General features: G+C 50.2%; 3 protein-coding genes and 2 long non-coding RNA genes across 14 annotated transcripts in view; 3 read left to right on the top strand and 2 right to left on the bottom strand.

Annotated features, from left to right (window-relative positions):
• The window catches only part of znf704 (zinc finger protein 704), a 19915-nt gene extending 15324 nt beyond the window's left edge, over positions 1–4591 (top strand). The window contains exons 5-9 of the mRNA XM_003969379.3: positions 206–306; positions 707–986; positions 1057–1188; positions 1263–1354; positions 1428–4591. Of these exons, the coding sequence (XP_003969428.2) occupies positions 206–306; positions 707–986; positions 1057–1188; positions 1263–1354; positions 1428–1542 (720 nt within the window). The 3' untranslated portion in view covers positions 1543–4591. The remainder of the gene's footprint in view (positions 1–205; positions 307–706; positions 987–1056; positions 1189–1262; positions 1355–1427) is intronic.
• Positions 4592–8041: 3450 nt separating this feature from the next.
• Positions 8042–16451, bottom strand: tpd52 (tumor protein D52). Of its 3 annotated transcripts, none has more exons than XM_029845270.1 (7): positions 16296–16451; positions 12487–12608; positions 12187–12335; positions 12005–12106; positions 9477–9518; positions 9139–9187; positions 8042–9051 (listed from the first exon to the last, which is right to left on the bottom strand). In XM_029845270.1, exons 1-7 carry the CDS (start codon positions 16312–16314, stop codon positions 8944–8946), a joined length of 591 nt encoding a protein of 196 aa, XP_029701130.1. In that variant the 5' UTR covers positions 16315–16451; the 3' UTR covers positions 8042–8943. The 3 variants fall into 3 exon arrangements, with proteins under 3 accessions (XP_029701130.1, XP_029701128.1, XP_029701129.1); XM_029845268.1 differs by lacking the exon at positions 16296–16451 and adding an exon at positions 13343–16274; XM_029845269.1 differs by lacking the exons at positions 9477–9518; positions 16296–16451 and adding an exon at positions 13343–16267.
• Positions 16452–17925: 1474 nt separating this feature from the next.
• zbtb10 (zinc finger and BTB domain containing 10) lies at positions 17926–31834 on the top strand. Of its 4 annotated transcripts, XM_029845231.1 has the most exons (6): positions 22716–22748; positions 23727–23846; positions 23960–24992; positions 27317–27382; positions 28348–28523; positions 28771–31834. In XM_029845231.1, exons 3-6 carry the CDS (start codon positions 23963–23965, stop codon positions 29050–29052), a joined length of 1554 nt encoding a protein of 517 aa, XP_029701091.1. In that variant the 5' UTR covers positions 22716–22748; positions 23727–23846; positions 23960–23962; the 3' UTR covers positions 29053–31834. The 4 variants fall into 4 exon arrangements, with proteins under 4 accessions (XP_029701089.1, XP_029701088.1, XP_029701090.1 ...); XM_029845228.1 differs by lacking the exons at positions 22716–22748; positions 23727–23846 and adding an exon at positions 17927–18875; XM_029845230.1 differs by having other exon boundaries at positions 22698–23846.
• Positions 31835–47828: 15994 nt separating this feature from the next.
• On the top strand, positions 47829–58017 carry LOC115251767 (uncharacterized). 3 transcript variants are annotated; one of them, XR_003890280.1, is made up of 20 exons: positions 47829–48609; positions 50358–50464; positions 51207–51715; positions 51907–52005; positions 52565–52644; positions 54293–54354; positions 54448–54665; positions 54757–54820; positions 54913–55129; positions 55219–55282; positions 55374–55437; positions 55530–55593; positions 55685–55748; positions 55841–55893; positions 55985–56048; positions 56140–56359; positions 56449–56512; positions 56604–56667; positions 56759–57228; positions 57402–58017. It is a non-coding gene; the product is annotated as an uncharacterized lncRNA (long non-coding RNA). The 3 variants fall into 3 exon arrangements; XR_003890282.1 differs by lacking the exon at positions 56604–56667; XR_003890281.1 differs by lacking the exon at positions 56449–56512.
• Positions 58018–66962: 8945 nt separating this feature from the next.
• Positions 66963–68938, bottom strand: part of LOC115251770 (uncharacterized) — a 3387-nt gene continuing 1411 nt past the window's right edge. For all 3 annotated transcript variants that reach the window (XR_003890291.1, XR_003890290.1, XR_003890289.1), the window contains 3 exons: positions 68822–68938; positions 67247–67448; positions 66963–67153 (listed from right to left, as the gene is read on the bottom strand). The exon at positions 68822–68938 is cut by the window's right edge and continues 89 nt beyond it. This is a non-coding gene — a long non-coding RNA (uncharacterized lncRNA). The remainder of the gene's footprint in view (positions 67154–67246; positions 67449–68821) is intronic.

Here is a 68938-nt window from a genome sequence, read left to right on the forward strand (position 1 = left end):
ATGCTAACGCTAGCGCTAACGACAGCAGCGCGGGAATTCTGCCAGATTCCTTGAATCCGTTTGTACTTTATTCCCGAGCCGTCGGACTGTTTTGTCGCTCCTCTCCGTCCCGTTTAGGGTGACGTTCTTTCCCGGCGCCGCGGCGGCGCCCGTTAGCATCGACGCTCGCTAATCTGACCGTAGCTGTGCCTTTGTGTGTTTGCAGAACTCCATGAAGGTGATGTTCAAGTGCCTGTGGAAGAACTGTGGCAAGGTGCTGAGTACCGCCGCTGGCATCCAGAGACACATCCGGACCATCCACCTGGGGTAACACACACACACACACACGCACACGCACACACACACACACACACACACACACACACACACACACACACACACACTACCGTCCACTCAAAACCTGGTTGTCTTTTGAGTGCCGACCCGTCCTCCAGGCTTCATTGTCACGGCAGCCGATTACCGCCTGATAGATTATCGCCGTGGCAACGCGCCTCCCCCCCCCCCCCCCCCCCCGGGGGGTGACAGGTGACGGGCAAATGAGCACGTAGAGAGCGCCGTAATTGTGACATCCTGACACCCGATCAGAGCGGCGTCTGATTTACTGCAGATGATGTTTAGTTTGTTTAAGACGGTGGGGGGGGCGGTTTGGGGGTGCAGGGCGAGCCTGGAGAGCCCGGCGCTCATCCCTCTCTCCCTCCTCCCGTAGGCGGAACTGCGACTCGGACTGCAGCGACGGGGAGGAGGACTTCTACTACACCGAGATCAAGCTCAACACCGACTCTGTGGCGGACGGCCTGAGCAGCCTGTCCCCGGTGTCCCCCTCCGTCCTGTCCCCCCCGTCCCTCCCGTCTCTCGGCCACCTGCCGGACTGTCACAGACCTCAGCAGCCGGCCGACACCAAGGAGCCTCACGGCGGCGGCGCCACGCCGCTGAGCCGCTCTGCGCCCAGCGCGCTCTACCTCATCCACACGGACCACGCCTACCAGGTAGACGCCGCGCGCGGACGCCGCCGGACCGCCGCCGGTCGCTAACGCTAATTCTGTGTCCCGCCTCCAGGCCACGGCGCCGGTGTCCATCCCGTCCAGCGGCAGCAGCAGCGGCTCGGCGTGCGCCAGCTTCACCCCCGCCACCGGCGCCAGCTTCAGCATCTCCTGGCAGTCGCCGCCCGTCACTTTTACCGGGAACACGGTAAGAAGGGGGACGCCGGCCGGGGACGTTCTCCGGGCGTCCCGCCGCTTCTCAAACACGTCTCGCCTCTCCAGGTGTCGCCCAGTAAGAGCCAGGGCTTCGGCGAGCAGCGTTCCCAGACCATCGCGGCGCTCTCGTCGCCTCCCAGAGCAACGGCAGCGCTCAGGTAGGGGTTCCTCGCCGCTCCACGCCAAACTGGCGTCCTTTCTTTTAACCGTCCCTCCGCCTGTCCTCTGCAGCCGGAAGGTGCGCGGCGAGGGGAAGAAATGCCGCAAGGTGTACGGGATGGAGAACCGGGACATGTGGTGCACCGCCTGCCGCTGGAAAAAAGCCTGCCAGAGATTCACCGACTGAGCGCCGCCCGGCCGGCGCCGCCGCCGCCGCGGTGGTCCGGCAGGCCGCCGCCTTTTCTTTCCTTTTTTCTCGCCCACAGAATCGGGGGAGGGGCCTCAAGTTGCATGTTTTTTTTTTCGGTTTCTTGAGGTCAAAGTTCACGCTTGTCCGTCAAGTTCCCACCGTCGCTCACTCGGTTCCACAGAACCGACACCAAAGGACAGTGGAGTCACCTGTACCAGCGCCGTCCAGGATCCACCACTCCCATTACTCCCAGTATGGGACCCCCCCCCCCGCCAGTGCAGCTATTTGGTGTAAAGAGACAAATATTTCTAATCGTGTGTTTTTCTTTTTGTTGCGCTCAGTGTTGCATCTTTCTATGTTTGTGAGGCTCTTTTGAACTGGACCAGAAGAAACCGCCAGACTTTTGTCCTTTTTTAAATGTTTCAGGAAGGAGAAGAACCTTTTTTTTTTTTTTTTTAATGTCCTGACATCTTGACCCTTCCTGGTTCCGACCCGCTCCTCACCCCCGAGGGAATGTAGACCCAAAAGAACGGGGCAACAAAGAGACGCTAAAGGCTCCGTCAAGGCGAAGAGAACCTGATTTACAGCATTCCCGCCAAATCCACCCAAGGGGCGGGGCCGAGTGGGTGGGGCGGGGTCGGATGGGGGCGGGGTCGAACAGGGGGCGGAGCAAAGCGACTCTGTTTCTTTCATCAGGGATGCGTTTTTAAAGAAAGCAAAAACCAGCAGCTGAGAACTTTGGGTTGTACCATATGCAGTACTTTCACGGAAGCTAAAAGCTAATCCACCACGACAACTTTGCAACCAAAAAAACACAACTTTATCTTGTTTTGTTCTTTTATTTCTAGTGTTTGGAGCATGTTGAGGTGCCATATTTACTGTTGTTGCTGTGTTGCTATATATACATCTTTTTTCCCGTTTCTTTTCTCGTTTACCCATCCTACACGCGTTTCCCACCCACGACTGTGGCGAGGCAGCAACAAGATTCCAAACCACGGAGAAAAATGCACCTCGCCGCGCCGGCGCTTCGCCCTCCTCCCCGTCTTTATGCGCCGATCTCGAAGGGGACGAAAGCGGAGCGAGGAAACCCCGAAACGACGCACTTACAGAGCAAGAGGAGCTAGCTTCATTTCCTTTAAACCTGATCAGGAAGCTAACGCTAACATTCGCCTGGGCGGTCCAATATAAATGTGTCCACCAGGGGGCGTTTCTGTGACCGCAGCGCCCCCCCGGTGCTTTTTCCTTCTTCCTCCGCCCGTTTTCGTCTCCTCGTACCCACACGTCGCCTTAACTAGCGCTTCTTCCACGTCGTGACGTCAGTGTTCCGGTGCGAAATATTTAGAGGATCTGTAAAGGCGATCCGCCGTTGTATCATGTGACCGTATTATTGTATAGATAAATCGATATATACTGAGAGAACCTTCGCTTCAAAGCATCAAAGACATTGTTGGGGACTTTTGTTTTCATGTTCTGCTGGGGGGGTTTTATGGAGGGTTGTTATGTTTTTTTAATTACGGATGGCGCCCAGGAGTAAACCTCCCATTAAGCCGAGCTGATTACTCTCATTGAGACCCTTGTGCCCCCCCCCCAGCCCCCCCGAGCTCCATCACGCCGCCCGCCCCTGATTAGCAACTTTATCTGACTTCCTCTCCTCTCCCAACGCCACTCAAGCCCCCTTTCAATTAATTTGATTGACATGTCGGCGAGCTTTGCCCCCCCCCCCGATGAGAAGGAGCCCCTGGCAGAGGGGGTGGGGGACGGGGGGGGTTTACTCAGGTCCCTTCTGAGAGGTTTCCACACCTTTTATCCCACAGCCTGTGGCGTTTTCACCCCCAGGGGGCGCCACAACCCTCCTCGCCAACACTCCTCGGGCAACGGTGTGTTGGGGGGGTAACAAGGGGGGGTAACGAGGCGAGCTTCCGGGTGCGTATTCCTTTACTTCCCATCGTCCGCCATCACTTTGGTGCTTCGTGTTGGTGTTCACGCCGTCGCCTTCACGGCGTGCGGATCAAAGTCTGGCAGCCAATTGGGATTCTAGGGGGGGGGGGCAAACCCTCCAGCTCTGGTTCCAACCTCTAGGTGGCAGCAGCTCCAGGCAGCTAATTCACAACCAAGTTCTATTTTGATACGCAAGATTTGGCTAAAATAAGCTAACGTTCCTTGTTTAAGCCGTCCGACCTTTGAAGGAGATTTGCCGCCACGTTTCTCAACCCCATCCGAGGAACTCTGGGATTTGCCCCCCCACCCATCCCCCCACTTCACGTCCGCACTCGCTCGGTCCCGTTCGCTGCCAGCGGCGCCGCGCTGCTCCTCTGACCCGGTATTCGCTCCATTTTGTACGTTGTTAAGATGTAGAACATGAAAATAAAAAAACCTCCCTGCCTCAAGTCTGCCGAGTGTCCGGTCGCCTGTCCGGGGAATGTTCCAACGGGAATCTAGCGCCTCGCTGGAAAAGAAAGATCGGTCCCAAACGGACGGCGGCGGCGCGTCTGTGCCGGGCCTCCGGGCCGTGTCGAGAACCCCGGGAGGGATCAAAGCTGCTTTCCCATGGGCTTTGATCGGGAATGTCGCGCCTGTTTTTGCCTTTCGGCGGCAAAAACCTGGAAGATTCGTGAGATGGAGACGTTTTCCCGCCAAATTCACATCACATTCCTGCCAAATATCACATATGGCGTCGCCCCCCCCGATCCTTTGACTTATTTATGATGGAGGAACAGCCGGGGGGGGGGTACCAGCACGTGCTATCAAAGAGCCTCTATGGGGGCTCCTGTTGCTCTGCCGGAGTGATGCGAATACTTATGAGGCTCTTTCTCCTTCTTTCCTGCTTTTGTCCCCCCCCCCCCCCCCAAACGCTGCCAGTTAAAGACCGAGCAGCCGTGCCCCTGTTTGAAACTGGGGGGGGGGGGGGGGGTTCTGTTTTTTGTTGTTTTTTTTGGAGCGGCGGCGGTTTGATTGGCGCCCCTGGTTTTAAACGGCGTCTTGTTTGTGACTTATGAGGCTTTTTGTCGGAATCTGCTTCAGCGCCCCCCCCCCCCCCCCCCCCCCCCCCCATCTCCCCCCCCCCAGCTCCACCCAGATGAGATGTGCCTTGATGAGGGTTCCTTGAGTCGCCGCGACCCGCCGGGCCCGCGAGGATGGAACGTCTCCGCTCTGAGGACCCCCCCCCCGAGTCTGTTGGGGGGGCTTTTTTTGGTTCCAGAACTGCTGCGACGTTCAGGAGTGACTTCTCTGGTCCTCGCCGTGACCTTTGACCCCTCCTTCCTGCTACTATGGGGTGTTTTGACGTGTTCCCCTACGCTTCCCTCCCTTAAGGGCTCGTAGACCCAGTAAACAAGTGGAGGAATCGAGGCGGCATCAGCGAGGGGGGGCTGCTGGACGCCCTCCGGGGCCACTTTAGAGATCTTTAGCCTGGACCTTCTTGGGGGGGGGGGCAGCGGTGGAGCTGCTGCATAGTTTAACTGTACTTTATTACTGCATGTGCATGCAAATAGCAAATCTATGACGTCATGTTTGTGACTTTATATTAAATGTTTGGGAGTCGTGCTTTGGCGTTCGTTCCGGCGGCGTGCGTCAGATCATTTCACAGCCATTTTGTGTTTTCTGTGAGGGGGGGGGGGGGATCTGCGTCCGAGAGCTAGCGATGTTCTACCTCCACCTGGAGGAGCTGTGGTTTCTCCAGGTGAACCGTAACACCAGCTGCTCTCTTCACACACGTCTATTTTAGGGTTTTACACCTTTTAAAAGCTAACGAGCTAACGCGAGCTAACTTTTCTACAACCGCTTATATCAAAGAGCAGCAACGGCCATTGTCGAGGCAGTGTTAGCCAGCAGGCGGTTAGCTTTATTAAGCCTTAGCTTTAAAGCTAATGGGTTCCAGCTGAGCTTTTTCTCACCATCTGCGTATCCGAAACCTTGTTTTGACAAATTTAACACACAAACTTGTGGACCCATTTTGGCAGAGCCAAACTTGCGCTTATGCTAAGCTAACTAGCTGCAGAAACACAAGGGTGGCAGTGTTCTCATTTTTAAGACTCTGAAAACTGTTTTGTACATAAATTTGGTGCTAACATTTGGCAGAAACAGGCAGAGTTGTGCTAGAGGAGTGTTTTGATCGGGTGTTTTTTTTTTTACCCGGTTCAGGTTGTGGCTTCGGCCCTCCCCCCTTTTGGGCCCCAGGTTCTCGGTCCTGTCAGAATCGAACAGAAGTCAGCATAAACCCACAACGGCTTCTCCTCTGAGCATCTATTTGGAAAAAAAGTTCCCAGAGCTTTTGCTACATCTCCTTAGCAGATGCTAGCTATCCCCCCCCCCCCCCCCACCCCCCCGTTTACCTCAAACCCTGCAGGAAATCATTTTTGCCAAAGCTTTAGGAATTATTTATAAGACAGGAATGCTCAGCTGTCAGACATGGACAGCTCTAACCCAAGCTTTTGTTCCCCCCCCAAAGCTTCTTTTGGCGCCTCGCGTCGGACGTGGAGGGAAGAGGTCTGGCGGCGCCGCAGGAGCTCCTCCCCGAGGGCGTCGGGGGGGTGGCGGCGTGCACGAGCCCGCCTCCTCGCCTCACGCCTGTGTTTTAGGGCTGACGTGAGAGACGGGAAGTTTCTGAGGGAGGGCCGACTGTGGCGCGGGGGCTGCGTCGCCGTGGCGACCAGCATATGTCACTGTGCGAAGGGTCGAGATGCTGGTACCCACGTGTGTGTGTGTGTGTGTGTGTGTGTGTGTGAGAGAGGCGATGGGGTGTGTGTTTCAGATGACCACCTGAGGTTTGCCCCATCTGTTGAGGGCAGCATTTAAACCTCCTCCAAGCCGCCCGCGTGCTTCCGTGCACGAGAAGCCGCGCTAGCGTCTCGCCTGCGTCGGGGACCCCGATGACCACAATGCTGCGTTGCAGCTGCTTTGAGTTTGTGCACGTGCGCGCGCGCGTGTCCGAGGCGTTGAATTATTAATGAGGTGCACGTGCGCTCGCAGGCCTCATCTGTGACCTCGGTTGATTAGAATCGCCGCCGTCCTGTAGTGGGGGAGGGTCCTGAATGGAGCACGTGCGGATCTTTTTTTTTTTAAAGGCAAAGCTCGGGGGATCGCAGCCAAAGGTCAAGGGTCAACGCACGCCGTGACGGAAGAACCGGGGTCCGTCTTTAACGTAACTGGTCGACGATCTTTTATCCGCTGGTTAGTTCGATATTCCTCATCTGGCCACTGATTAGCAGCGTTTCCGCCACGATTCGAGGCCGTTGGTCCACCCAGACCTCAGCTATGCTAAGCTAGCTGCGGCTCAACGGGGCAACATAAATAGCTCCATGAATTCAACCATTCAGGTACCGGATCAGATCCCTCAAAAAGGTTCTTGAAAGTCAGGAATAAGCTAAGCTCTCTAAACGTTTCAGTGGGGATGAAATGGCTTAAATGTTGTATTTTGTTGTTCTCGTTTTTTGTCCTGCAGATTTTGTACAGTGTAATTTATATAACACGCTACACGCTAATGTCAGGAGCAGCCCAGTCGCTCCCTCCTGCGCCTGGGTTTAGGCTAAGCTAACTAGCTGTTGCTACTTAATGTATAGAAGTTGGGGCGCGCACACACAAATATCCTCAAGCTCTGTTTTAGTTGTCTTGTCTGACTTTAAAGCAACAACAAAGCCATGTTTGAAAATGAATGTTCCCTCTCTGCACATTTACGGCTTCATCGTCACGCAAAACCCACCAGAATCTTTATTGTCGACACAAAGCACTTGCAACGCGTGCGTTTCCTCGCAGGCGGTACAGTTTCAGAGCAATTTTCTTACATTCTTTTTCAGTCTATAATCAAAGGAAATCTATATGACTGATTTTTCTCAGAGAAGAATCTATAAACGCCGACTGTTAACTTGTTTTTCTTACTGGCTCTATGTGTTTTCTGGATGTAAATGGTGTTTCCTGAAAAATTGCATTTCTGGTGCTGTTGTTGTGCAGTTTCGACCTTCTGGGATGTCTGGAGGTTTCTGGTCAAGACTGAATAAAGATTTCCTTTCTTTTTTTGGGGTTAGCTGCTGTTTTTCTTCCCCTCGTTTGTTTCACACAGAAGATCTGACTCCTAGAAACCACATTATTGAAGTTCCACATAAGTGGGAACTTCTGCTTTCGTCTCCTAGCGAAACAGGAACTTTTCTCGCCCTCACGTGTGATGAATGATGTGATGGAACTTCTTCAGTGTTACCACCATTTCAGCCAGAAACATGTGACATCACACTGTTTAATAAGCAATAACACCACAAAAATGTAGTTTGTGTAAAGATTCTGGGCCAGGACCAGTTTTTCCTCAGTTTGAAGATCAATGTTGAGCTGCAGGTTTTCTTGTTCAGGCCGGTTGGCGGAAAAATCCAACCAGCCGCTCCTCTGTCCGTGGCTGCCCCCTTGTGTTCGCCTCCGGTACTGCAGCGGTTTGAGGCCAGGTCCGTGTTCTGATTAAGCAAATTTGCATTTCCACTTTTTTTCCCCCAAAATCACGAGTAAGAATCAGGAGTTTTTAAGAGGTTTTTATTAGAATATATATATATAATCCACAATCTAGTTAAAGAACAAAGAAATGCGTGTGTCTCAGATTAAAACAAGAATTCTTCCAAGCAGGAAGTGACGCGACACGAGGACACAGAAGGTTTTGAGTTCCTCATTATGGCCTCAGAAAAGTGTGTTGAGCCCTTTGGTACATGAACTATATTAAGCACAAGTGTAAAAAGCCTTAGAACGCTTCTTTAATTTGTTATTTGACTTGTAGTAATTCAACTGCGACGTTGACGCTGCGTAAAAAGTTTGATTTACAAAATTATTGGGACGATTTAGTAATAAACTACATGTGCGCAGTAAATATCTTTACAAGGTGTTGGCGAGCGGTCCGGTTCAGGATCAGAGGAGCGGGCAGATGAAGGAACATCTGCATCAGGAAGTGGGCGGGGCATAGGGAGCCGGTGGGCGGGGTAGGGAGCTGGTGGGCGGGGTTATTGACTTTCATGGGTGTCGAGGCTGGAAGTGGTGTTTGTTCTGCTGATCCGGACCGTTTTTTCTGTAAACACAGTAACCACGGATTTTATTGCGAAGGTTGGTGCACCAGTCCTGAGGCCGGGGGGGGGGGGCTGTAAGGTGGAGGCCGACGTCCACCAATCTGCCCCCCCCCCCCCACCGGCGATTCAGCATCAGACACATTACAAAGTGGGGGAGGTTTTTTTTCCTGCTTTATTAAAGTTGACGACACACATTTTTGGCATCTGAGCTGAAGGGGGGGGGGGGGGGGGCAGGAGGTCAACGCCAGAGACGGGAGTGTTCCGGGGGGGGGGGGGGTCACTCGCTTCCTATAAAAAGGGAACGACGGGCCAAACGTGAAGGCGTGAGTGTTGACGGCCCGGAGGTCACGGGAGGGTGGGACAGGTCTCAGTTCATCGGGGGGTCCTGGGGGGGCTCAGTGAGCAGCGCCTCGGTGGCAGGACTGAGGTTCTGCTCCTCCGGGTCGGTGGCAGACGGAGACGGACTCATCTTGGTCTGCAGGACAGAAACGCAGGAAGTCACACACCCGCGTCCCAGCTGACAGGAAGCACAGCAGGGGGCGGGAGACAGACGGACAGTTACCTTCAGAGTGCCCACTCTCTCCTCAAAGGACTTGAAGGTTGGTGCTTTCCTGTGGGGGGAGACACGGGAGATCAGGGAGACAGCGGAGATCAGGGAGGAGGAGATCAGGGAGACAGCGGAGATCAGGGAGGATCTCCTCCAAACGTTTGGGGACATGCAGGAGAACAGACCGACGAGCATTCACACCTTCGGAGGTCACGTCCCGACACTCCGCACACACAACGGGGGGATCTACTCATGTTCCAGGGACCAGGATGGATTCCACCCAAACGGGTCGGATTCATCCACCCAGACAAACGTCTTTTATCTACTGTCCAATCAGACGTGCGACCTCTCACCTGATGACGGGCAGACTGGCCGAGTGATGCAGGGAGCGAATGCTGTCCGGCAGCGTTAGAAGAGAGGAGACGTTAGTGGTTACCAGGAAGAGGAGGGGAAGAGGAAGAAGGGAGGAAGAGGAGGGGAAGAAGAGAGGAAGAGGAGGGGAAGAAGAGAAAGAGAGGGAGAGGAGAGGGAGAGGAAGAAGAGAGGAAGAGGAGGGGAAGAGGAAGAAGAGAAAGAGAGGAAGAGGAGAGGAGAGGAGAAAGAGGGAGAGGAAGAGGAGAGGAAGAGGAAGAAGAGAGGAGACGTTAGTGGTTACCAGGAAGAGGAGGGGAAGAGGAAGAAGGGAGGAAGAGGAGGGGAAGAAGAGAGGAAGAGGAGGGGAAGAAGAGAGGAGACATTAGTGGTTACCAGGAAGAAGAGGGGAAGAGGAAGAAGGGAGGAAGAGGAGAGGGAGAAGAGAAAGAGAGGAAGAGGAGAGGGAGAGAAAGAAGAGAGGAAGAGGAGAGAAAGAGAGGGAGAGGAGAGGAGAGGAGGAAGGGAGGAAGAGGAGAGGGAGAGGAGAGGGAGAAGAGAAAGAGAGGAAGAGGAGGGGAAGAAGAGAGGAAGAGTTAGAAGAGAGGAGACGTTAGTGGTTACCAGGAAGAAGAGAGGAAGAGGAAGAAGAGAGGAAGAGGAAGAAGGGAGGAAGAGGAGACGGAGAAGAGAAAGAGAGGGAGAGGAAGAGGAGAGGGAGAGGAAGAAGAGAGGAAGAGGAGGGGAAGAAGAGAGGAAGAGGAGAGGAAGAGAGGGAGAGGAGAGGAAGAGGAGAGGAGACGTTAGTGGTTACCAGGAAGAGGAGGGGAAGAGGAAGAAGGGAGGAAGAGGAGAGGGAGAGGAGAGGAAGAGAGGGAGAGGAGAGGAAGAGGAGGGGAAGAAGAGAGGAAGAGTTAGAAGAGAGGAAGAGGAGAGGAAGAGTTAGAAGAGAGGAAGAGGAGAGGAAGAGGAGAGGAAGGGTTAGAAGAGAGGAAGAGGAGAGGAAGAGTTAGAAGAGAGGAAGAAGAGAGGAAGAGTTAGAGGAGAGGAAGAGGAGAAAGAGAGGAAGAGGAGAGGAAGAGGAGAGGAAGAGGAGGGGAAGAGGAGAAAGGGGGGAAGAGGAGAGGAAGAAGAGAGGAAGAGGAGAGGAAGAAGAGAGGAAGAGGAGAGGAAGAAGAGAGGAAGAGGAGAGGAAGAGGAGGGAAGAGGAGAGGAAGAGGAGGGGAAGAGGAGAAAGAGGGGAAGAGGAGAGGAGAGAGAGGAAGAGGAGAGGAAGAAGAGGGGAAGAGGAGAGGAAGAAGAGAGGAAGAGGAGAGGAAGAGGAGAGGAAGAGGAGAGGAAGAGGAGGGGAAGAGGAGAAGAGGGGAAGAGGAGAGGAGAAGAGAGGAAGAAGAGAGGAAGAGGAGAGGAAGAGGAGAGGAAGAGGAGGGGAAGAGGAGAAAGGGGGGAAGAGGAGAGGAAGAAGAGAGGAAGAAGAGAGGAAGAGGAGAGGAAGAGAGTCTCATCATCCCTCCACATATTCCATGAGCCTGAACTCTTACTGCTGAATCCCATTAAGACTGATTGTGTCTTTACACAGTGTGTGTGTGTTAATCCCATGGCGAGTTGTTAACACACACACACACACACACACACACACACACACACACACACACACACACACCCTCTTTGACCCCAGTCTCCTTGCCACCCCCCCCCCCTAAACCCAGATCTGTGTTGAGGCTCATTGAGGGTCTCATAATCCAGTTTGCAGCTCAGTAATCCAGACAGAAGGATGACAGAAGAACACAGATTAGGGGGGGGGGGGGTGTAGGGGGGAGGGGGGGTGTAGGGGGGGGGGGGGTGTAGGGGTGTAGGGGGGTATTTTAAGCATCATACCAGGAAACACTAAACTGCTTTTTTTAACTTTTAAGAAGTCGGGCGATGAAACAAATTGGATTTATTCCCTCTGATAGCTGCAAGGACATCTTCAACATTAGCATTTAGCCTGAGAAAGCTCCAACTCGTGTGTGTGTAACACACTATAATCATGTGTGTGTAACACAATCATGTGTGTGTAACACACTATCATCATGTGTGTGTAACACACTATAATCATGTGTGTGTAACACAATTTAAAGATCTACACACTAACTGGATCAATGTTTTAGCTGCCGCCACCGTTAGCAACAAGAAAGATCATGAGTTTTCTACCCAGAAGACTGCAAATATTGATGTAAGACCGTGTGTGTGTGTGTGTGTGTGTGTGTGAGTGTGTGTGTGTGTGTGTGTGTGTGTGTGTTACAGGCGTGCCTGTTGACTTTCCTGCTGTGCAGCCAATGTTAAGATCAATATCAGTCCGTTGAAAACAAAAGCTGGCAGCAGGAGTCAAGTTAGCCTCCATGATTAGCACCTTCACTCTTCTCCTTATTCTCCAGATAAACTCGAGGTTTAAAGAGCTTCTGTTCTTCCTGCCCCCCCCCCCCCCCCCTCCTGCCCCCTCCTGCCCCCTCCTGCCCCCCCCTCCCCCGATGATGATGTGAGAGCTGACCTGACGTCCTCCAGCTTCCTGCTCAGCACCGAGCCCATGTTGGAGAACGCCGTCGTGGCCTTCAGGCTCGCCTGAGACAGCGTTTCAGATGTCCGTCTGTACCTGCCAGACAGGTGGAGCCCGAGGTTACAGAGGGGGCGTGGCTCAAAAGGAGGCCGGCGGCGGCGGCGGCGGGTGCTTACGCGGTGGAGGCGGTGACGTCCTGCCAGGTTCTGGTGAGGTTCTGTTTCAGCTCGTTCAGCGGTGTGATGCCCAGCTTCCTCTTGATGTCTGCCGCCTGTTTCTCTTTGGCTGCCAGGACCTGGGACAGAGTCTGGATCTCATCCTCCACCTGCACCCACACACACACGCGCACACACACACACACACACACGCGCACACACACACACACACACACGCGCACACACACACACGCTAACGTATGCGATCTTTAGCTTCTTCCTGGTTGTAAAAGCGTTTGACCTTTGACCTCTGCTCCTGACCTTGAGCAGCTCTTCCTGCAGCTCCTGCCGCTCCTCCTCCGTCATGGCGGGGGGGAAAGCGGACGGGCCGACCGTCGTCACGGCATCTTCACCCATCTCTGCGTCGGCGTGGGGTTGAGATCCTGTGGGGGGGGAGGTGCATTAATCCAGCTGTTTATTCAAACGAAGAGAGAGAACGGACACTCTTGGAGGTTGGGAGGTGCAACTAAAGGGAGAAACTGCAGTAATTCAGCGCCGTCCACCTGGGGGGGGGGGGGGGGGGGGGGCGGGGGCGTCTCCTCTGGCCGACATCACTCTGACCAGGAGTTCCCAACTGGAAGTCCAGCAGCAGGAAGAACGGTTCCTGCTCCACTTATCCCCGATCGGCCGTGGCCACGCGCAGTGATGTGAGATCTGGACGTCAGCTGAGGCCGCCGACACGCCCCGGGGGGGGGGGGGGGGGGGGCAATAACTGCATTCAAACAGTTATTGGCCCTTACTTTTATGTCCATGGGACAAAGTGTGAAGGAAGCTGCCGAGTCATCAACTCGTCGTACAAGGAGACGCGTTTAAGATTTTAAAGTGTGATTTATCAAAATCAACCAGCAGCCGAATCGGGAATCTCGGAATTCTTCCCATCCAATGAACCAAGCCCACGTTTTGCTGTTTCGGCCAACACACACTCACTCACACACACACTCACACTCACTCTCACACACTCTCACACACACACACACACACACTCACACACACTCACACACTCTCACACACTCTCACACACTCTCACACACTCTCACACACTCACACACACTCACACACACTCACACACACTCACACACTCCTCCACCCAGTCTCTCCCTTTCTTCCTTGTGATTACCTCTGGTCGCCACGGCGGGCGAGCTGGGCGGCGTGTCGCCGTACGCCGGGGACAGGTACAAATAGCTGGCGTTGACTCCCTGTTCAAAGTCGAAGGGAGAGTGGTATTCCTCCAGGGGCTCCATCCCGACAACCGGCGCCGACGCAGAGTGGCCGCCACCTCCCTACCGCCGCGACTCCCTAATGAAAAGCAGCCACGCGCTGATTGCCTGCATGTGACGGCGGCGCACGCCGGCGCCGCGCCTGCCCGGGTGCCTTGTGTCCGGAGGAGCACAACATCCACATGTGTGTGTGAATGTGGGGGGGGGGGGGGGGATCTGTGCTGCTTTCAGCCGCCAGGAGATTACGGCCGGGACGAAAGGACGGTCGTCGTTCCGAGGCCGCGTGAACCTCTGTTAATGAGTTACGTGTCACTCTGAGCAGCTGCGCGCCGCCGCCGCCGTTGCTCCGCGCCCTCCCCCGTAAATCCCAAAGGTCGATCCTCGGTCCGGTCGGTGCGGAGCGGCGCGGCGCCCTTGTCCCAGCGAACGCCGCCCCTCTCTCATCCAGCCTCGCGTCCCAGCAGGACGTTAAAGAGGTCCCGTTTGAGCCGGTCACGTGCGGCGTGCGTGCGGAGGACGGGAATCTGCAGCGTCCCAGATTAGAGAGGAGCGCTAATCCAGGTCGGGCGACCCAGCGCGGAGCGGCAGTAGTGCTTGGGCGCCGGAGCGGAGGACGCCGGGGGCCACGCCGCCTATTGTGGCTGCACTTGATGGAGGGTGTTCAGTCAGAACCCGACCCGTCCTCATTCTTGGCCTTTCCAGGAGCCGGGGGCATTAAGAAGGGTAAATATGGGATATCCGCACAAACGTGGCGTCGTGGGTCCAACGCACGTCGCCACTGAATGGAGGTGGGGGCCGCTGCCCGCGGGGAACCAGGGTCGGCCTGGATCTCAGGTGTTCTGATCATGTGCTCACAGATCGACTGAACTGGACCCAAATTAAAATGTCACCCCACCCCCAACATGAGGACCTTTGGCCGACAGTGCAAAAATATTAATAATCCACATTAGCCGCTCAGCCAGACTGCAGCATCAACAAAGAGCCATTTTCAAGGGGTAAATGAATTACAACATGAGATCAATTACCCTACTAATTGGCCCATACCCCATCACATGGCTAATCCAAAATCAGAGTCATGAGCTACCAATTGCTCTGTAGCTGGCGTGAGATTTTCCAGGAAGTTCCCCACTAAAGGCTGGGAAGCAGAGTGCGGGGAAAAGGGATCAACCTCCGGGAGAACGGCATTAGGAGGCTTTGAGGGGGCAAACGTAAAGCTAGCGTGGGTTAGCATGCCGCGCTGTGAGGCAGCAACGGAGCTCAGCCTGTTGCTCATCCTTGAAACAAGTTCAAGCTGGGGATAAACACATCGTAACCCGATCACGCCGGCCGTCGGGCCGCTTCCTGCGCCGGACGTCACCAGACAGAACTGCCCTCAAATCCAATAAGGGAAAAATGCTCCACTCATGATCAACGCAATTAGAGGGTTCGGCTGAAAAACAACACTGATTAGTCTCATTCTTCCCTTTCTGTCCTGAGGAGGGAAGCTGGGCCTTCCGCAGCAGGAACCCGGCAGAAAGCACCAAAACAGCCCCCGTTTCCTCAGCACGCTGCTAAAGGTCGTTCCAAGTTGGAGCCTCCTTTAACCCGTGGGAACCTGCCCGCTAGAACCTGCTGAACATCCTCTTCAACCGGTTACCTGGAATCTTTTGGATGCAATTGTATGAAGCACATGAAGCGTAAACATGCACCCGGTGAGTGTTAATAAAAGGGGGAACTTACCACTTCCCTTAATAAGGTGAAAAGGGTAGAATAATGGATCACAACGTGGTGCTTGTTTGTTGTTTTTTTGCTCAAGGTCACCTCAGAATCACAGAAGCAGAACAAACTGGGAACCTCTCAAAGGGGAAGCACCGTCTCTCAAAGAAACAGAACTAATCCAGATATTAGGACCTACTCCCTTATCAATTAGTCTGTCCTTTGGCTTGATGACGCCACGCGGAGCCTAACTGTCAGTATACGAAGTGGTTTACAAGTAAATAACGTCAATAGATAAAGCAGACGGGAGGAAATGACCATTCTAGAGGAGGGGAAACTATTTACTGAAGGAATGTAGGACAGGGCTGTGTCTTATTTACCTGGCCTTGCCTTGAGGTGGATAACTAAACATCCCGGCCTTTCCCCCAATAACTAGAACTCATAAGAAAGTAGGACAGGTGCAGAAGAGAAGACGGCTGCAGGGCAGAGGTGGAAATGCCTAAATATGAGAAGGAATGAAGCAGGAACGGCAGAAAGCATAAATAAACACAAAACCTGTGGATCAGGCGAAGATGGCTGCAGTAATAACAGATGGTGGCGTGTGCTTGTGGTCAGTTGTGATAGACAGAAGGCTGCTACTGGTAAAGGGAATATTTGGAAGCTACTACTGGTTATTCCCAAGGGAATGAAAAACTACACTGTGTGATTTAGAGCTATTGGGGAACCTGTCAGACTGGTGTGACACATTTGTTTTTCAGCTGTGGTTATATTAATGCACCTTCCTATGGAATCATCACCACCTTCTCATTAACAATTCCCATATTCGACACTGGGTTTTGGTAATTAAATATGGCTAAAGTCGCTCATATTGCCTCTTGGTTATTTCTAGTCACAAAAGGACATTTTTTTTTTTACTTCTGGGATGTTTTTGGTGCTTTATTGTGTACCTACCCCGTCTATCATGTACTCCTCCGGCTACTCGACGTGTTTAACCCTGAATAGTAGCATATGTTCGCACCGATCTGACAAAATGTCACTTTGCATCAACGCACAAAGTTAGCTAGTTTGCTAACTTTCTTGTCATCTAAAACCGGACGCCTAAAAAACCCCACCTTTTCGTTAAAGGCACAGCAGGTGGGACTCTTTAAACTCTTTTACCTTTGTCGGTGTCCTCCATGGTGCCGTGCAGCGCTGATTCTGGCAGTTTTTAGGTCCTCTGCGTGCAGCAGTTTGTTCCTTTGGCCACTGCAGATCTTCCTGCTCGCTCCCTTTCATGTTGCCAGGCAGCGCGACGTGGGGGGCGGGGCTGCGCGTGACGTCATCGCGCAGCAGTGTAAACAGAGGCGAGCACGTGGCTCCATTTTTTTTTTTCCACCAACAACAATCAACGGCGTCACAACTGAAAACACGAAATAACTATTAAATATACACGGTAAGTAAATATTGAATGAAAGTAACCGCAACAAAATACAAATATTGAAGTAAAAATGAATTTCCTACTAATTACGCAAAATGAGAGCAGGTTAAATTCAGTCGCTCTTGCCGCAAATGTCAGTTTCTAAAAGCCTCTTTTTGACAGGTGTCTTTTAATTGCAATTTAAAAACTGTCCAAGCGTTTAAACTAACAAATACAAACCATATTTCAATTCTTATACTCTATTAAATAATTTTAGTTGGAGTCAAAGTCAAAGAATTATCATCTAGCTGATGCTATAAAAGCGACAGAATGATAATACAAAGTCCTAACATAGCGCATTCATATTCACTGCAGGGTTGTTTAGGTGCCCCTGCCAAGTTCATTAGGAATGCTTCTGCGAACAGGGGCAAAAGATAGATGCGCTAATGCCGTATTGCCTTGGGAATAGCTGGCACTGGCAAACACGAGTCCGATCCTGCTGTAATTAAAACCAGGGGTAAATCCCGCTGTTGTTCACACACTGTGCGCAAAGCCCCAAATTAGACAGGGCTGAAACTAGACACTTGAAATATGCCAAGCATCGCGCACAGACAGATGGGTGCATGGATGGATGGAGGGATGGATGGATAGAGGGATGGATGGGCGGTCCTCGTCAAAGAGAGACCCCTGCTGGCCAAGAGGGGAACAGAAACAGAGTTGACACATGTTGATATGGAAGAATTTTTAAAAATATATATCTTTATATTTGTCAATAACAGCTTTGATAACGGTACATATTTTACGGTTTCCCCACACGTGTTGATAACGAAAGGCTCAGATTTTCCAAAAATAATAAAAATGATCAAATGTTGAATTGTCAATCCATAACTGTAGATTTAATTAAATCTAATTAAGATTTTTTTTAAAAACGCGCTTTAAAAATAGGAGTGGTAACACCAATGCAAATGTGTATTAGTGCATTTTTTTTCTTCTAATCTTTATATAAAAATGAAAAACCTACAGTGCGTCTATTGTGCGCGACGCATTTATCTAAAAAATCAATAAACAACAGCTACATTAGCATAACATCGCGTTAATTATCTGACCCAGGAATTGCACAGGGGGGGGGGGCAGAACTTGCAGGATTTACCCCCGCTGTTACGCGACAACGCAGCCGCCTTCGTGAGGCGCAAGCCCGGGGCGCGCACGGCACCGTGCACCGGCACAAACGATCCGTAAAGTCAAAAGATGAAAAAAGCGAAAGCGTGCGTGCGTGGAGGGGGGGCCGTGGGGGCAACCTTGCAACACAAAAGCACCCCCCCCCACCCCCCACCCCCCCGGCTGGTCAACAGCACCCCCATCTTCCTTTAAAAGTGCCCCCTCCCTCTCCAACCCCCCCTTTCTCCAGTCGAGGTGCATTGTGGGGAAGAAAGTCGTTGCCATTCGACCTCTGCGGGGCCTGCGCGGACGCAGCGAGAACCCTGAAATTCATTATGCCTTTAAAACCTTTATTTATTTCCGCATAACCTACATACTCTCACCGGGAGGGCCAGCGCGGAGAGCCGACGACGGGCCACCTCTTTCGGGACGCCGACGCCAACGCAGCCGGGGCTCGTTTTCTGCCGGAGGCGGATCGTCGCGAAAGTGAAGATTGTAACGTATATTAAGGAAAAATGTCCGGTGAGAGGAACCGCAGGACGCTGGCTTTCCGGGGAGGTGGATTAGCTGGGTTAACGGGTTCCAGCGCTGGCGGCGGGGGGAACTGTAACAGCTGTGAGGCCCTGGCCTGTCAAGACCGACAGTTTAATGGAAACAGGCCGGATCAAGAGGAGGACCGGGATCTTGGGGCGAACGGAACATCCCAGAAGAGAGTCGAGGGCGCTGGGTCTGTCAGCGATAGCACGGAACCCGAGGCGGAGGAAGAAGAGGACCCGGAAGGGGGCAGCGGGCCGGTCGGAGACGGCGAATATCGCCTGGTCTCGGGGGAAGCGGAGGACGGGTCTCGGGAGGGGGACGGTTCCACCACGGGGAACAAGCCCGGCGGCGTCGACGTCCGGGAGTCGGGAAGCGGCGCGGCGGAGACGGGATCCCGGAAATCTGGGGTGGAGATGAGACCGCAGATGTTGCTCCTCAAACACTCGCAATTCCACGCTTCGTGGTTGCAAGAATTCCCGTGGCTGAAATTCAGCCAGGAGACGGGACTCATGTCGTGTTCCTGGTGCCGCCACTTTGCCACTAAAAACAGCGACGAGCTTGTCAAAGGGAGCCGCAACTACAAGCGGGCCTTGCTGCTGAGACATCACCTGTCCGCCGAGCACGGGCGGAACGACCCCACCAAACAGGTAACGCTAACCCGAGCCCGATTTCGCTTTCTCTTGTGGCGTCGGGAACCTTCCGCTTTAGTCGGAACCACGGCGCGGCGGCAACTTTTGCCACTTTCTGGGTGCCGTGGGTGTATTTTAAACACAGAGAAGGCGAGAAGAGGCCAGTACCTAAGCCCCACAATCCCCTTTCCTTGCCGATTAGCTAGCATCGGGATGCTAACCCCAGCTAATAACTAGCTTAGCCCACTAGCCGCTCCTGGGTAGCTGTCTTGTCGGAGGTAAACGGCCAGTGGCTGGTGGAAAGCCCCTAAGGAGTCCCAGCCGTTCGGGCGTCTGGAGGGGAAAACACGCCGAATTACGCATTTAGAGTTTTATGAAACTCTCATCTAGTTGACGCCTGGATCCCAACTTCAGTAAAATTAATAAATAACCCGTCCCAACCTGCTCCTGTAGGACACCTGCTGGCTCACTTAACTTATGTCATCGCCCAGCAAAGCGTGCAAGTCGCCGAAAATGCGCTTTTTGGAGCACTTCCTTGTTTTTGCACACCCCTTCTGGGCACCAGCAGCTGCCTGGATGGCTAGCTTCGCTAGAGGTCACACAATGGCAAGGGCTCGACCCAGGCAGCCTTTGGGGAACCGCACCCCACCCAACGCTCCGCCTCCTGGCCTCCGGAGCAGTTCTGCCGGTTCGGAGTCCCGAGTGACCTCTGGTGCGTTTCTTCCCTCTCCACCTTCTCCTCCCTTTGGGGAGCTAAGTTAGAGGCATTGTGTTAGAATGCCCCCCCCCCAAAAAAAAATCCATAGATGGTATCACTTGCACACTGGACAAGAGAAGAGTAAATCATTCTGCTTGGCTCCTTTGGTTCCTCGCTCCCCGACGTAGCTGCGCGAATGAGTGAAATTCATGTCGGTAAATGAAATGACATGCTGTCACCAGACCATGTCGTACACATGTTTGCACATTAGCGCGCCTCAACGTGCGACATCCCATTAATATGTGACGGAAACCACGACTGGGGTGTAAATTAAGCCGCGCTTTAATCAACCCAACTGTAGGGAGTGATTTTTAAATTCCATCTAAAGCATCCAAACCAGTTTCGTATGTGTTCCAACTTAGCTGTGCACACACGAATTGAATAAAAATTACAGTTTAGTCAACATTCGGGGGGTGGGGGGGCATTGGAACACCCTTATAAAAATGTGTACTTTGCCTCACCCAACATTATGTCCTTACAATAGCTTCGGCTGTCAGGGGATTTAAGTGTGGGTGCAATTTGAGTCTAATTTATTAGCAGAGAGGATTGCACGCCTACATTTAGTTCCCTGCTTTCCACACGCAAACACTAATCACCGTGACTTAGTGATCCACTAACTTGTGTCCATCTCTAATTGTTAAGGAGCAGTAGGAGTGGATTAGGGGCACGGCTTTTCCCTAGCAACAAGGACCCCAGACGCCGCTATGGAGGTTGTTCCGTCGCGTTAGCCGGGCGTGGAAAGACGGCGCCTCGATGCCGCGCTGTGCGAAAAGAGAAAGACGTTGCGGTGATGTTTGGAACGCCGCTGTGTTCCAGGGGAACGGCGGACGTGACGAGGCGATGTCTCGTCCTCTCCGCCCTTTCCTGATGTTAGTCAGGCCTCTGCTGCATTCGTTATAGCAAACTCAATTAGCCGCGGCGCACCAGCGCAGCTGTGGTGAATGGCGAACTCCCCGGAGAAGGGGGTTGTTGTCCTCAATTCCCCAGATGCCGTCTTGTGCTCCGATTGTTCCCCGCACCCGCCGATAAAAGGCTGAGACCAGGCGACGTGGACCATGGGTTCTTATAATTTAATCAGCGAGGTCATATCTGGGACGTTTGGTTTGTGCCCTCGTCGAGTTTTCTGTCCTTCCTTCGCACGCTCGCGCTGGGTGTTGCCGTTTGATGTCGGGTTTTCGTCCAGCGTTCCCTTTAATGACACCCCCCCCCACCCCCACCCCCCCAGGCAGCTGCTGTACCTGCCCGGTTGTCCTGGTCTAAGTGGTGCACCAGATAAGTTAACAGGACGCTTAATTGATCACCGGAGGATGAATTTAGATACGGGGGCCCCCGACGAGTCCACATCAATGCTTTGTTTTAGTTCCAACAAATGCCACATTGTTGAATTGAGAAAGGGGCCCCACCCTTTGGTCTAGCGGTGTTTGCCAGATAGCTGGGATGTTTATTGGGGGCCACAGGTCACCGGATTGGGGTGGGGTGGAGCCAGAGGCAGAATTCCTGCTGAACCCATCAATGATTATCCTCCCCTCCTGCACCTCTTCTGTCAGAGCATTGTTGGGAGGCCGGGGCTGGAGACGCAGCGCGGCCCTCCCACACCTTGGGCCAAACACACACTGCAGTATTGTTCTTGCATCTGTGGACAGGCGGGGGGGGGGGGGCGCACAGTATATGGAGGGAACTGTTGACGGACCAACAGAATGCCTCCGGGTTGGGCAGGTCACGGGACCGTCTCCGAGGCGGTGGATCCTGAAGTGGGGGGGTTGTCCCTGTCACATTTAAATCAATACGGGCGCCTTTATATTTGCATGCGCTGGCAGCGAGTAAAGCAGGGAGGAGATTGTGTAACGGTGGATAAACGGTGGATAAGCGGTGAATAAAGGGTGGATAAGCGCCTCCCCAGTGAGTTCAACAGTCTGGACGCACGCCGCCGCCGCCACGTTCAGGGTTCCACCGTCTATTGGACGCGTGTGAGCGTAGCCAGAGAGCGATGGCTGCTCGCTGGAAAGGTGTTGGGGACTTTGTCCTTCTCATGTTCCGCCACGGCAGCCTGCTGACCTGCTCTCGCCCCCGCCCGCCCCCCCACAGCCCCACCCTCACATGCAAATATGTCACATCTGCCCCAGGAAGCTGTGGGCCCAAACATGTTTGCAGACCATATTCCTGCCCTTTTAAATTAGCCACCGTCAACATGTGGTGGATTCTTTTGTCATTACTTTCATGTTGTTTCGAACTTGCCGCCTGCTTTTCATTCTCCCACTGGCTCGAATAACATCGGCCACGCACTGATGGGGGGGGGGGGGGGGGGTTGTCTCATCTCCCTCTGGAGCATCTGCTGTGCAGAATTACTCTGCCGGTTCTCCACGCTCACACGTGGCACATCTGCAGACAGGATGACTGGGCCGAGGAGGCAGCAGCCCCAACAGCACCGGTCTCGGACTCCCCCTGTCCTGACGCTGCGGTTTCAGGCAGAACCTGTCCATTCCCATGACAACACACTCCACCACTGTGCTCCTCAAAGCCCCGTCCGAAGCTACGATGTGTGTCATGGAATAATAACGCCCCCCCCACCCCCTCTGCATCAGCCCACATGCGCCCGGGCTCCTTCCTCTGCCTGCGCCTGAGAGATGCAGCCTAATAAGAGGGTGAGTGCAGAGGCCTTTCACAAAGGCCCACAGTGAGTGGACAATCAGCCTCAGGGAGAACACAGGCCATTGTGAAGGCTAAAGTGGGGTGACCCAACTCCTTCTCCATCACGTTGCCTCGACTCCCACCGCGCCACATTTTTTTTCATCCAACTTCTGCGACGAGGCCGAAGGTCCTGTTCCATTTTCCTTTTGTGTGTGTGTGTTATCAAGCTTTGCATTTATGTAACAATCGCAGTTTAGCGCACTTATCGACGTTTCTGTCCTTCCACCCTCTCCTTATAGACTGTTTACCTCTCTCTCTCTCTCTGCCTCTCATCTGTCCCCCTCCAGCTGTGGCGGAGGACGATAAGCTCCCCTATACTATCCCGTGTGCCCAGGCTGGCCTGGACAAGAGCTGCACTGTAGAGGGAGTATGGATGGGGGTGGGGGGTGGGGACCTCAGAGAAATGGATTTAATCTGAATTACTCCAGCCGAAGCCCCAGCTGTGTGTACGTGTGCGCAGCCCGGCTTGTGTGTATGCGCGCTCGCATGCGTGCGCAGAAGAGGGCGAGCGGGGGCAAAAAAAAAAAAAAAGCAGGGCTCAAGCAATGTGAATTATTGTGGATTAGGACATCTGCTGTGCAGCTCTAAAATGAGCCGGAGATGTATGCTGCTGCATGTGCCTGCGTGTGTGCGGGAATAAACTGTATAAAAATATTTATAAAGGTGCAGTTTTCAGTGCATTTCCACGTGCATGCGTGCACACAGGCCGTGAGTGGGGGTTAGCATGCTTGTGTATATCCTCCCTCCTCTACTTTGTACCAGGCTGGCGCTTTGCCCTGTTTAAACGAGAGCGGGGGGGGGCTGTTGGAGGCTCGTTCTCCGCTTCTGTTGGCGCCTCAATCATCCTTCAGCCCTGTTTTTTTTATTTTTTTGTGCCGCGAGACGGAGAGAGAATATACGTTTCTGGATTTGCTGCACCCCTCGTTGCTCCGGTCCAACCCGGTTTTCTTCCACTGTTCAAAGCAATTATGTCAGAATATTGTTTTTCAATGCATGCAGTGAATAAGCAGGGCTGGTGTGGTTAGAGAGTGGCGGATGAAAGCGGGTCCTATTCACTCATTTAGCTGAAGATGGGGGCTTTCCTCTGACATGCTAGGGTTCCTGTCTCAGCTGCAGTCATTGCTCAGCACTGATCCGATCTAATATTTCCATTTGAAGCACAAACACTTGCAGTAAGCTGGGAATGTCCCCAAGGGTGTTTGCATTATTTATGCTAGTGTGCCAATTTGTAGCAAAGACTATAGCAACAAGTTAGAGCCACTTATGTAGTTGTACAGGGAAGAAAATGGCAGAATTTGCTTTCTTTCTCTGCCCGGATGCTCGTAGATATGACAAGCATTCAGCTTATCTGCCGTAACATCTCATTTTTCGTCTCGGGAGGTTTTAAGTTGGATTGGAAAAGACTGATTTTTCTGCCCGTGCAGCGACCCAGCCTGCGGAACGCCTTTCGTTACCTCTTATCACCTCCTCCGCACCAGAAGCCTGTTGAACCTGTTCCCCCTGAAGGCAGGCCTGTCGGCTCTGTCACCCTGGGAGCCCTGAGGGTGTGTACGTGGGCATTTCAACACCGCCTGGAGATGGAGCGAGGACAAGCCGCTGAACGTTTCATTGTTAACGCCTTTCTTTGGGTAATTGTTCCCTGTTTTTCTGTCTTAAGGAGATGGTGAGGCCCTCGGACAACGCCAGCCCTTCCACTAACTGCTCAGGAGAAGACTACCGCAACAAGCCCAACGAGAACTCCTACTGCTACCAGCTCCTGCAGGAGCTGGACAAGCAGCGCAAGAGTGGCATCCTCTGCGACGTCAACCTCGTGGTGTCGGGCCAGGTGTTTCGCGCACACAAGAACATCCTGGTCGCAGGCAGCCGCTACTTCAAGACCCTCTACTGTCTGACCAAGACCGAGGCCCAGGACCAGGCCACCGTCACGCACCTGGACATCGCCGCCGTGCAGGGCTTCTCGGTCATCCTCGACTTCCTCTACTCTGGGAACCTGCTGCTCACAAGCCAAAACGCCATCGAGGTGATGTCTGTCGCCAGTTACCTCCAGATGACAGAAGTCGTCCACTCGTGTCGGGCGTTCATCAAAGATGCCCTGAACATCAGCATCAAGCAGGAGGCTCCCGATTCTGTGGTGGTGGACTACAACAAGCGGCAGATGGTCGCCAAAGAAGGTCACAGAGGACCAGACAACAAGCCAAGCAACTTCTGGGCCACGAGCATCCTGTCGAAGCTGTCAATCAAGGCCAGCACCAACCAAGGAAAAGAAGCAGCGGATGAGGAGGACGAGGGCTGCAGGGTGAAGGAGGAGGCCAGCGATATAGAGGTGACGGTGGTCGGGGGCGAGGGCTGTGCCTTGGTGACCCCCGGATCCTCTGGCAGCTGGACCCACCAAAACGACAACTCGTCCGACTCGGCGGAGACCAACGAGACTCGAGCGAGGGGCCAAGTGCAGTTTTACGTCTGGAACGAGGCCTCCACGGGCAGCGCCGCGGCGGCGCCGGCGCCGACAATTAAGCGAGAAGCGCCGGACCCTGTCGCCGGAAGCGGGCGGAGGAAAAAACAAGCCACCACGCGGCGATTTGTGTACAACTTTCCACCAGAGCCTGAAGAGGGATTCGACGAGGGGATGTTCATCCAGCCCTCGGCCTCCTACCCCAGAGAGGACTTTTCCTCCCTCTCTGAAAACGCTGGTATGGCACACACACACACACACACTCCGACCCCCACACACACACACACTCCGACCCCCCACACACACACACTCCGACCCCCACACACACACACTCCGACCCCCACACACACACATGAGCAACACATTAATGCCAATACCACCTGAGCCATTTTTAGTTCCCTCCTGCTGCATCGTTGCCTCATTCACACCAGCCGTGCGCTACCACTGGTAATAATAGCTCTATAAACCACTGACTTTGTGCTTATGATGCCGCCTTAACGTGCACGCAGGTCACGGGAGCTTGTGAAAGTAACGCCCACCCGGGGAGTTTTTTCTTTTCCGGCTCACCTCGATACCCGTTACCCACGGGCCAGTTCAGTGTGTGTCTGTGTGTCGCGGCGGACGAAACGTTTGCTCTGGACTCCCGATCAGGTGCTCTCCATCCCGCGCACGGCGCAGCGCCCCCCCCCCCCCCCCCCCCCCCCAACCTCGGCGGCGGACGCCTGCCTTGAAGTGCGGTGCTTGATGCAACCACGATATCACACAAGTGGAGTGTTCTGCACGAGTGTGTGCAGACAGGGACACACAGTTTTCTCTATCCTGTGTGTGAGATGGAAGCCATCAGTAATAGAGGGAAGGAAGTAAACAAGGCACCCCCCCCCCCCCCACCCCCCCAGGCCACCCTAAATGCACTTGAATGCTTTTAGCAACACCGACTCCTCGTCAGGCTCTTTTTAATGTGTGTGTAAAGGCGTCCCAGGGTGGCACCAGAGCCTGGAGAGGCTCGTTTTTAGACCCAGTATGTTTGTGCCGTTTAGCTCCGCCTCAGCGGGCCTATTTTGAAATGACGCTCTTGTTACCGCCTGGTAGAATTCAGCTTTTCTTTCGTTTTAAACCCTGGGATCAAAGTTTAAATTCAAATGAGTGTTTCAAATGGATGCAGGGGTTTAACGTGTGAATATTTAAGGTTTTCACCACTCGTTCACGTTATTTAACATTTATCTCTGAGTTTTACACCTCTGCCAGAGGTCTCTGGTTCCTGAGGATCTTTGAATTGTGCCACATTTTCCACATCCTGTTTGAGCTCAGCCCCCGTTTGTCTGACCCCCAGATAAGCGAGATTTTCTTTTAAATAGGGACCCGTTTGTGCGGCGCGTTCCCCTCGTGCCCTCGTCTTTAGTTCCACTTTCCATTCCTGAAATACCAGTTTGTCCAAAACTGTTTCCAGTGGCTTCTTTGAAGAGGAACCCTCCGAAAGCGCTAGTTTCGGGGCGCCGTTCCTCTACCGCGGAGGAGATGGGGGCAGGAACATCTGGCAGTTTGGCAGCAGTTTCTGTTCTCTAGCATTTGGATGAGCTGCTCCATCCATCACGTCAGCAAACAGGACCTGCAGGTCGCTGTTTCATGCTAATTCCATCGTCATCCACCTGTGTCTCCTACTCACATTTGGTTAACTGCAGAACCTTCTTCTGTTAAGGCTACAGGAGGTAAATGAATATATTGTTTTCTTTTACAACATTAATAATTAATCGTCCAAGCAGGCAGCAGGTTAATGAATAATTCCCGGTAGCTATTGACAACCAGTGTAAGAGAATTTGTCCTGGAGCCATTTAATGCTGTGGGAAAGTGCTGAAATTTGCCTTGATTTGAGTATTTCAGCATTTGCCGCCATGGCTGCCTATAGAACCATACTGACACACACACATTTGCATACACACGCGTCCTCATCGCAGCACACACACACACCGATCTGCTCAGGCTGTGTGAGGGGCGGTGCAGCCAGGGGCTGTCCCTGTCCTGCATAATCCACTCTAATGCACTGGGGCTGTCCCGACTTCCAAATATTGACCCAGGGAGAATGTACTTATGTGCACACACACACACACACACACACACACTCTCGCAGGGGCGTGTCTCTAATGGGCTTTGAGCACTGATGCTGGAAGAACCGGACATGCATCCAGGCAGGTGCTCCCACACAAGAGTGTAAGCCGAGCCGGTGCGAGCGCTCGACTCCCCGACTCTAATTAACCTCCTGGTTGGACTCCTGGTTACACCGGTTTGTTGTTGTGGCCTGGGGACCAACCCTTTTCTTTTTATTTTTTTTACTGATAACAAGGGGATGTGTGTGTGTGTGTGTGTGTTTGTGTGTGTGTTGCCAACGCGAACTATTGTTTTGCGGATGTGGCTTCGTGGGTGAGCGTTGTGTGGTGTAAGCTGTGTACACAGCACCGCGAGGTGTGTGTGCACACCCCCCCAGGCTCTCAACCTCCTCTCATTTCTCTTTCTCCCTCTCGCTCCCCTTGCCCTCACCCCTCTCCCTCCCCCATCCCTCTTTCCCAGAACTGGCCAATCAGATCCAGTATAGCATCATCCAGGACATACAGCAAGGAGAGTCCTGGGAGAATGGTAAGAGCCACACGCTCCAGACTTCAGCTAAACTGGAACCAGATCACCGTTAAACCTCGTGGACCTGCAGTTAGTCGTGGAGAGGCCGGGATCGTAGCCGTTAGGGTTACAGTTGACCCTTTTCTACCGTAAGCTACCACATAAACGGGGCGTTTACCCTCAACAAAGGACGCCGCCGCCACGTGTAAAATGTGGCGTTAGTCGTTGTTAATCGCCATCCCACCTCTTATTTTACCGTCGTCCCGACGTAAAGGCTCATCTGTCGTAAAACACCCTTCTGCGCTCTGTAAAACACACACACACACACACACGCGCGCCGACAATACACAGGTGACCTGCTTCTCATCAACCCTCCCCCCCTGTCCTTCCTCCCCCAGCAACCTGCCTTGACGACGCCTGTGTTGTGTTGCTCCCTGGTTCAAACAAAAGGCCCAAGCAGCCGCCCCAGCTCTCTGGGCTCAGAGTCTCACAATCAATATATTGATATTCATTTGTGGGACCATCTGTCCTCCGGAGCTGGTTAACTGGGGGGGGGGGTTATTGAAGACCCTACAGGCACAAGGACACCCGAGCACGTCACCACCAGCTCTTTTCACTCTTATCTGTCTAACACATGTAGCTGACCCCCCCCCCCCCAGACCAGTAGGTTTTGGCCCTTCTTCCATTGTTGCTTGACTGGGTGTCAAGGGTGGGACGTATTTGGTCCCCTAAGTTCTGATATTGATAGAGAGGAAAGGTCCAGACGGTGAAGTCGGGGTCAGTTTAGGGGGAATAAATCCTGTTGGGGGGGGGTTTTGGGGGCAGACATTTGCTTGGGTTGTGTATTTGGATGTTCCGCCTGGAGGCTCTGCACTTACTCACCTCTTTAACGCAGAATTAACCGCGGCTGTTTGTCCTCGGAGCTCCGGCCGACCTTCACCGAAGGCTGACCCCCCCCCCCCTCTCTCTCTCTGTGTCTCCATCAGGCGAGTCCTCGCACCTAGCCATCAATAAGCTCAAGTGCCCCCATTGTAACTACATTGCCAAGCACCGGCGCACCCTGAAGAGGCACCTGATCATCCACTCGGGCGTGCGCTCCTTCAGCTGCGACATCTGTGGCAAGCTGTTCACCCGCCGCGAGCACGTCAAGAGACATTCCCTGGTGAGTGCGCCCTCTTCCCTCCCCAGGTTCAGGGCATCGCCGCCGTCGGATACAAGGCAGAAATGTTTCGGTGTCTATCCCTTTCCCAGAATGGGGAGTTTTGATGGAGGCTCTCACCGAGTGGTACAAAAAGGGGGGCGGGTTAGTTTAGATGCTTGGCCGGTGAAACATGTGACGCAACATTCGGTCATGTGGGATCCCGGGACGCGGCTTGTTTAATCCCAAAACCTTGCTCTCCCTCTAAAAGGTGCACAAGAAGGACAAGAAGTACAAGTGCATGGTGTGCAAGAAGATCTTCATGCTCGCCGCCAGCGTGGGCATCCGCCACGGCTCGCGGCGCTACGGCGTGTGCGCCGACTGCGCCGACTCGCACCAGGCCACCCAGGAGGGCCTGGAGGGCCTGGAGTTCCCCCGCGACGAAGACTTCGAGGGCGAGGACGGGGAGGACCTGGAGGGGGAGGACGCCAACGACAACGACCAATCAAACTGGGCACAGGGCAAAAACGGCGCCGCCCGGGAAGAAGACTGAGAATTTTCACAAGCTTGAGAAACAAATTTAAACAAAAAAAAAAAAAGAAAAAAAAGTTGATGTTTAATATATATGTATTCTGAAACTAGCTGGTAAACAATCAACTCCAAAGTGCTATCAAACCTTAAGGTTACTTAATTGTGTTTATAACAAAGAGATGAGTTTTAAAAAAAGAGGAGAAAAAAAAAGCTTTGATAGTGTGGGAACTCCATGATGTACAGATTTTATTATTATTATTATCTTTATCATTATTATTATTAACACGTGTCCAACGATGGGCCAAACTCCCACAAGAGAAAGATTAAGAATGACAAATGATAAGATAAATCAGGTTTTTTGATGTATTTTATTTCCTACTGGGGGGGTGGGGGGCACAGCGGTGTAGGGGGGGGTTAGGCCAATCATCTAAAAGTGAAATGTTAATTATTTAATTTATAAAGAGAGCTTATTATGGTCTTATCAAATGCTATAATTGTCGTTTCTGTTTTTGTCTGCAGGCAGAAATGCGGCGTTTTTCTGCACAATCTAAGATCCTGCTCGGTGCTTGTAGACGTGCGCGGGAAAAAGAGCGCGTTCGTCCACAGGAAGATTTGTTTTGTCTCCGTCTCGCTCCGTAGATCCTGTTTAGGTGCGCTCAATATTCTTTTCTTCTCTTTTTTTTTTTTTTCTTATCCCTGCGCAAATCTTGGAACCAAAATAATCTGTTTTGTGACTTTAATGTATCACAGCCATATTTATGATTAATTTAAGAGGGCTGCAATATTGTGCCAAACAGACAGCACACCAAGATTTAGCAGGAGACAAAAACTACTGAATATGCTTTAAAAAGAAAAAAAAAAAGTTTAATTTTTTTTTTTTTATGAGAAAAAAAAAATAGCAAAAGTACAAGGGGAAATATTATTGTTAGCTTTATACAAATCACAGCGTCACAGTAACACTTTACTATTAATATTATTATTATTAAACAAAAGCATTTTGACTTTCACTTAAAGCTTGAATTTTGCCAAATGACGGAAACGTTTAATGCTGTAATGCTTGTCGCAGAATACTGGACCTACAGGCTCTATATGATGTTTATAATCATAGAAGCTTCAACTGACTCAGTTATAGACATGTAATCAACTGTAGAACACTGTTGTGCTATGGCGACTATCAGGTATGCTTTTGCCATCTTTTTTAAAGCTTTTATTTAATTTGATACACTCACACATACCATTTTTGTAGAACTACCGGCAGTACATGTTTGACCCGAGGACCTACGTGGACACCATGACCTAGTTTGTTTATATTTGGTACTAATTCTATGGTAAATACAGTTTATATATATCTATATATATATATTGAATCACTTGAATCTGGGTTGTGAGGGGAGGTTGTGTGTAGAAAGTCATGATGCCGTCAGTCTGAAACTCCATTTTTTTTTGGTTTAAAAGTCTAGAAAATGTCAGTTTAATTTGTGACAAGTTGGTTTTGTTTTTTTTTGGTTTGTTTTATTCTTTTTTTTTTTTAGGTCTGCCAGGTAGAAAAACACTTTGTTCCACAAAAGGTGAAGCTCTATGGCGCCTCATAGACATGCACTTACTATTGCGTTCATGAAAATACGTTTTGCTTTTGTGTCTCTTCGCTTCTGTTGAAAGCGCGCGGTTAAAACTCGTCTCTCTTCCAAATGAGCATCTTTTTTTTTTTATTAGACTTGTTTTGTTATTTAATATTATATATATATTGACTCCAAAATGCAATCAAGACTGTTAATTTCTACTTGTCCAACCAAAATTGTTGTTTTTAATTGTTGAAGTTTAATGTATGAGAAAAGCCAGGTGAGAACTTGCTTTAGTGTAGAAGTTTGTCTGTAATAGTTGAGCTTTTCTTTTCTTTGTTTTTGAAACGTGTCGATGCTACAGAATCATTCACTTTACCCGGGATCCACCTTTGAATTTCTCCCCTCCTTCCTTTCCTTAAGCACATATTTCCTCACCAAACACGGATTGTTTGCGGGTCGAGACCTCGGAACAGCAGTACCTGTTCATATGCAGTGGAACGTGCCGTATGTGCTGACGTGCTCGTCGTACAGGTGTGCTCGTCGTACAGGTGTGCAGCTTCCCCGTCTCCCTGGGAGGAGGCGCCTGCACGCGTAGAGCGGTCGGCCTCTTTGTGTCACTTTTACCTTTAAATCACTGTGCAAGGGGTTATATAATGGTTATATATATATATATATATATATGTTGAGATCTATATAAGAAATATATATATATACGGAGAATCTATTATTTAATGAGAGGATTAGCAGTCAGCTCCCGACGCGGCGGTTTGTTTCCGTGACCTTTAACCTTCTGTCTGTTCTGTGCTCGTTCATCACGCCATCCTGTTCGTTCTTTTGATACTATTTACCATCCTACTGATTTTACTGTAATGAATGAAACTCAAATTTTATGCTGTATTTGTTATATGGACAACAAAGAAAGGAGAAAAAAAAACAAAAAAACACTACAGATGTAAAGCAGAGATTTTTTTTTTCCTGGTTTTTCTTTTCCCTCCCCAGCTGTATTTTTTTACGCCGTTGCAAAAAGGTTGTATTTTTCAACGTCTCTCGGACTTTTAACAGCGATGCAAAACTCGGGGCCGCGACCTCGGTGCCCTCTGAACACAAAACAGTCAGGTTAATCTTTTTACGTTTTTATCGGAAGGTTTTCAACGATGGAACTACATTCTCCTTTTGCTTTCTGAATTGTACTACTGTTCCTCTATACTACATTTTACGAATAAAACTTTGATATTGCTCTGATGCTTTGGTCCCTTTCTGGTCTCTCTCCACACCTGATGTCGGACGTGATTGTGTGAGACTGCTGGTGGTCTATTCCCCCCCCCCCACACACACACACACACACACACACACACACACACATGTGACAACGGCTCGTGAAGGTTCTCCAGAATGGCTGTTTTTCTTGGACGGGTCAACTTTGGAAAGGCAGTAATGTTCCCATCAGGAGGAACCTCTGGGGAAACCTGATCTACAGCTTTCAGGACCTCAGGCTGGGCCAAAGGTTCACCCCCCACCCCCCCACCCCTAAACAAGACTGGACAGGAATGGCTTTGGAACAATGGTGTGAAGGTCCTAGAGCGGTCCAGCTGGACCCCAGGATTTAAAGGCAGGCAAACAACTGTGCAGAGGTCTGAATGTGGGTCTCCTCCAGCAGAAAGGCCAGATAATCCACCTGTGAAAAGCCTGTGACGTCACCGGCAAGAAGCCGACCCCCCCCCCAACACACACACTCTTCAGAACCAGCACTCTGCCACCTGCTGGTCAGATCTGGGATGACGCGTTCCCTGGTCTGCCAGCAGGGGGCAGCAGTTCCCTGCCAGTGGAGACTCGTTCCATCAGTGAACAACTTCATCAGGTCAGAACATTTGAAATTGTGATGTAATTTATCAGCTCCAAATGGTTTGTTTAGGTAAAAGCAGGCGGAGACGATTCATTTTAAACTATGAAATACCTTAAAATATCTTAATGCTTTAAATGTCATCAATCAATATTTTCAAATGATTCGATCCAGGCAATGCTGCTGGAAAACGGGCCGTGTTCGCTCGAACTGGATTCCGTTGTCGGATAATGTGTCTCACTGAAAAACCATTGAAGAACCATGTCACAGTACCCAACTACAGGAGGAAGGAATTAATTACTAATGTGTTGGTTTTTATTTTATTTAAAAAAAGGTACTGGTTACCATCAAGGAGTATGTGTAACCCATCACCTTGCTCCATTCCCACTTAAAGCTTTTATTTTTCTACAATATGTTAAAACCATCAAACCTTATTAATGTAGGTTGCTTTGTTATTCCCACCACAATAAAGGTAAAAACTAGTATTTTAAAGACTTTGCTTTTGCTAAATGATGAAAGGCCAAAAGTGCACGTCAAAGCTTTATAGTGGATTAATGTATTGTAATGTACAAACCCAGTGAGGTAGACAAACTACATAATAACAATCAATCGAACAGGTTTCCCTAAAAATGCCCCCTTTCTTATTTCAGTAAATACTAAATCAACTGCCTCTATTTCCTGACCCGAGACGAAGCGTTTGTTCCTAAAGGTCTCAGGGACGGATTACGGAATGTACCGTACTGTAGGAGGAACAAGCAGGTGAGTCCAAGCACCTTAACAGGGAAACACACCCCAATAGGGTCAGCTGCAGGGTGGTGGTGGCTCCAGAGGAACCTGCTGCTGACCCGGGAGGCTCTGGAGGAGGTGCATCACATCGTTGCTCTAGATGGTTTCTCTCTAACGTAGAGGTAACGTATGACAGTTCATTTTTCCATCATCATCATTATATAACTGCAGTTTAGCTCTTGGCTGCTGTCGCCCCCCCCCTCCCTCCCCTTGAGCCTGGACCTGCTCAAGGTTTCTTCCTGTTAAAAGGGAGTTTTTCTTCACCACTGTTGGTGGTTTAGGGCTCAGGCCCAGGTTTGTAGAGATATTATACCAGACGCTATCTAAACAAAGATGGACTGAATTAACTCAGTTAATGATATCTGGTAAATCAAGTAAAGACTCCTTTCCTTTCCATCTTGTACTGGCCTTAGTCCTGGCCTTAGTCCTGGCCTTGGTCCTAGCCTTAGTTCTGGCCTTGGTCCTGGCCTTAGTCCTGGCCTTAGTCCTGGCCTTGGTCCTAGCCTTAGTTCTGGCCTTGGTCCTGGCCTTAGTCCTGGCCTTAGTCCTGGCCTTGGTCCTGGCCTTAGTCATAGCCTTAGTCCTGGCCTTAGTCCTGGCCTTGGTCCTGGCCTTAGTCCTGACCTTGGTCCTGGCCTTAGTTCTGGCCTTGGTCCTGGCCTTGGTCCTGGCCTTAGTCCTGGCAATTCCCACTTAAAGCTTTTATTTTTCTAAAATATGTTAAAGCCATCAAACCTTCTTATTAATGTAGGTTGCTTTGTTATTCCCACCACAATAAAGGTAAAAACTAGTATTTTAAAGACTTTGCTTTTGCTAAATGATGAAAGGCCAAAAGTGCACGTCAAAGCTTTATAGTGGATTAATGTATTGTAATGTACAAACCCAGTGAGGTAGACAAACTGCAAAATAACAATCAATCGAACAGGTTTCCCTAAAAATGCCCCCTTTCTTATTTCAGTAAATACTAAATCACCTGCCTCTATTTCCTGACCCGAGACGAAGCGTTTGTTCCTAAAGGTCTCAGGGACGGATTACGGAATGTACCGTACTGTAGGAGGAACAAGCAGGTAAGTCCAAGCACCTTAACAGGGAAACACACCCCAATAGGGTCAGCTGCAGGGTGGTGGTGGCTCCAGAGGAACCTGCTGCTGACCCGGGAGGCTCTGGAGGAGGTGCATCACATCATTGCTCTAGATGGTTTCTCTCTAACGTAGAGGTAACGTATGACAGTTCATTTTTCCATCATCATCATTATATAACTGCAGTTTATATTATTTATCTTGGCTGCTGTCGCCCCCCCCCCCCCCCCCCCCCCCCCCCCTCCCTCCCCTTGAGCCTGGACCTGCTCAAGGTTTCTTCCTGTTAAAAGGGAGTTTTTCTTCACCACTGTTGGTGGTTTAGGGCTCAGGCCCAGGTTTGTAGAGATATTATACCAGACGCTATCTAAACAAAGATGGACTGAATTAACTCAGTTAATGATATCTGGTAAATCAAGTAAAGACTCCTTTCCTTTCCATCTTGTACTGGCCTTAGTCCTGGCCTTATTCCTGGCCTTAGTCCTGGCCTTGGTCCTAGCCTTAGTTCTGGCCTTGGTCCTGGCCTTAGTCCTGGCCTTGGTCCTGGCCTTAGTCCTGGCCTTATTCCTGGCCTTAGTCCTGGCCTTGGTCCTAGCCTTAGTTCTGGCCTTGGTCCTGGCCTTAGTCCTGGCCTTGGTCCTGGCCTTAGTCCTGGCCTTGGTCCTGGCCTTAGTCCTAGCCTTAGTCCTGGCCTTGGTCCTAGCCTTAGTTCTGGCCTTAGTCTTGGCCTTAGTCCTGGCCTTGGTCCTGGCCTTAGTGCTGGCCTTGGTCCTGGCCTTGGTACTGGCCTTAGTCCTGGCCTTAGTCCTAGCCTTAGTTCTGGCCTTGGTCCTGGCCTTAGTCCTGGCCTTGGTCCTGGCCCTGGTCCTGGCCTTAGTCATGGCTTTTGTCCTGGCCATTCCCACACGAAGCGTTTGGTCCTAAAGGTCTCAGGGACTGATTACGGAATGTACTGTACTGTAGGAGGAACAAGCAGGTGAGTCCAAGCACCTTAACAGGGAAACACACCCCAATAGGGTCAGCTGCAGGGTGGTGGTGGCTCCAGAGGAACCTGCTGCTGACCCGGGAGGCTCTGGAGGAGGTGCATCACATCGTTGCTCTAGATGGTTTCTCTCTAACGTAGAGGTAACGTATGACAGTTCATTTTTCCATCATCATCATTATATAACTGCAGTTTAGCTCTTGGCTGCAATCGACACCCCCCTTCCCTCCAGCCCCCTGAGCCTGGACCTGCTCAAGGTTTCTTCCTGTTAAAAGGGAGTTTTTCTTCACCACTGTTGGTGGTTTAGGGCTCAGGCCCAGGTTTGTAGAGATATTATACCAGATGCTATCTAAACAAAGATGGACTGAATTAACTCAGTTAATGATATCTGGTAAATCAAGTAAAGACTCCTTTCCTTTCCATCTTGTACTGGCCTTATTCCTGGCCTTAGTCCTGGCCTTGGTCCTAGCCTTAGTTCTGGCCTTGGTCCTGGCCTTAGTCCTGGCCTTAGTCCTGGCCTTGGTCCTGGCCTTAGTCATAGCCTTAGTCCTGGCCTTAGTCCTGGCCTTGGTCCTGGCCTTAGTCCTGACCTTGGTCCTGGCCTTAGTTCTGGCCTTGGTCCTGGCCTTGGTCCTGGCCTTAGTCCTGGCAATTCCCACTTAAAGCTTTTATTTTTCTAAAATATGTTAAAGCCATCAAACCTTCTTATTAATGTAGGTTGCTTTGTTATTCCCACCACAATAAAGGTAAAAACTAGTATTTTAAAGACTTTGCTTTTGCTAAATGATGAAAGGCCAAAAGTGCACGTCAAAGCTTTATAGTGGATTAATGTATTGTAATGTACAAACCCAGTGAGGTAGACAAACTGCAAAATAACAATCAATCGAACAGGTTTCCCTAAAAATGCCCCCTTTCTTATTTCAGTAAATACTAAATCACCTGCCTCTATTTCCTGACCCGAGACGAAGCGTTTGTTCCTAAAGGTCTCAGGGACGGATTACGGAATGTACCGTACTGTAGGAGGAACAAGCAGGTAAGTCCAAGCACCTTAACAGGGAAACACACCCCAATAGGGTCAGCTGCAGGGTGGTGGTGGCTCCAGAGGAACCTGCTGCTGACCCGGGAGGCTCTGGAGGAGGTGCATCACATCGTTGCTCTAGATGGTTTCTCTCTAACGTAGAGGTAACGTATGACAGTTCATTTTTCCATCATCATCATTATATAACTGCAGTTTAGCTCTTGGCTGCTGTCGCCCCCCCCCCCTCCCTCCCCTTGAGCCTGGACCTGCTCAAGGTTTCTTCCTGTTAAAAGGGAGTTTTTCTTCACCACTGTTGGTGGTTTAGGGCTCAGGCCCAGGTTTGTAGAGATATTATACCAGACGCTATCTAAACAAAGATGGACTGAATTAACTCAGTTAATGATATCTGGTAAATCAAGTAAAGACTCCTTTCCTTTCCATCTTGTACTGGCCTTAGTCCTGGCCTTATTCCTGGCCTTAGTCCTGGCCTTGGTCCTAGCCTTAGTTCTGGCCTTGGTCCTGGCCTTAGTCCTGGCCTTGGTCCTGGCCTTAGTCCTGGCCTTATTCCTGGCCTTAGTCCTGGCCTTGGTCCTAGCCTTAGTTCTGGCCTTGGTCCTGGCCTTAGTCCTGGCCTTGGTCCTGGCCTTAGTCCTGGCCTTGGTCCTGGCCTTAGTCCTAGCCTTAGTCCTGGCCTTGGTCCTAGCCTTAGTTCTGGCCTTAGTCTTGGCCTTAGTCCTGGCCTTGGTCCTGGCCTTGGTCCTGGCCTTAGTGCTGGCCTTGGTCCTGGCCTTGGTACTGGCCTTAGTCCTGGCCTTAGTCCTGGCCTTAGTCCTGGCCTTAGTCCTAGCCTTAGTTCTGGCCTTGGTCCTGGCCTTAGTCCTGGCCTTGGTCCTGGCCCTGGTCCTGGCCTTAGTCATGGCTTTTGTCCTGGCCATTCCCACACGAAGCGTTTGGTCCTAAAGGTCTCAGGGACTGATTACGGAATGTACTGTACTGTAGGAGGAACAAGCAGGTGAGTCCAAGCACCTTAACAGGGAAACACACCCCAATAGGGTCAGCTGCAGGGTGGTGGTGGCTCCAGAGGAACCTGCTGCTGACCCGGGAGGCTCTGGAGGAGGTGCATCACATCGTTGCTCTAGATGGTTTCTCTCTAACGTAGAGGTAACGTATGACAGTTCATTTTTCCATCATCATCATTATATAACTGCAGTTTAGCTCTTGGCTGCAATCGACACCCCCCTTCCCTCCAGCCCCCTGAGCCTGGACCTGCTCAAGGTTTCTTCCTGTTAAAAGGGAGTTTTTCTTCACCACTGTTGGTGGTTTAGGGCTCAGGCCCAGGTTTGTAGAGATATTATACCAGATGCTATCTAAACAAAGATGGACTGAATTAACTCAGTTAATGATATCTGGTAAATCAAGTAAAGACTCCTTTCCTTTCCATCTTGTACTGGCCTTATTCCTGGCCTTAGTCCTGGCCTTGGTCCTAGCCTTAGTTCTGGCCTTGGTCCTGGCCTTAGTCCTGGCCTTAGTCCTGGCCTTGGTCCTGGCCTTAGTCATAGCCTTAGTCCTGGCCTTAGTCCTGGCCTTGGTCCTGGCCTTAGTCCTGACCTTGGTCCTGGCCTTAGTTCTGGCCTTGGTCCTGGCCTTGGTCCTGGCCTTAGTCCTGGCAATTCCCACTTAAAGCTTTTATTTTTCTAAAATATGTTAAAGCCATCAAACCTTCTTATTAATGTAGGTTGCTTTGTTATTCCCACCACAATAAAGGTAAAAACTAGTATTTTAAAGACTTTGCTTTTGCTAAATGATGAAAGGCCAAAAGTGCACGTCAAAGCTTTATAGTGGATTAATGTATTGTAATGTACAAACCCAGTGAGGTAGACAAACTGCAAAATAACAATCAATCGAACAGGTTTCCCTAAAAATGCCCCCTTTCTTATTTCAGTAAATACTAAATCACCTGCCTCTATTTCCTGACCCGAGACGAAGCGTTTGTTCCTAAAGGTCTCAGGGACGGATTACGGAATGTACCGTACTGTAGGAGGAACAAGCAGGTAAGTCCAAGCACCTTAACAGGGAAACACACCCCAATAGGGTCAGCTGCAGGGTGGTGGTGGCTCCAGAGGAACCTGCTGCTGACCCGGGAGGCTCTGGAGGAGGTGCATCACATCGTTGCTCTAGATGGTTTCTCTCTAACGTAGAGGTAACGTATGACAGTTCATTTTTCCATCATCATCATTATATAACTGCAGTTTAGCTCTTGGCTGCTGTCGCCCCCCCCCCCCTCCCTCCCCTTGAGCCTGGACCTGCTCAAGGTTTCTTCCTGTTAAAAGGGAGTTTTTCTTCACCACTGTTGGTGGTTTAGGGCTCAGGCCCAGGTTTGTAGAGATATTATACCAGACGCTATCTAAACAAAGATGGACTGAATTAACTCAGTTAATGATATCTGGTAAATCAAGTAAAGACTCCTTTCCTTTCCATCTTGTACTGGCCTTAGTCCTGGCCTTATTCCTGGCCTTAGTCCTGGCCTTGGTCCTAGCCTTAGTTCTGGCCTTGGTCCTGGCCTTAGTCCTGGCCTTGGTCCTGGCCTTAGTCCTGGCCTTATTCCTGGCCTTAGTCCTGGCCTTGGTCCTAGCCTTAGTTCTGGCCTTGGTCCTGGCCTTAGTCCTGGCCTTGGTCCTGGCCTTAGTCCTGGCCTTGGTCCTGGCCTTAGTCCTAGCCTTAGTCCTGGCCTTGGTCCTAGCCTTAGTTCTGGCCTTAGTCTTGGCCTTAGTACTGGCCTTGGTCCTGGCCTTGGTCCTGGCCTTAGTGCTGGCCTTGGTCCTGGCCTTGGTCCTGGCCCTGGTCCTGGCCTTAGTCATGGCTTTTGTCCTGGCCATTCCCACACGAAGCGTTTGGTCCTAAAGGTCTCAGGGACTGATTACGGAATGTACTGTACTGTAGGAGGAACAAGCAGGTGAGTCCAAGCACCTTAACAGGGAAACACACCCCAATAGGGTCAGCTGCAGGGTGGTGGTGGCTCCAGAGGAACCTGCTGCTGACCCGGGAGGCTCTGGAGGAGGTGCATCACATCGTTGCTCTAGATGGTTTCTCTCTAACGTAGAGGTAACGTATGACAGTTCATTTTTCCATCATCATCATTATATAACTGCAGTTTAGCTCTTGGCTGCAATCGACACCCCCCTTCCCTCCAGCCCCCTGAGCCTGGACCTGCTCAAGGTTTCTTCCTGTTAAAAGGGAGTTTTCTTCACCACTGTTGGTGGTTTAGGGCTCAGGCCCAGGTTTGTAGAGATATTATACCAGATGCTATCTAAACAAAGATGGACTGAATTAACTCAGTTAATGATATCTGGTAAATCAAGTAAAGACTCCTTTCCTTTCCATCTTGTACTGGCCTTATTCCTGGCCTTAGTCCTGGCCTTGGTCCTAGCCTTAGTTCTGGCCTTGGTCCTGGCCTTAGTCCTGGCCTTAGTCCTGGCCTTGGTCCTGGCCTTAGTCATAGCCTTAGTCCTGGCCTTAGTCCTGGCCTTGGTCCTGGCCTTAGTCCTGACCTTGGTCCTGGCCTTAGTTCTGGCCTTGGTCCTGGCCTTGGTCCTGGCCTTAGTCCTGGCAATTCCCACTTAAAGCTTTTATTTTTCTAAAATATGTTAAAGCCATCAAACCTTCTTATTAATGTAGGTTGCTTTGTTATTCCCACCACAATAAAGGTAAAAACTAGTATTTTAAAGACTTTGCTTTTGCTAAATGATGAAAGGCCAAAAGTGCACGTCAAAGCTTTATAGTGGATTAATGTATTGTAATGTACAAACCCAGTGAGGTAGACAAACTGCAAAATAACAATCAATCGAACAGGTTTCCCTAAAAATGCCCCCTTTCTTATTTCAGTAAATACTAAATCACCTGCCTCTATTTCCTGACCCGAGACGAAGCGTTTGTTCCTAAAGGTCTCAGGGACGGATTACGGAATGTACCGTACTGTAGGAGGAACAAGCAGGTAAGTCCAAGCACCTTAACAGGGAAACACACCCCAATAGGGTCAGCTGCAGGGTGGTGGTGGCTCCAGAGGAACCTGCTGCTGACCCGGGAGGCTCTGGAGGAGGTGCATCACATCGTTGCTCTAGATGGTTTCTCTCTAACGTAGAGGTAACGTATGACAGTTCATTTTTCCATCATCATCATTATATAACTGCAGTTTAGCTCTTGGCTGCTGTCGCCCCCCCCCCTCCCTCCCCTTGAGCCTGGACCTGCTCAAGGTTTCTTCCTGTTAAAAGGGAGTTTTTCTTCACCACTGTTGGTGGTTTAGGGCTCAGGCCCAGGTTTGTAGAGATATTATACCAGACGCTATCTAAACAAAGATGGACTGAATTAACTCAGTTAATGATATCTGGTAAATCAAGTAAAGACTCCTTTCCTTTCCATCTTGTACTGGCCTTAGTCCTGGCCTTATTCCTGGCCTTAGTCCTGGCCTTGGTCCTAGCCTTAGTTCTGGCCTTGGTCCTGGCCTTAGTCCTGGCCTTGGTCCTGGCCTTAGTCCTGGCCTTATTCCTGGCCTTAGTCCTGGCCTTGGTCCTAGCCTTAGTTCTGGCCTTGGTCCTGGCCTTAGGCCTGGCCTTGGTCCTGGCCTTAGTCCTGGCCTTGGTCCTGGCCTTAGTCCTAGCCTTAGTCCTGGCCTTGGTCCTAGCCTTAGTTCTGGCCTTAGTCTTGGCCTTAGTCCTGGCCTTGGTCCTAGCCTTAGTTCTGGCCTTGGTCCTGGCCTTAGTCCTGGCCTTGGTCCTGGCCTTAGTCCTGGCCTTGGTCCTGGCCTTAGTCCTAGCCTTAGTCCTGGCCTTGGTCCTAGCCTTAGTTCTGGCCTTAGTCTTGGCCTTAGTCCTGGCCTTGGTCCTGGCCTTAGTGCTGGCCTTGGTCCTGGCCTTGGTACTGGCCTTAGTCCTGGCCTTAGTCCTGGCCTTAGTCCTAGCCTTAGTTCTGGCCTTGGTCCTGGCCTTAGTCCTGGCCTTGGTCCTGGCCCTGGTCCTGGCCTTAGTCATGGCTTTTGTCCTGGCCATTCCCACACAAAGCGTTTGGTCCTAAAGGTCTCAGTGACTGATTACGGAATGTACTGTACTGTAGGAGGAACAAGCAGGTGAGTCCAAGCACCTTAACAGGGAAACACACCCCAATAGGGTCAGCTGCAGGGTGGTGGTGGCTCCAGAGGAACCTGCTGCTGACCCGGGAGGCTCTGGAGGAGGTGCATCACATCGTTGCTCTAGATGGTTTCTCTCTAACGTAGAGGTAACGTATGACAGTTCATTTTTCCATCATCATCATTATATAACTGCAGTTTAGCTCTTGGCTGCTGTCGCCCCCCCCCCCCCCTCCCTCCCCTTGAGCCTGGACCTGCTCAAGGTTTCTTCCTGTTAAAAGGGAGTTTTTCTTCACCACTGTTGGTGGTTTAGGGCTCAGGCCCAGGTTTGTAGAGATATTATACCAGACGCTATCTAAACAAAGATGGACTGAATTAACTCAGTTAATGATATCTGGTAAATCAAGTAAAGACTCCTTTCCTTTCCATCTTGTACTGGCCTTAGTCCTGGCCTTATTCCTGGCCTTAGTCCTGGCCTTGGTCCTAGCCTTAGTTCTGGCCTTGGTCCTGGCCTTAGTCCTGGCCTTGGTCCTGGCCTTAGTCCTGGCCTTGGTCCTGGCCTTAGTCCTAGCCTTAGTCCTGGCCTTGGTCCTAGCCTTAGTTCTGGCCTTAGTCTTGGCCTTAGTCCTGGCCTTGGTCCTAGCCTTAGTCCTGGCCTTGGTCCTGGCCTTAGTGCTGGCCTTGGTCCTGGCCTTGGTACTGGCCTTAGTCCTGGCCTTAGTCCTAGCCTTAGTTCTGGCCTTGGTCCTGGCCTTAGTCCTGGCCTTGGTCCTGGCCCTGGTCCTGGCCTTAGTCATGGTTTTTGTCCTGGCCATTCCCACACGAAGCGTTTGTTCCTAAAGGTCTCAGGGACTGATTACGGAATGTACTGTACTGTAGGAGGAACAAGCAGGTGAGTCCAAGCACCTTAACAGGGAAACACACCCCAATAGGGTCAGCTGCAGGGTGGTGGTGGCTCCAGAGGAACCTGCTGCTGACCCGGGAGGCTCTGGAGGAGGTGCATCACATCGTTGCTCTAGATGGTTTCTCTCTAACGTAGAGGTAACGTATGACAGTTCATTTTTCCATCATCATCATTATATAACTGCAGTTTAGCTCTTGGCTGCAATCGACACCCCCCTTCCCTCCAGCCCCCTGAGCCTGGACCTGCTCAAGGTTTCTTCCTGTTAAAAGGGAGTTTTTTCTTCACCACTGTTGGTGGTTTAGGGCTCAGGCCCAGGTTTGTAGAGATATTATACCAGATGCTATCTAAACAAAGATGGACTGAATTAACTCAGTTAATGATATCTGGTAAATCAAGTAAAGACTCCTTTCCTTTCCATCTTGTACTGGCCTTATTCCTGGCCTTAGTCCTGGCCTTGGTCCTAGCCTTAGTTCTGGCCTTGGTCCTGGCCTTAGTCCTGGCCTTAGTCCTGGCCTTGGTCCTGGCCTTAGTCATAGCCTTAGTCCTGGCCTTAGTCCTGGCCTTGGTCCTGGCCTTAGTCCTGACCTTGGTCCTGGCCTTAGTTCTGGCCTTGGTCCTGGCCTTGGTCCTGGCCTTAGTCCTGGCAATTCCCACTTAAAGCTTTTATTTTTCTAAAATATGTTCCATCAAACCTTCTTATTAATGTAGGTTGCTTTGTTATTCCCACCACAATAAAGGTAAAAACTAGTATTTTAAAGACTTTGCTTTTGCTAAATGATGAAAGGCCAAAAGTGCACGTCAAAGCTTTATAGTGGATTAATGTATTGTAATGTACAAACCCAGTGAGGTAGACAAACTGCAAAATAACAATCAATCGAACAGGTTTCCCTAAAAATGCCCCCTTTCTTATTTCAGTAAATACTAAATCACCTGCCTCTATTTCCTGACCCGAGACGAAGCGTTTGTTCCTAAAGGTCTCAGGGACGGATTACGGAATGTACCGTACTGTAGGAGGAACAAGCAGGTAAGTCCAAGCACCTTAACAGGGAAACACACCCCAATAGGGTCAGCTGCAGGGTGGTGGTGGCTCCAGAGGAACCTGCTGCTGACCCGGGAGGCTCTGGAGGAGGTGCATCACATCGTTGCTCTAGATGGTTTCTCTCTAACGTAGAGGTAACGTATGACAGTTCATTTTTCCATCATCATCATTATATAACTGCAGTTTAGCTCTTGGCTGCTGTTGCCCCCCCCCCCCCCCCCTCCCTCCCCTTGAGCCTGGACCTGCTCAAGGTTTCTTCCTGTTAAAAGGGAGTTTTTCTTCACCACTGTTGGTGGTTTAGGGCTCAGGCCCAGGTTTGTAGAGATATTATACCAGACGCTATCTAAACAAAGATGGACTGAATTAACTCAGTTAATGATATCTGGTAAATCAAGTAAAGACTCCTTTCCTTTCCATCTTGTACTGGCCTTAGTCCTGGCCTTATTCCTGGCCTTAGTCCTGGCCTTGGTCCTAGCCTTAGTTCTGGCCTTGGTCCTGGCCTTAGTCCTGGCCTTGGTCCTGGCCTTAGTCCTGGCCTTATTCCTGGCCTTAGTCCTGGCCTTGGTCCTAGCCTTAGTTCTGGCCTTGGTCCTGGCCTTAGGCCTGGCCTTGATCCTGGCCTTAGTCCTGGCCTTGGTCCTGGCCTTAGTCCTAGCCTTAGTCCTGGCCTTGGTCCTAGCCTTAGTTCTGGCCTTAGTCTTGGCCTTAGTCCTGGCCTTGGTCCTGGCCTTGGTCCTGGCCTTAGTGCTGGCCTTGGTCCTGGCCTTGGTCCTGGCCCTGGTCCTGGCCTTAGTCATGGCTTTTGTCCTGGCCATTCCCACACGAAGCGTTTGGTCCTAAAGGTCTCAGGGACTGATTACGGAATGTACTGTACTGTAGGAGGAACAAGCAGGCGAGTCCAAGCACCTTAACAGGGAAACACACCCCAATAGGGTCAGCTGCAGGGTGGTGGTGGCTCCAGAGGAACCTGCTGCTGACCCGGGAGGCTCTGGAGGAGGTGCATCACATCGTTGCTCTAGATGGTTTCTCTCTAACGTAGAGGTAACGTATGACAGTTCATTTTTCCATCATCATCATTATATAACTGCAGTTTAGCTCTTGGCTGCTGTCGCCCCCCCCCCCCCCCCCTCCCCTTGAGCCTGGACCTGCTCAAGGTTTCTTCCTGTTAAAAGGGAGTTTTTCTTCACCACTGTTGGTGGTTTAGGGCTCAGGCCCAGGTTTGTAGAGATATTATACCAGACGCTATCTAAACAAAGATGGACTGAATTAACTCAGTTAATGATATCTGGTAAATCAAGTAAAGACTCCTTTCCTTTCCATCTTGTACTGGCCTTAGTCCTGGCCTTATTCCTGGCCTTAGTCCTGGCCTTGGTCCTAGCCTTAGTTCTGGCCTTGGTCCTGGCCTTAGTCCTGGCCTTGGTCCTGGCCTTAGTCCTGGCCTTGGTCCTGGCCTTAGTCCTAGCCTTAGTCCTGGCCTTGGTCCTAGCCTTAGTTCTGGCCTTAGTCTTGGCCTTAGTCCTGGCCTTGGTCCTAGCCTTAGTTCTGGCCTTGGTCCTGGCCTTAGTCCTGGCCTTGGTCCTGGCCTTAGTCCTGGCCTTGGTCCTGGCCTTAGTCCTAGCCTTAGTCCTGGCCTTGGTCCTAGCCTTAGTTCTGGCCTTAGTCTTGGCCTTAGTCCTGGCCTTGGTCCTGGCCTTAGTGCTGGCCTTGGTCCTGGCCTTGGTACTGGCCTTAGTCCTGGCCTTAGTCCTGGCCTTAGTCCTAGCCTTAGTTCTGGCCTTGGTCCTGGCCTTAGTCCTGGCCTTGGTCCTGGCCCTGGTCCTGGCCTTAGTCATGGCTTTTGTCCTGGCCATTCCCACACGAAGCGTTTGGTCCTAAAGGTCTCAGGGACTGATTACGGAATGTACTGTACTGTAGGAGGAACAAGCAGGTGAGTCCAAGCACCTTAACAGGGAAACACACCCCAATAGGGTCAGCTGCAGGGTGGTGGTGGCTCCAGAGGAACCTGCTGCTGACCCGGGAGGCTCTGGAGGAGGTGCATCACATCGTTGCTCTAGATGGTTTCTCTCTAACGTAGAGGTAACGTATGACAGTTCATTTTTCCATCATCATCATTATATAACTGCAGTTTAGCTCTTGGCTGCAATCGACACCCCCCTTCCCTCCAGCCCCCTGAGCCTGGACCTGCTCAAGGTTTCTTCCTGTTAAAAGGGAGTTTTTCTTCACCACTGTTGGTGGTTTAGGGCTCAGGCCCAGGTTTGTAGAGATATTATACCAGATGCTATCTAAACAAAGATGGACTGAATTAACTCAGTTAATGATATCTGGTAAATCAAGTAAAGACTCCTTTCCTTTCCATCTTGTACTGGCCTTATTCCTGGCCTTAGTCCTGGCCTTGGTCCTAGCCTTAGTTCTGGCCTTGGTCCTGGCCTTAGTCCTGGCCTTAGTCCTGGCCTTGGTCCTGGCCTTAGTCATAGCCTTAGTCCTGGCCTTAGTCCTGGCCTTGGTCCTGGCCTTAGTCCTGACCTTGGTCCTGGCCTTAGTTCTGGCCTTGGTCCTGGCCTTGGTCCTGGCCTTAGTCCTGGCAATTCCCACTTAAAGCTTTTATTTTTCTAAAATATGTTAAAGCCATCAAACCTTCTTATTAATGTAGGTTGCTTTGTTATTCCCACCACAATAAAGGTAAAAACTAGTATTTTAAAGACTTTGCTTTTGCTAAATGATGAAAGGCCAAAAGTGCACGTCAAAGCTTTATAGTGGATTAATGTATTGTAATGTACAAACCCAGTGAGGTAGACAAACTGCAAAATAACAATCAATCGAACAGGTTTCCCTAAAAATGCCCCCTTTCTTATTTCAGTAAATACTAAATCACCTGCCTCTATTTCCTGACCCGAGACGAAGCGTTTGTTCCTAAAGGTCTCAGGGACGGATTACGGAATGTACCGTACTGTAGGAGGAACAAGCAGGTAAGTCCAAGCACCTTAACAGGGAAACACACCCCAATAGGGTCAGCTGCAGGGTGGTGGTGGCTCCAGAGGAACCTGCTGCTGACCCGGGAGGCTCTGGAGGAGGTGCATCACATCGTTGCTCTAGATGGTTTCTCTCTAATGTAGAGGTAACGTATGACAGTTCATTTTTCCATCATCATCATTATATAACTGCAGTTTAGCTCTTGGCTGCTGTCGCCCCCCCCCCCCCCCCCCCCCTCCCTCCCCTTGAGCCTGGACCTGCTCAAGGTTTCTTCCTGTTAAAAGGGAGTTTTTCTTCACCACTGTTGGTGGTTTAGGGCTCAGGCCCAGGTTTGTAGAGATATTATACCAGACGCTATCTAAACAAAGATGGACTGAATTAACTCAGTTAATGATATCTGGTAAATCAAGTAAAGACTCCTTTCCTTTCCATCTTGTACTGGCCTTAGTCCTGGCCTTATTCCTGGCCTTAGTCCTGGCCTTGGTCCTAGCCTTAGTTCTGGCCTTGGTCCTGGCCTTAGTCCTGGCCTTGGTCCTGGCCTTAGTCCTGGCCTTGGTCCTGGCCTTAGTCCTAGCCTTAGTCCTGGCCTTGGTCCTAGCCTTAGTTCTGGCCTTAGTCTTGGCCTTAGTCCTGGCCTTGGTCCTAGCCTTAGTCCTGGCCTTGGTCCTGGCCTTAGTGCTGGCCTTGGTCCTGGCCTTGGTACTGGCCTTAGTCCTGGCCTTAGTCCTAGCCTTAGTTCTGGCCTTGGTCCTGGCCTTAGTCCTGGCCTTGGTCCTGGCCCTGGTCCTGGCCTTAGTCATGGTTTTTGTCCTGGCCATTCCCACACGAAGCGTTTGTTCCTAAAGGTCTCAGGGACTGATTACGGAATGTACCGTACTGTAGGAGGAACAAGCAGGTGAGTCCAAGCACCTTAACAGGGAAACACACCCCAATAGGGTCAGCTGCAGGGTGGTGGTGGCTCCAGAGGAACCTGCTGCTGACCCGGGAGGCTCTGGAGGAGGTGCATCACATCGTTGCTCTAGATGGTTTCTCTCTAACGTAGAGGTAACGTATGACAGTTCATTTTCCCATCATCATCATTCTATAACTGCAGTTTAGCTCTTGGCTGCAATCGCCCCCCCCCCCCTTGAGCCTGGACCTGCTCAGGGTTTCTTCCTGTTAAAAGGGAGTTTTTCTTCACGACTGTTGGTGGTTTAGGGCTCAGGCCCAGGTTTGTAGAGATATTATACCAGACGCTATCTAAACAAAGATGGACTGAATTAACTCAGTTAATGATATCTGGTAAATCAAATAAAGACTCCTTTCCTTTCCATCTTGTACTGGCCTTAGTCCTGGCCTTATTCCTGGCCTTAGTCCTGGCCTTAGTCCTAGCCTTAGTTCTGGCCTTGGTCCTGGCCTTAGTCCTGGCCTTGGTCCTGGCCTTAGTCCTGGCCTTAGTCCTAGCCTTAGTTCTGGCCTTGGTCCTGGCCTTAGTCCTGGCCTTAGCCCTGGCCATTCCCACACGAAGCGTTTGGTCCTAAAGGTCTTAGGGACGGATTGCGGAATGTACCGTACTGTAGGAGGAACAAGCAGGTGAGTCCAAGCACCTTAAATACCTGACAGCAGGGTGGCGGCAGGAGTGAGAGGGCCAAGGGTCATCAACAAGCTAGCAGACGTCTAGCCGCTAGTTGTGGCTGCAAAGGACAGCGACCTCATGGGGAAACACACCCCAATAGGGTCATCTGCAGGGTGGTAGTGGCTCCAGAGGAACCTGCTGCTGACCCGGGAGGCTCTGGAGGAGGTGCATCACATCGTTGCTCTAGATGGTTTCTCTCTAACGTACAGGTAACGTATGACAGTTCATTTTTCCATCATCATCATTATATAACTGCAGTAGTTTGCTGTAGTTCAGAGTGAGCATCCCTCAAACATCATCTCTGTGGGTAACCACACACTGCTCTATTCTTTCCTGCGGATGCACGTGTGTGTGTGTGTTTGTTCGTTCGTTCGTTCACGTGCGTGCGAGGGCGTGCGCGGGCCTCCGTCCCATTCACAGGCTCCTTTGTGTGGGTGTCTGTCAGCGGTGTTGTCTGCAGGCAGGCCCCCATTGTGTTGAACTGCTGCTCCTTATTGACACAGAGGCCCTTGGCACTCTGTGTTCCCATGGCCCCCCAGCCACAGGCGGACGGAAGGCTGAAACCGGAGCCCCGGGCCTGTGGAGAGTTTGTTTGCTGTTCCTTTTCCCTCCCTTGGTGTTTCTGGTGTCATTGTGGGTTGGGCATCAAAAATCAGGAAGAAAGACAGGTAATGTGTGTGTGTGTGTGTGTGTGTGCGTGCGTGTGTGTGTGTGTGTGTGTGTGTGTGTGTGTGTGTGTGTGAGGTAGACAGAGAGTGCTGTTCTCTTCATCGTGAGGCACGCAGGGGTCAAACGGAGAGCAAACATTAATGGAGAAGATTATCCTCAGATCACTATTATCTCCGGTGAAACCCGCTGCGACCGGGTCGGCGCCGGCGATCGGACAAATGGAGCTCTCGTGTCAAAAGTGTTCCCAGCAGGGCGGCTTAATGTCGCTCCACGTGGGCCACATTCACACTCAGCATCCGTGCAGCACTTATCTTTCCCGCCGTCCTGCCTGGAAAGAAAGGCCACGAGATTTACGCGAAAAGTGGAAGATAAAATGTTGAGGGGAAACAAATATTTGCTCAGGAATCAGTTTTATTGGGTTTCAGACGTGACTGGTGGGGTCTGTTTGACCAAATTTAATTTCACCTCAATGATACAAAAACAGCACAGCTGCCCTCTAGTGGGGGGCTGCGGAATAGGAACTAGCCCCGCCTCCATGGTGTTTTAGGGAAACTTCAGGTCAAACCATCCACTTTTTAGACTACTCGTAAAGGATTTAATGGATTCTGGGGGCGCTTTTTTTCAACGAAGTACAGTTAGTTTATCTTTCGAATCCTTTACTTTTACAAAATCAAAGCCTCAATGGGCCGATCAAAGCTTAAAATCAGATTAAAATACTGAAGTGGTGGTGTGGTTGGGGTTAAATGGCCCTCTTAAAAATGCAGGTCAGTAGAACTCATGTTTGAAAAATGTGAATCAAATTTTTAAATGGAAAAAAGGAAAATTTGTAGGTTTCGACGTGCTTCGTACGTGCGTTCCCTCGCCTGGATGAGGTCTTGGTTCTGTGGCTGTATTTGATTGTTTGCTTGGAAAAACAGCTGTTTTGGGATGTGGAAGAACATCCTTGGCAACGAGACAAAACATCTCACAGCATTTTTCTTTTTTGCTGTCTCTTTTACTCCCACATGTCTTCATGTGTCTCTTAATGTTGTCTTCCATAATTCTTTGTAAAATCCAGAAGGGCAATTGTGATACCACAGACAGAATTGTGCATTTGCTGCCACCTTTAGGGTGGTACCTGGTCCTGGTCCTTGTCCTGGTCCTTGTCCTGGTCCTGGTCCTTGTCCTGGTCCTTGTCCCCAGCCTTGTTTAATTACCCCCGGGCTGTTAGCCATTTTTACAATTCTCTCTAGCCGTGGTTCCTGAACTTTTTTTTTTGCAGTGCCCTCTTTAGGAGATAAAATTATTTTTTATTGTGCTGCAGATTGTTTGTGTATTGTTTATTTTCAAACCACCCTCCTCGGTGGTTGGTACTAAAATTAGTACCATCTGCCGTAACTTGACAGTGGAAACACTGTTTGCAGGAGCTCCACGGCCCCCTGTCATAATGCTGGGGCCCCCTAGCGGGTTGTGGGTTGCCCCCCACCAGCTTGAAAACTGCCCTTTGGGGACCGAGGGGCGCCTCGACTGTTGGGCTCCTCTCTGCTTGTTGCCCAGGCTGGCGCAGTGTTGTGGCATTCCACTCTCACTATTATTTACAGCAAATGTTCCAACACACTCGTCTCACCCCCCTCTTTCACACACACACACGCACACACACACACACACACACACACACACACACCTGCATTACCATGTGAAAACAAAAATGAAGACGTGAAGGGTCTCCCGGCATGTGCTTTGATGGTCTTTCTCCTTTCTCCTCCAGAGTTGCCTAATTTAGGGCCGCCGCCAACCCCCCCCACCCCCACCCAGAGCTAACGAGATTAACACACGTGTGCTGTGGCGCACGCGCACATTCTGTTTGCGAGCCAGGTAAGATGACTCGGTCTGTTTGAACACAGGCGCATCACACAGGAACAGACGCGCTCTCATGCTGGAGCATCAGTGTTTCTGACGCTGTGCGGTGTGTGTGTGTTTGACTGTGAGGGACAGTCCGTGTCTATATGTGGCGGTTTATGATTAGCGTGTGTGTGTGTGTGTGTGTGTGTGTGTGTGTGTGTGAACGCGCATGTGCGTGCCTTAGTGTGGTCTTGCTCGTGCCAACATTGTGTACACATATATATCACTGCAGCGTGTGTCGCATTGGTGTCAAGCAATGACAACAAGTGACAACACCTCTGTGTGTGTGTGTGTGTGTGTGCGCGTGTGTGTGTGTGTTTAAAAGAAGGTGGTGGTTCCCACAGTTCAGATCTAATTCAGCTGTAACTCAATCTCCGTGTGAGTGTGGCTCCTCCAGTGCTCTCTTCTCCCTCTGTAGAGTGTGTGTGTGTGTGTGTGTGTGTGTGTGTGTGTGTGTGTGTGTGTGTGTGTGTGTGTGTGTGTGTGTGTGCGTGTAAGAGAGAGCGCTCAGAACCCCTCATATCAGTTTACTGTGTCAGCGCCGGGAGCTTGACAAAAGCACACACACACACGCACACACCACACACAAATAAACATGCCCACACACACCAGTAAGTAGTGTCGGTGTGTGTGAGTGTGTGTCTTCTCAGGTGGTGAAACATGGCATCATTTTCCTTCCATGAGCTAAAAGAGTGCTGACATTTGTTCATTTCAGGAAACAGCGAGATGCCAAAATCGTAAGAAACAACCGTGAGTCAAAAACACACACAAACATGCTGACGTCACGGCAACAAGTGTCCTATCCAATACTTTCTGAGTTCGTAAAAGCAGGAATAATAGTGGAGAGGAAGCTGCTCTTAGAGACTATAATCATCAGTATAAATCCTCCACTAATCATTCATCCAAAATGTGATATATTTCTCCTTTGGTAAATTTAGCACCTCCGGTGTTTAACACAAACCCACAGCAAATGCTCGCTGCTAACGATCATCCTTGAGCGAATTTTGTTTGTCCGAGTCGAAGGAATGTGGCTGTTAGAGGTGTTCCTGCGCAGCTCCGTCTGGGGCGGCCGACCGGAGAGAGTGTGAAGCTTTCTTTGGCCTGCTGTGTCCAAAGAAAGAAAGTGAGGAAATAAAGAGGGAGGGAGCCCCCGAGACCACGTCCAAACACAGCAAACATGGCAGCACCACACACTGCGTGTATACTCGGACGTGGCCCGAGCAGGTGAGATTATCAGATAATCGTTCAAAAATAAGAAGGCAAAAATGCCCTGTATGTTTTTTTGTAATACAAACGATACCATCTCATAATACTGGTCCCAGTTCATTCTGGTCTAAACTATCACTCTTATTTAAAATTAAATTATTTGCTTCCAGTTTAATTGACACTAATATTACGCGCCTTGTCATTTAAAGTGGATCTTTTATCGCTGAACGTCTGGGAAACAACAACACTTCCTCAAATCGCCACTAGTGGCCGCTGTTGTCCAGCTGAAGGTGCGAGCTCGTGATAAGGTCAGACTGCTGATTGTTCTGGCTCAATAAATATACACAGAAGAGGAACAAACGACAAGGAATCTAAACGGGGGGGAGGTGAAGAACAAACCATAAGATTTCATCTTGTCTGTGTCCACGTAACGTTTCATTTCCTGTCATTTAAATGTGTGAATTCCTGTTCTGTGTGTAACAACCACAACGTGTGCATGAGTGTGTTGTTCTGGATGAAGAGTTTAGGGATCTCTCTCTCTCTCTCTCTCTCTCTCGCTCTCGCTCTCGCTCTCGCTCGGTTCTGTCTAGTCACCGAGGCGGCGTTGCTGTAACACCCAACAATGACAAGAGTCGAGATGTCTGCTTGATTGGATTTTAGAGGCAGTATCCCCTGGGCCGCCAAGCCCTGAATCCAGGCCAATGTTATCCTGCCTTCCACCGCTTCCTGCGGCAGTGTAGCGCAGCAGCACCTCTATAGAGTCCAGAACTGAACAGAACAATTAGACCAATGAAAGAACAACACACACATGCAACATTCTAGAACCACAGATAGAACAATAATGTGAAACCTGCCGTCCCGTGCCAGGTTCTGCCCCGAGGAGGTGAAGATATGACCATGGAGACCAGCTCACAGGGAGGGAGACACTACACCAGTTAAATATTCAGGTGGGTCTGGTGAGACTTCCTGCTTGTTATATTGTTAAAATCTTTCTCTGACAGAACCTGAAGGCCACACACCCACACACATCCTTGTCTTCCTATCTTTGTGAGGGCTTTCATAGAACTAATGCGTTCTCCAGCTCCTGACCCAAACCCCAACCATCCCAACTGACCCCCACCCACTCTGACCAAAACCCTTCTAACCCCAACCTTAAAACCAAGCCTTAACCTTCAAACAATCCAAAATGTCCTCACTTTGCTTGTAGAATGTGGACTTTGGCACCCACCCACACACACACAAACATGCACACACGCAGTAATCACTAACACTTGCACCCATTGAGAGTACTCATAAACACGTGCACACACATCTGAACATGCTCAGACACAAGTTTTCTCTCTGTATCTGTCACACACACACTCACACACACACACACACACACACACACACTCACACACAGGCACGGACAGACGCATGTGGAGGAGCTCCTGTTTTCCCACCGGTTGAAGCTTGTGGGAAAATCCTCGCTGGTCAGTAATTGATTCCGCTCTGCCAGCTCTAGTTTATGCCAATAGCCTCTCTCTCTTTCTCACACACACACACACGCGCGCGCACACACACACACAGTCTTCATGCAGCATCGCTGTTGTTTTGGTTCAAAGATCTTCCACGTTTCTTCTCTTTCATCTATTTTGTCCCTGATTTTTATCCTTTTTACTGTAATTTGGAGTCTTGTGACTCTAAATGAATGTTTTCCATCATCCAACTCACTTCCTGTTAAATGAGGAAAAAACCTCAGGTTAAAGCCCACAAACACCCGCCTCAATACCTTGAAGCTACTGCGCGTTTGTCGCATGTTGGCAGTTAAAGCTCCTCTGTCTCTACGCGTCACTTCTCCTTCCTTTTCCGGATCCGGCCTAATCGGATCGACAGCTTTGGTAACATTTCACCACCTGCTACGAACTTTGACATCTCTGTCTCTTAACGCACACGCACCAACCCCAAACAAACGCCGGTTCACTGGAAGTGTACACCCTTCGACACACAATTGCCACTTGTCCTTATCACCAGTGTTCCAACCCCTCCCTTTAATTATCAAACAGCCCGGGGCCGCATCCAGTTTGGCCTCCATTCGGCGCTTCTGATCCCCGATGCCGTTCAGCCGGTTCTTATCAGTCGCCATCATCGCCATTATTGCCGGGACTCCTTCACATCAAAGGCCCCATCAAAGCTATTGCCACCAGGGAGAACTTTCACATGGGATAAAGATTTGGGATTTTGATGTGTGCAACAGCACAAAGATAACTGTATTAACTCTGGCGTTCATTTATCAGCTGTCCCAAACATGCGACGCCCTGCTCCAGATTAGAAAAGAGGCTTTAATGTTCTAAAAACATTTAAAGCAGACTTTCAACACATCTGGCCCAAAGGTTGCCAGGTTGGGATCTTGCTCTTTGATAATACAGGGTGTTCTGGCCCATGTAGGAGCAGCACATGTCAACAGGAACAGGAGGCGTTAAATGATACGAGTACGCGTAAAAAAAGCAACACAAAACTGCATCACAACAGCATCACGACTGACTTATTCTAAAAACTTTTTTTTGCCTTATTTATATTTTTATTTGATGTTATTCTATCCATTTTTCATTTCAGTTTTAAAAGCTACATAAACCAGAGAAGAGACGGCACAACGGCAGCACGACGGCAGCACGACGGTATCACGACTGTGTTATTCTAGCAAGTTTTTTTGCCTTATTTATATATATATTTTTTACGTTATTTTATTCATTTTGAATTTTGAATTTCAGTTTTATAAGCTACATAAGCCAGAGAGAAGGCATAGCACAACGACATCACGACGGCAGCACGGCGACAGCAACTATTAATAATATTATTATTAACTTATTCTCACAACTTTTTTTTGCCTTATTCATATTTTTATTTGATGTTATTCTTTGAATTTTTCATTTCAGTTTTATAAGCTAGATAAGGCAGAGAGAAGAGACGGCACAACGGCAGCACAACGGTATCACGACTGTGTTATTCTAGTAACTTTTTTTTGCCTTATTTATATATTTTCTTTTGTTATTCTATTCATTTTTGATTTTTCATTTCAGTTTTATAAGGTAGATAAGCCAGAGAGAAGGCATAGCACAACGACATCACGACGGCAGCACAACGGTATCACAACTGTGTTATTCTAGCAAGTTTTTTTGCCTTATTTATATCAATTTTTTTACGTTATTTTATTCATTTTTGATTTTTGATTTCAGTTTTATAAGCTAAGCTAGAGAGAAGAGACAGCACAAGGACATCACGACGGCTGCACGGCGACAGCAACTATTAATATTATTATTAACTTATTCTCGCAACTTTTTTTGCCTTATTCATATTTTTATTTGATGTTATTCTTTTAATTTTTGATTTTTCATTTCAGTTTTATAAGCTAGATAAGGCAGAGAGAAGAGACGGCACAACGGCAGCACAACGGTATCACGAGTGTTATTCTAGCAACTGTTTTTTGCCTTATTTATAGATATTTTTACGTTATTTTATTCATTTTTGATTTTTCATTTCAGTTTTATAAGCTACATAAGCCAGAGAGAAGGCATAGCACAACGACATCACGACGGCAGCACAACGGTATCACGACTGTGTTATTCTAGCAAGTCTTTTTGCCTTTATTTATAGATATTTTTCCGTTATTTTATTCATTTTTAATTTTTAATTTCAGTTTTATAAGCTACATAAGCCAGAGAGAAGGCATAGCACAACGACATCACGACGGCAGCACAACGGTATCACGACTTTGTTATTCTAGCAAATGTTTTTTGCCTTATTTATATAAATTTTTTACGTTATTTTATTCATTTTTGATTTTTCATTTCAGTTTTATAAGCTACATAAGCCAGAGAGAAGAGATGGCACGACAGCAGCACGATGGCAGCACAACGGTATCACGACTGTGTTATTCTAGCAAGTTTTTTTGCCTTATTTATAGATATTTTTTACGTTATTCTATTCATTTTTAATTTTTAATTTCAGTTTTATACGCTACATAAGCCAGAGAGAAGGCATAGCACAACGACATCACGACGGCAGCACAACGGTATCACGACTTTGTTATTCTAGCAAATGTTTTTTGCCTTATTTATATAAATTTGTTACGTTATTTTATTCATTTTTAATTTTTCATTTCAGTTTTATAAGCTACATAAGCCAGAGAGAAGAGACGGCACAACGGCAGCACAACGGTATCACGACTGTGTTATTCTAGTAACTTTTTTTTGCCTTATTTATATATTTTCTTTTGTTATTCTATTCATTTTTGATTTTTCATTTCAGTTTTATAAGGTAGATAAGCCAGAGAGAAGGCATAGCACAACGACATCACGACGGCAGCACAACGGTATCACGACTTTGTTATTCTAGCAAGTTTTTTTGCCTTATTTATATCAGTTTTTTACGTTATTTTATTCATTTTTGATTTTTGATTTCAGTTTTATAAGCTAAGCTAGAGAGAAGAGACAGCACAAGGACATCACGACGGCTGCACGGCGACAGCAACTATTAATATTATTATTATTAACTTGTTCTCGCAACTTTTTTTGCCTTATTCATATTTTTATTTGATGTTATTCTTTTAATTTTTGATTTTTCATTTCAGTTTTATAAGCTAGATAAGGCAGAGAGAAGAGACGGCACAACGGCAGCACAACGGTATCACGAGTGTTATTCTAGCAACTGTTTTTTGCCTTATTTATAGATATTTTTACGTTATTTTATTCATTTTTGATTTTTAATTTCAGTTTTATAAGGTAGATAAGCCAGAGAGAAGAGACGGCACAACGACATCACGACGGCAGCACAACGGTATCACGACTGTGTTATTCTAGCAAGTTTTTTTGCCTTTATTTATAGATATTTTTCCGTTATTTTATTCATTTTTAATTTTTAATTTCAGTTTTATAAGCTACATAAGCCAGAGAGAAGGCATAGCACAACGACATCACGACGGCAGCACAACGGTATCACGACTGTGTTCTTCTAGCAAGTTTTTTTGCCTTATTTATAGATATTTTTTACGTTATTTTATTCATTTTTAATTTTTCATTTCAGTTTTATAAGCTAGATGAGCGAGAGAGAAGAGACAGCTGCACGACTGCAGCGCGCACAGCGACAGCTCAACAAAACTATTCAAAAATTTAATTCACTAATTGTATTTGTTGAAATTCACTTTTGAATTGGCTCAAGTGTCAGACATTATAATCCACCTTCATAGGTCAACACACACACTCCCACAGACGCACACAGACGCACACAGACAGAGCTGCCCGTGTGACCATTTGTTAGCTGTGAAATATTAATCACGCTCAGCTGCCGATCCCTGCACACACCGCAGCACGCGCACACACAGACCCGCGGAGCTCGTATTGACATGTGGATCGGTGACAGGGTCACACATGCGCGCGCATGTGCACGCCCCCTCCGCTCCTTACCGGCCTCGCCTGTGCATCTGTGAGTCTGTAGGTCCCAGCTGTCTGAGGATCGAAGGAGGGTGTGTTCGGTGACCTGTTCCAACCAGCCTGGTGAGAATGTGTGTGTGTCCAAATCCATTGATTTCATACACAGCAGAGTGGATTTATAGCCTAATGTTTATGTGCATTTTTAAAACTCTGAAGCCTCCGTGCCAGGTTCAGGTAGCTCATCGGTTCTATCCTGCTCTGTACAGAACACTAACCCATAGCATTCTGTTTGGTAGGAACCCCTGAAATGGACTTGAACTACCCTTGGTGACGGGCTGGCAAGAACTGTGTGTGAGGTGATGAGGAGCGACATCTCCACGGGCTTGTCACATAATATATCGCGCCTCCACGTACCCTCTTTCAGAGTGTGTGACATGGGAACAACCAGGGCTGCCTTAAATCACCGTCCTTACCATCGGCTGCTCCGCCGGGGGGGGCTCCTGGATACTTAGCATTCCTACAGAGACTGGAGACTGTGAGAACCAGAAGCCGTGGGCAAAAATATTTTTTGGTCTTAGTCTTAAAGGGTCTGAAAAACCTGTGCAGTCTTTGTGTGCGCGTTTGGGTGCTCGAGTGAACCTGATGGTGGAATTAAAAGCAGATCTTTGTACTTTTCAAGAAGAGAATCTTAAATCAGCCGGCCATCAGCAGGAGGGTCCCCCTACACGAGCCTGGTCCTGCTCAAGGTTTCTTCCTGTTAAAGGGGAGTTTTTCCTTGCCACAGTTGCTTGTTGGGGGGTCAGGCCCTGGGATTCTGTTAAGCACCTACAAACAATTGTAACAGACGCTATATAAAGATTGATTGATTGAATGTATTTGCATAAATGTGCATAAACTCATCAGTACCACAGAGATGTAACGTTGTGTGTGTGTGTTCAACACTGACTTCATGTTTATGTGTGTGCGTGTGCGTGCATAAATTATGCAGATCTTCTTGTTATGTGTACTTGTGCATTTACAGCATTCCTTGCTGAGCATTCTGGGTCTCTTCCCATTGATGCCCAATCACCATTTGACTAGTACCGAGGGGGAACCGGCCCCCACTGGGGTCCTAACAGCTGAGTGCATCCACTTTCCCATGCTGTCAGGGGTGAAAGGTCACCATACAGCTACTGCCGCAGTTGTTACGACCCCTTGCACACAAGGCTTCTCCTGTGTGGCTGTACGCATTACATGCTGGTGAAACAGAGGCAGCACGGGGCTGTGTGTGTCCCTGTGTGTGTGTGTGTGCGTGTGTGTGTGGCACAACAAGCAGGAGTATCTCATGGATGCTACAGCATGTGTGTGTGTGTGTGTGTGTGTGTGGCACAACAAGCAGGAGTATCTCATGGATGCTATAGCATATGTGTGTGTGTGTGTGTGTGTGTGTGTGTGTGTGTGTGTGTGTGTGTGGGGCACAACAAGCAGGAGTATCTCATGGATGCTATAGCATATGTGTGTGTGTGTGTGTGGATGGCAACTGGTGGCCTCGGTAACCACGAACACGGTCTTGTAAGGGCCCATGAGGCCTCGTGTTTGTTTAAATCGGATGACATAATGTGTGTGTGTGTGTGCGCGTGTGTGCGCAGGCGTGCGAGCGCACCTTCCCCGCAGCTCTTTGAACCGTTGGCATTCATGCTGGAAGCTTCCTGCTTTTCTTTCAAATGAAAATGTGGCGACCTTCATTTGTTGTTCTTGCCAGTCCTGTTTAGGTGGCAGCTTCTCCGCTCCTGGGGCGAAGAGGGAAAAACACACATGAAACACGACACGCTTGAACCCTTTAGCTTCTGTCCTTCCCTTTGAGCCAAAGATGGTCGATATTCCCCGCAGGGGCAGGTAAGCTTTTTGTTCCCAGCGCTGCGGCTCCTGCTCAGACACCAGTCTGCTGAATATGAGGAGCTCTAGAGCTATCAAATATTCCTCATTAGCCCCAAATGATTCCCCGGAGCTGCCAAAAAAAGTGAAACTCAAGTGGTTTCACTTCAGGCTGCAGCGGTCATTAGCATCGCCATATTCTTCATGCCTCAAATGATCGGAAAATCTCTTCATTAAAACGTTTGCGCTAAAGGAACCAGGGGGAATAGCTTCGAAAGGAAGATGGAAACCATAATTAAAAGGTGCCACTTAATCAAGGCTAAATGGGTCGACTGTCCACGTGGGAGGCGTCTCCGAAAAGCCTGAACCGCGCGTGTTAAACTGCGCCGTAATCCCACCGTGTTCGGCTCTGATCCGCCTGGATTTAGCCTGCTAAAGCTGAGCGGCGGCGCAGGTGGCGGCTGATTAGACCCTGGATCGGGGCAGATAACGAGAGGTGGAAGGAGGCGCCAGAGCGCACCAAAATAACCTGGCAGGGAAGCGCATCGCCTGATCTCCCCCGCCTTCGTTTGTGGGCAGTTGGAGAAAACATTCAAAAAGTTTTTTTTTTTTTCTCTTTTGGGTCCTCGGATGCTGTAAAGCGACGCCGTCAACCGAAACCAGGCAAGGAAACGGCGGCGGGGACGGAATACGCAACCCGAGACGTAGACCGACCTCTCCAGGGCATCTCTCTCATCCCTTTGAGTCAGTAGATTGTAGACAGTGATCCGGCGTTATGACAGGGACACAGTCGATCCCTCCCCCCCCCACCCCCCTCACAGGTCGGACAGACGAGTCAGACTGGGAGGAGGACAAAGCAGCAGGCAGGAACCTGCACAGATTACACGCTCATCATGCGGAAACTAAACACTGCTACCGGAGCTACTGCTGTGTGTGTGTGTGTGTGTGTGTGTGTGTGTGTGTAGGCAGGCTCGCCAACACACAGCACGTGTCTCTTAGTGGCACGTAGTCTTGAAGATAAAACTTTTTCGATGCTATATTTACTCTCTCCAACATTCCCACCCTAAATGCAGCAGATCGGGGCCGTTTAGGGGAAACATGAGGGTTGTAATTAACTAATAACAGATCCAGCAATGAGGGTTCTGCTTTTACTGGCAACCAAGCCGGGTCCCGAACAAGGTTGCGCCCTGAAAATGTAGCGGGTCACCGGTTCTCGCCCCCTGTGAATCCCGCCCAGGACCAGTTCCTGGATGAAGCTCGGTGATGGTCAAACAGGTCGAGCCTCATCTGGTCTGAAGACCAAAATAGCCGGTGAGACAGCAGTCAGCTGGCCCCGCGGAACCGGCTCCTGGTGGAACGGGGGCTTTCCAGGGCGGTTTTGCAGAGTGGACACACTGACGCACACTCGCACATTCTCGATCGTACTTGAGGGTCACGCTTGTCTCGTATAAAATACTGCTCACCGCAGAGAACCTCGGGGCCCGGGGCCAAACGGCTCTCATGAGTTGAAGCATTATCAAACCCCCCCCCTTTTGTAACACTTAATGTTGCCCTCTTAACATGTTCCTGCGGTCCGTGTTTGTGTGCACTGTCCACGTCTGCTGTCCCCCCCCCCCTCAGCCACCAAGTCTGGCTCTTTTTTAAGACCCTCTCCTCCTCAGTTCTTTCAACCACTTCTTGACTTTTTGTTTTCATTCTTTCTCCTTCTTTGGTTTTCTGACATTCCTCATCCATTCCCACCGCCTGCCCTGTTACGCGCACGCGCACGCGCACGCGCACGACCATACTCTAGGCTTAAAATAGCCGCCGTGTTTCCTGGTCCTTCATCATCACCATATCTTATCATATTTGAAAGAAATGCAGGGTGGAGCTGCTCGTTAGGCTGTCTGCTCTGACTCTGGTGACAACATTATCCCAGGATTAACTGGCTGTTGACGTTGACGTAAAAAAAAAATATGGCTTCATATTTCTGAAGTCACTTTGACTTCGTGTTGTGGTGCAGTAAAAATAGATCAATAATTTAGGTCACATTTTGGGGGGGAAATGGAGTGAATGTGGATACGAGGGTTCAATTTTCCGTTTTCTGCCTAATTTGCCAGTAAGCACAGCCACAGTTATCCAGACTTGGGAGTGATAAACACTCCGTTAGTCGTTAAATACTTGAGGGAGACCCAAAAATGCATTTTTATAATGTGAAATATGTCTCGAATGTTCAAACTTGGAGCTCAACGCGGTGATGCTGCGGCAAATGTTCACACAACTTGACTCAAATTCCCTTAATCACACTGTGGTGTGTCTCTCACACCCCATACAGCACTCTTTCTGTCTCTGTCTCACACACACACACACACACACACACACACACACACACACACGCACACGCACACACACACACACACTCAGAGTCAAACACAGGCTAGCTCTGGGCAGCGTTCCCATCCTCATGGCCTTTCCCAGCACAGACAATGTTTTGTGTCCCACAAAGGAAGCCCTCAACCAGACTCTGAGGCCCTGTTTGGCCCTCGGCAGCCCCAGAGACCCCACAAAGGCCCCCTGTGCCGCCCCATCGCAACCTGCCGAGGTGCCAAGAGGAACATCTGTGTGACTGGCGCAGAGGCTCGGCTTAAGTTCTCACACTGACTCCTGCTTGTCTTGCTCCGTGTGTACGTCTGCAAACGGCGCCTATCGGCGTGGAGGCGTCCCTCCTGCGAGTCCTTCCCCCCCCCGTCCAGATAATGAGTGGCCAGAAAGCGGGAGGTGAGCTGCCAAACTTCCCAGTCAATGAAGCGCATGTCCCGGCAGCCTGGCTGCCAAGCAAGGTCACGCTAACACACTACGGACGCAACAGAGCCGAGAGGGTTGGAACCGGCAGATACAGGCCCGTTTCACCTTTCTAATACCATTTTAAGTGCACGTGTCCGTCTGTCCGTCCGCGTCCGGGTGCGTGCGTGCGGCGCAACGGTACCTTAAAGTATTTCCTGTTGGAATACAACACTTCCAGGCATTACATCATCTCAAATGAAGGAAGCATGTGAGCTGTGCGCAGAGCGACCATGAAGCAAACAATGTGCCATTATTGTGGAAGGAACGGCGAGGAGGAACGGCGCCGAGCGCGCCACATGGGTGCACACGCGCGTGAGCTGCCACGACGCCGGCCGGCGCGGGCCTGCCGCCCTCCCTGCAGCTTCGGAGGGGGGAACCGACCCCAAAAATGGGTCCGTTCCATCTGAAGACGCTTGGATGTGAAAAGAGTGGGCTGACAATGAGTCAAACCAGTGAGTCAGACCAGTGGGGGGCTGGTTTTGGGAAATCTGTGTGTGAGAAGTTTCACCGGGGGAATCGTGACAGGATTATTCTAGAAAACGTGCTCCTAAATTCCTGGAATCACGTCCGTCCCGCGCGACTTACTTACATCCCTTCCTTCGAAGCGCCGCGCAACCTGCCGCAGCTGCGTAGCGTCACGGTCCGAGCACAGGAAGTGGCATCACGCACTGTCGGCCAAATACAGGAAGTATGACGACAGCCTCCGGACGCGAGGGACACACCGGTTCTTTTATAATCCACCAGCTGCTTATTTAAAACCTCACACTCGTGGACACACACTCGAACACACGGGATTTCCCAACCCTTGTATCAAATCACGTATTTCTGGACGAACTGTTCAGGTCTGGCCCGGCATTGTGAACTGGGTGGTGTCTCTATGGGTCAGAGGGGTCGGAGGAAGCAGAAATGCTCCGGATTTCACGGCAGAATCATCGATTTTTGGCCCGATTTCCACCGTTTTCGAGAGTTTGATCACATCTTGAGTGCGTTTCCTGCAGTGAGATTTATAGCACACTGCCGCCTGTGTTCACCCCACATTCTTTCTCCCCCTTTTTTCAGCAGTTCCGCGGCCCACATGCGATCGCTTCCCTTCAATCGCCCCTCTTTACTGGCGGTAACCTCTCCTTCTGCCCCGCGTCTCCTCTCTGTCTCGCTCCCACACCCGTCGGCAGCACACAACAAAAACACCGAGGATTTCTGACCGGGCTCGCGACGCCGCGCCTCGGCGGGAAGTATGCGGCGTCGACCACAACAGTGCTCGGCCGCACGCCGCATTCACACAAACATACACAGCCAGAAACCCGTGCTGACTGAGCAACATGCACCCCAGATATCCATGAGAATGGTGACAAAGGCTACAAAGGAAATATGTGCGGCGAGCACCAAGGCCCCGAGTCAGGAGCGCCTTTGATTTCTTTTTGTCTTTCCCTTTGTTCTCCACAGTTGTCTCCTATTAAAAGCCGCCGAATGCCAGCAGTCCTTCCCAGCCCGGACCTGATCAAGGATGCGGGGTACAGAATGCGAGTGTGGTTTTGCAGCAACGATTCCCCCCACAGTGACAACTCTGACAGCCAACAAAGCCTTTCCTGTGCGAAACTCCGGCCTCTGTCTATTTCCATCCGCAGGGATAACAAACACGGCGTAAGGGCGCCCGACGCAAACGTAAACAGGGGCAGCGGTCCGCAGTCCGCTGCGCGTTTTCACATGGCATGTCCCAAATACCACGAGGCCCTCGATAAATAACTGAAAAAGGACCCTTCGGGAATCAAAACATTTCCAGAGGGAGCCTGCGCTTTAAAGGACGTTAGGGTTTTTCTAGCAAAGACGAGAGGGTTAATTCTTCCATTCAAGATGTGGCACATTTGGCTGGTCAGTAGGAGTAAATACCCCGTCAACAGCTGCTAAGTTTGGTTGACCAGTACTTCCTGTTGACTGTGGTCTCATTTCCTGGCAAGTATTCCCCTCAAAAGACATCATCAATATTTGTGTTAAAGGGGTTTTTTTTGCAGGAAATCCAAAGCTCGGAAACGGTGTTTTTGTCCCATGCGAGCTGATAAAAACAAGCCAATTAAGAGAAACATCTTCACTAGTTGGAAACATGTTGGATTCAAACAAATTACACGTTCGTGATGCACATCAGAGGTTTCCAAAAGTCCCCAGGAGACACCAGAATTGACGCCATTCCTGGACCACAAATGAGGAAAAAAATGGAAATAGGTTTTTGTCACGGCTCAAAGTGCTTTTGGAAGCACCATAACTCCAAAAGTGCAGCTGTGTCTTCGGCGACCTCTGGAAACAATCGTGTATCGTGTCGGTTTGACCTGGCGGCGTTTTCCGGTTTTCTGCTTCGTGTTCCCACTTTGAAACACTGAAATTTGTGCATTAATTGTTTGCTAATTGCCTAAAAAGAATAATTCTCTTTGTTTGTGTTCAGCAGTAACGGTGGAATGCAGGTGGACGATCCAGCAGGTTCTAAACCGGGGGGAAATTCAGGGTTTCTGCTTTAATTTCCATTCCAGTCGTAACTTCTTTTGTCTCAGCTGGTAATTAACTCGCTCGGCTCGTTTCCCCGACGTCTCCGTCCTCAGGCTGGTGAGGAGGAGGGAGGAACAAAGGAGAAAATGTGATTTCACGCCCTCACAGCAGCGCTACCGTGCTGATGTGCGTTCATCTTCAAGATAACGTCTCTGTGTCTGTTTGCGTAATCTTTCACGCGTGGTTGTTGGTGTGTAAGTGTGTGTTTGTGTGAGTAATCCTTTCCAGCCGTTTCCCCTCCTTTCTTCCCTCTCTCTCCCTCTCGCTGTCACAGGCCTGGGAAGCAGTCGTGGGGGAGATCTCTCACAGCCGCCCAGTGTGTGTTTGTGTGGGTCGGTGTGTCTAGGAGACAGCTGTGTAGACGGCAGGGAGCAGCCGTTACGGCAGGGATACACACACGCGCGCGCACACACGCGCACGCACACAGCCAGACCGTCTTTGCAACCCCACCCCACCCTACCATAGTCTTCCGACAGTACTCTCGTCATTCCTCTGTGACGAAGATGTCAGCTGTGTGTGTGTGTGTGTGTGTGTGTGTGTGTGTGTGTGTGCAATGAGTCGAAGGACTTGGAGAGTACAGGTTATTATATCTTTAAATTAGGCAGGGAGGGGGGGTATCTGACTACCAGATGGCAAAGCGATGACCTCTTTATTCCTGTGCATGTGTGTGTGCGCGTGTGTGTGCGTGTTTGGTTGGGACGGGGTCACATTACATGCTTGACCAAGTGCTCATGTACCGTGCCATCTTGAGCACGTCAGCATTTGTGAGCGTGTGTGTTGTGTGTGCCGAAGCGGAATCGTGACTGGGCCCAGAGGAAGACGCTCCACAGGTTACAGAAAGGTCACGCAGAAGACAGAAAAGGGGACGTGGACGTGGACGTGGACGTGGACGTGGACGTGGACGTGGACGTGGACGTGGACGTGGACGTGGACGTGGACGTCTCGGTCCAGCGTCGCTTATCAGTGTTGTGTCTACGTCTTTCCCTCTGGAGGCGTCTGTGCCGACGCTGATCAGGAAAACTTCCCCATGTCGCAACACGGATCAGTCTTTAACTGGTTGGAGTGAGGACAAATGGATGTTGTCTCCATGAGAGCGTCTCGGGGTGCAGGGGACAGAGGGACGACGGTGACCCCAGTGTCAGCCTTTCCTCCGCCACTGGGACCCAAAAAAAACAGAGCTGTCGGTGGAGCTTCTGACAGCTAGACTGTGTGTCAACCCACAGACCAAATAAACATCAATCACTGCTGCACTAACCACACACACACACACACACACACACACACACGCAGGCATGGTGAATTCGAAGCGTGTACACAAACGCACACGTCACTCACAAGGCCAAACGCAAACAAGTCGGGGAAGTTTGCCTAATGACTGTTTTGAGTTTGAGCTCTGAGTGACGTGATTACAACACAAAAGTTATTCTCCCTCAGCCTGGTGTGACTTCCCGTAAACATGGACGCCGCTGGTGTGGTCGCCATGGCGCGTTGTGTCACCCTGTTCGTGCTGTACGTTGCGTTTTCTCGATGGCTTTGTGACGCATTAGCGATTAGCAGTTAAATGTGAAGAACACCATCAGCGAATACCACAAACAGAAGAAGAAGAAAAGCTTGATTCTCTCTCAAGAGCCCCTTTACCAACATTTCCTGGAAGTTTTATGTTCCGGGAATTCACGTGGATGATATTATTCCAGATATTTTGCGTGGTTTGCGTTTCCACTGCGCCACAAAGTTCTGGAAAACTGAATCAAATCAGCCTGATTAACACCGCTGAAAAATTCAATAAACTGACGTGTTGTATTGGGCGATTTTCCCTCATTTCACCTGAGGGGATTTTGTGAATCGGGCGTGTCTGCGGCGAGGGATCAGACAGCAGAAGTCCCAACTAATAGATTTGATTGTTTCGAAATGTCTGTTCAAATCCTCTGCGAGGCAACAGCCAGACGAGAAAGCTCCCAAGATCCCCCTGTGATTAAACGGATCGGTTTCATAGCTGCCACGACGTGCCTGCAGACACGGCGGAAGCGGTCGCATCCAAACGGGCCGAGCAGACGCACAGACAGCGGCGGTTTGGCCTCGGAGCGCCGAGGGGAGCAGCAGATGCAGGAGATGAAGAGGAAGCCTTCGCTGGAGGGGCCAGTCTCAGCGGTACTCACACACACACACACACACACACACACACACACACACACACACACACACACACACACACACACACACACACACACACACAGATGTGTTTTCACCTCTATAGGGAGCAACAAGCTTCATTACATTTATGTCCACATGTTCTTGAGGAGGCTGCATTAATGGGCGGCATTGCAAGGGTCCGGTATTGAACCGACAACCATTGCGTCACTGGGAGGATGCGCCACAGCCTGTGCTGGCTTCGTTGACCCGAACCGTGCTCGACGCTGTCATCTCGGCAGATTCCTGGTGTCAAAGTGCGGCTCATGACGCTAATTTGGGCAGAGCTCAGCTGTCGATGCGGAAGGTTTTCACTTTGTGTCGGTTCTTTAGCGCCGACGTTCCATCTGAAACCGTGGAGCAACAGACAATAGGGGCTCTTTGGGTTTTAGGAGCTGTTGTAAATCTTTATTTACAGACAATACATGTCTTTGAAGTAGTCAAGAACGAGAGCGAGAACCAGTTTGATGAGAGAAGCAGATGGGACTTTTTTTCCCCGTCACCTCAGACGAATGTTTTCCGTCCGCTGTCACCGTCGGTCCCGCTGCAGACAGGCGGGCAGACGAGCTGCCCAGGTCACCCAGCGACAGTCCGACCGCAGAGATCTGCCATTTCCGCTGCTGCGTCTCCTGTTGCGGCCGTGCCCCTCCTACACACACACACACACACACACACACAACCTCACATAAAAATAAATACACACCACTTGTCCCCTGTGGAGAGATCAATTTCACGGGCTCACATGCTGAGCTCTGGTTCCCAGGCGCTCCTCACGCGCTCTGCAGACGTAGATGGTTCCTTCAAACAACCTGACTCCTGACCCTCCATCATTACCAGGGTCAGAGGACCAGTAACCCCTCACCGCAGGGGGGGGGGGGGGGGGGCGGTGGCTTTCTCCCCAGATTGGAAGGACGCTGACGGGAGGCTCATTCTCTCCTCCAGCTCTGTTTTTCGGGAGGCCAAATGTCAAACGTTAAAACATGTCACGACTGTTCGGGCTCGTTATCGAATTAGTGAGTAAAGGTGGGTGATTGGGTGTGTGTGTGTGTGTGTGTGTCAGGAGTGTGTTTGCGTGAAAGTCTGGAACCAACACGTTCTCATTATCGCCTCACGTCAGGCCGAAAGCAGCTATATCACAAGATACGATCTGAGCGATTCTCAAGGCGGGAACTACGGACTTCTGACGTGACTTCTGACGCGACTTCTGACTCCTGTCACATTCCAGCAGGTTAACCTTACGTGAATCCCGGCTGCCGCGCTTGTCCTTCGGGCTCCTGGCTGCACGTCTAAATGTCAAAAGACGAAATCCACAGTTTTCCAAGGCCAAGAGGCCAGCGCGAAAGTGTGACTGGGTCAGACTCAAAGCGAATAATCACCTCAAGCTGAGATGAAAGTTAAATGCCGCCTTTGTTCTGGGTTTCTCTCCTTCTCTGTTCGCAGTGACCACCCACCAGGAGTTTCACCCATTCCAGACGTGGGTCGCGCCCAGGCCCCGACAAAACCAGCTGCTCAACTCTCACCGTTGCCTTCCGATTAGTCGGGACCGCTCTGGGCCTCTGATGAATATTCATGACAGGTATATTTCCAGATGCCGACCTAAGTGCTCGGCATCCACCTGCTGGATGCACGTATCAACTGTTCCAGACTTGGGATTAGAGGATCATCAGAAGTCTGCAGAGATCTGCAGATGAAGGGCAGCAAAGTCTTCTGAGTTTCCTGTAGTCCAGACGTGATCCTGCGACATTTATGCCTCCATCCTGACGTCTGGAGCAAGTGTCAGGTGTGCAAGAGGCCGGCGAACCGTCCAGCTCACCTCCGTCATGGTAATGTGATCTTTAAGCTGCTTTAGTGTCCACATTTTTACCAATTAGTGAGTCACACTCCAGGCCTTTGCCACGTGCTTCTTCAGGGCAGCGACCAGACGCTCACGTTTATATTTAGACAGCCCCAATGGCCCCCGAGGCACCAGCCTTTATTAATCCGCATGTGAAAGCGGACCCTCCAAGCTACCTTCTCCCCTTAGCAAGTTTCTTTCCAGCAGGCCAGGAAGATAACGATATGACAATCAAAGAATCTGACCCTAACCATAAAGCAACCAGCTATACTATTAAAGTGTTTATTACTATTGTGCTGCATTGCTTTGTACTACTGCTGCAGAGTCAAAACCCTTAAAAGAACCTTTGGGTCCTGCTTGCTAATGTTTTGGCCCGAAATCAATCCAAAACCCAGCAATCCTTCCACCCAGGCTCGCCCTCCAACACCGACTGCAACCTAAGAAGATCATGGACAAGTCAGCATCAGGCGCCGCAGAGCTTACCTGCTCCCCGAAGCACTACCGGGTTGGGTTCTGCCATCCGCGGGCCCAGCACCTGCCAAACGTCCCAACTCTAGCAGCCACCACAGCAGCAAGCCGAGCAGGTCCTCCCACAGGAGG

Source organism: Takifugu rubripes, chromosome 12 (genome assembly GCF_901000725.2).
Source record: "Takifugu rubripes chromosome 12, fTakRub1.2, whole genome shotgun sequence".
NCBI classification, from domain to species: Eukaryota; Metazoa; Chordata; class Actinopteri; order Tetraodontiformes; family Tetraodontidae; genus Takifugu; species Takifugu rubripes.

Coding starts and splice junctions, on each gene's coding strand:
- tpd52 (XM_029845268.1), bottom strand. CDS start 13,466: ATGGAGCCCCTGGAGGAATACCACTCTCCCTTCGACTTTGAACAGGGA. Junction 12,107..12,186: donor GACGTCACCGCCTCCACCGC/GTAAGCACCCGC, acceptor CCTGTCTGGCAG/GTACAGACGGACATCTGAAA. Junction 9,519..12,004: donor AGGAAGCTGGAGGACGTCAG/GTCAGCTCTCAC, acceptor GCTGCCGGACAG/CATTCGCTCCCTGCATCACT.
- zbtb10 (XM_029845228.1), top strand. CDS start 18,207: ATGTCCGGTGAGAGGAACCGCAGGACGCTGGCTTTCCGGGGAGGTGGA. Junction 24,993..27,316: donor CTCCCTCTCTGAAAACGCTG/GTATGGCACACA, acceptor CCTCTTTCCCAG/AACTGGCCAATCAGATCCAG. Junction 27,383..28,347: donor AGGAGAGTCCTGGGAGAATG/GTAAGAGCCACA, acceptor TGTCTCCATCAG/GCGAGTCCTCGCACCTAGCC.